The sequence below is a fragment of the Chiloscyllium plagiosum genome, unplaced genomic scaffold, assembly GCF_037043375.1.
Source record: "Chiloscyllium plagiosum isolate Xiang-an unplaced genomic scaffold, Cpla_swu_hap1 HiC_scaffold_26, whole genome shotgun sequence".
Lineage (NCBI taxonomy): Eukaryota > Metazoa > Chordata > Chondrichthyes > Orectolobiformes > Hemiscylliidae > Chiloscyllium > Chiloscyllium plagiosum.
The window spans coordinates 59255609-59313212 of record NW_028270164.1 but is presented as its reverse complement, the minus strand read 5'-3'; the positions used below and the strand labels follow the sequence as shown (position 1 = coordinate 59313212).

Genomic DNA, 57604 nt, shown 5'->3' with positions numbered 1-57604 from the left:
TGTAGGCCCCCCTCAGGACCTGCCAGAACACCCTGAAGAACGCCACTCCCAGCCCTCAAGACTTGCCCCTTGAGAGCCAGGTGAGGACACCAGTCAACTCCTCTAAAGTGATGGGAGCTTCGAGCATCCTGGCATTCCCCAGGCCAACCTGCGATAGGTCCTCCCCACAAAACTCTGCGAGCATCCTCACTGGATGGAGCTGGAGAGAATAGAGCTGTGTAATAGGCTGAGGCCTGGGCCTTGATACCCTCCAGATCCAAGGTGAGGGACCCATCATCAGTCAGCAGCACAAGGCAATCCTGATGGGCCCTGCCTTTTCTCCAGTGAGGAGAAGAAGACAGAGCCACGATCCAGGTCCTCCAGGATCCAGATCTGCGACCTCACATGCTGGGATCCGACAAGCTGCAGGTCCCTCAGCACATCCCTCTTCTTTTCATACATCCCCCACAGAGCCAGGTCCACATCAGGCTGACCGAAATGTGACTCCAGGTTCAGCACCTCCTTCTCCAACTCCTCAATCCTTACTTTTGCCTCTTTGTCGACCCCTTCATGTACTCCTGATAGAAAGCGCAGGTGTGAGTCTTGCCCATGTCCCACCATAGCCTCAAGGAGGCGAACATCCCTGATTCCTTCCCCAGCCAGCCCAGAACCAATGGAATGGATCCCGGAATCATTCATCCTCCAGCAGTTAAAGTGTTAAAGTGTCAGTGCCTGGACCTGAGACAGGTATAGAACAGGGTGAGTTCTGCCCACACTAGGTGTTGATCTGTGTATTGTATCTGCTGGAACACAGGAGACATAGCCCTTCGATGCTCCAACCTCAAGCCTCACAAGGTAATGGAGTCAGGATGAAGATTTTGCCAGACATCCACCAGGTCAAAGAACTTTACCAACTCCCTCAACCTCCTTCATAACACTAGAGCAAGATCTCACTCCTCAAGGATGCAGTTAAAATCCCTCCCCGTGGATAAGACCCTGGCCTTCGTTGATGGAGGCAACACTTCATGGAGCTGACACTTCTACAAAGAGTATACATTCATATTCCCTAGATCATTTGTCAGGTGAACAAATGGCCTGGCACAGGCTTACTGAAAATGTAGGACCAATTGGAAGTGGTATCACACACAATTGAATGGTTTTTCGACCATCAAATTACTATGACTGTTTTTTTTTTGGTTTTAACTACTGACCACCATTAATAAATTATCTGTGTGGCCAACTAAATGCAAAGCCCATTAAGGCAATGCAACCATCAAAGATGAGAGGAAGCTAGGGAGAGTGGAAAGGGACTAAATCAAAATGTAGTTGGTGGGGAAAGTAAAACACTGTATCCCTCTTGGTACCCACCTCTCCCGAAAGGCTTTGAGAGTAATGATGGACACCACTTGCTCCCTCTCCAAGAACATGCCTGACATGTACTTAGCAACAGCAGAGTGGCAGACAGTTGACAGATATGAGCCCCTCCATTGTCTGCTGCTGCCTTGACTTGTTAATAGTCAACTTGGCAAAGGCGAAGTGGTCCTCCGATTTGCCCACACCCATTTGCACCAGAATCCCAAAGGTCAGGAGCATAGGGCTGAAGTGCAACCCAAAAGACAACAAAAGATTCCGCAACCAATATTTACATGATCTGTGAACTCCACAGACTCCACAGGTGCATCTGTCCATTACAGTATTGGTAAGGGTAACCATGGCACAGTCCTTGGGAGGACAAAAGTCCTGCCTTCAATTTGAGAATCCATCGTGATGTGTTGCCATATAACCATGCTAAATGGGATAGACTTTGAACTGATCCAGCAACTCAAGACTGGGCATCCATAACATGCTATGAGCCATCAATAGCAATAGAACTGTACTCCAGCACAATCTACAACCTCATGGTCTGGTATATCCCCCACTCAGCCATTACCATCAAGCCAGGTTCTTTGGAGAGTGCAGGAGGGCAGGCCAGGTGTAGCAGCCGGCATATCTAAAAATGAGGTGTCAACTCAGTGACGATCCTAAACAGGAATACTTGTGTGCCAAACAGCATAAGAAATGAGTGATAGACACAGTCAAAGAGTCATAGAGTTGTTCAGCATGGAAACAAACCCTTCGGTCCAACTGGTCCATACCAATGAGATATCCTAAATTCCAGTTCCATTTGCCAGCATTTAGTCCAAATCCATTAAAACCCTTCCTATTCATGTAATCATTCAGATGTGTTTTAAAATGTAACTGTATCAGCCTCTACCACTTCCTCTGGCAGCTCATTCTGCGTGAAAAGGTTGCCCACTGAGTCCCTCTTATAAATTCCTCTCTCCCCTTAAACCTATCCCCTCTAGTTGTGGACTCCTCTACCCTGAGAAAAATACCTGCTATTCAGCCTATCTTTGTCCCTCATGGTTTTACAAACCTCTATAAGATCTATATTGAGGCTTTGACCAGGAAAAAAAGAGGTATAGCTCAGGTAGAGGCAGCTGGGATCAAGGGAATCCCTGGAGGTATACAGGGATACAGGAGTTTACTGAAGAAGGAAATCAGTAGGGGAAAAGTGAGCATGAGATAGCCTTGGCTGAGAAGATTAGGATGAATCTAAAGAGATTCTTTAAGTATATTAAAGGAAAAACAATAACTAGAGAGAGGATAGGGCCCGTCAAGGACCAAAATAGAATTGTATGTGTAGAACCACAGGAGATGGGCAAGGTCCTCAATGAATATTTCTCCTCTGTGTTTCCCATAAAGAAAGACATGAAGACTTGGGAACTCGGAGAAGTTAGTGGTCATCTTGAGGACAATCCAAAGCACAGCAGAGGAAGTGTTGGATGCATTAAAATGTTTGAAGATGGATAAATCTCCTGGTTCTCATCAGAACATTGCAAGGGGCTAGAGAAGAAATTGTGGGGGTACTGGCTGATATTTTTGCATCAGGTGTGGTCCCAGAAGACTGGAAGGTAGCGAATGTTGGGAAGGGCTGCAAAGAAAAATCTGGGAATTGTAGACCCGAAAGCCTAACATCTGTGGTAGTAGGTTACTTGAGAAGATTCTGAGAGATAAGATATACATGCATTTGGAAAGACAGGGTTTGATTGGGAATAGTCAGCATGGCTTTGTGTATGGGAGAGCATGCCTCACAAATTGTTAGAGTTCTTTGATAAAGTGATCAGGAAGGTTGATGAGGGCAAGGCAGTAGACGTCGTCCATATGGATTTTGGTAAGGGCTTTGAAAAGGTTCCACAAGGTAGGCTGCTCTGGAAAGTTAAATCACATGGAATCCAGGGAGAGCTGGCAAATTGGATACACAATTGGCTTCATGGTAGGAAGCAGTAGATAATAATGGAAGGATGCTCGTCAGACTGGAGGCCTGCAACTCGCGGATTGCCTCAGGGGTCAGTGCTGGGCCCACTGCTTTTTGTTTTCTACATCAATTAATTTAGATGCGAATGTACAAGGTATGATTAGCAATTTTGCAGATGACACTAAAATAGGTGGTATCATGGACAGTGAGGAAGGTTATCAGAAATTGCAGCAGGCCCTTGATCAGCTGAGGAGGTGGGCCGAGAATTGGCAAATGGAGTTTAATATAGATAAGTGTGAAGTCTTGCATTTTGGAAAGTTAAATCAAGGTAGGGGTTTTATGGTGAATGGTAGAACCTTAAAGAGTGTAGTGGAACAGAGGGACCTTGGAGTGTAAAGGTTGGGGAGTTACGTTGCAGTTGCACAGGATGTTGATGAGGCCGCACATAGAGTATAGTGTTCAGTTTTGGTCACCTTGTTAAAGGAAGGATGTTATTAAACTGGAAAGAGTACAGAAGGAAGTTACAAGGATTATGCCTGGACTCAATGGTCTGAGTTATCAGGAGAGGTTGGACAAGGTAGGACTTTTTTCTTTAGAGCAGAGGAGACTGAGAGAAGGATCTTACAGAGGTGTATAAGATCATGAGAGGTATGGATAGAGTGAATGCACTCCGTCTTTTTTCCCAGGATTGGGGAATCAAGGACCAGGGAACATCATTTTAAGGTTAGAGGGGAAAGAATGGAAGGGAAACTGAGAAACAGCATTTTTTTAAACAGAGGGTGGTATGCATATGGAATGAGCTGTCAGCAGAAACTGTTGATGCGGGTACATTAACAACATTGAAGAGGCATTTGGACAAATACGTGTATAGGAAAGGTTTAGAAGGATATGGGCTAAGTGCAGAAAAATGGGGTTAGCGTTGATGGACATTTTGTTCGGCAAGGGCCTGTCTCTGTCCTGTAGGGCTCTATGGCTCTATGACTCTCCTCAGCCCCAAGTGCTCCACGGAAAATAGCCCCAGCCTGTTCACCTCTCCCAATAACTCAAACCCTCTATACCCAGCAAAATCCTTGTAAACCTTTCTGCACCCTTTCAAGTTTAACAACGTCTGTCCTGTAGCAGGGAGATCAGAATTGAATGCAGCATTCCAAAGGTAGCCTAATCAATGTCCTGTACAGCAGCAACATGACATCCTAACCTCTATACTCAATGCACTGACCAATAAAGGCAGGTGTACCAAATGTCTTCTGCACTACCCCATCTACCTGTGACTCTATCTTCAAGGAACTATGAACCTGCACCTCAAGGTCTCTTTGTTTGGTCAAGCTCAGTAATCCCAGATTGGGTTGCACGGTGGCTCAGTGGTTAGCACTGCTGCCTCACAGGACCAGGGACCTGGGTTCAATTTCAGCCTTGGGCAACTGTCTGTGTGGAGTTTGCACATTCTCTCCATGTCTGCTTGGGTTTCCTTCAGGTGCTCCAGTTTCCTCCCGCAAACCAAAGCTGTGCAGGTTAGGATGGATTGGCCATGCTAAATTGGCCATAGTGTTCAGGGATGTGTAGGTTAGTTGCATTAGTCAGGGGTAAATGTAGAATAATGGGGAATGAGTTCAGATGGGGTACTCTTCAGAGGGTCAGTGTGGGCTTCTTGGGCTGAAGTGCCTGTTTCCACACTGTAGGGATTCTAAGATTCTAAAAACTAATGTCTCAGACCTAAGCTCTGCAGTCCTGCCAATGATGGTGGACAAATAAGCAACTCACATCCTCAATGACTGAAGAGCCCAACAGGTCAGTGCAAAAAATAAGGCTGATATGTTCACACCAATCTTCAGCCAGAAGTGCCAAGTGGGCAATATATCCCGGCCTTCTCCACTGGTCCCCAGCATTACAGATACCAGTTTTCAGCAATTTGGTTCACTTCTCCTGATATCAAGAAACAGTTAGAAGTACTGGATACTGCAAATGCGATGGCCCCTGATAACGTTCCAGCAATAGTACCAGCACGCCAGAACTTGCTGCCACCCCTCCAACCAAGCCGTTCCAGTTCAGTTACAGCACTGGCATCCATCCAAAAATGTGGAACATTGCCCAGGTATAACCTGCACACAAAAAACAGCTCAAATCTAACCTGGCCATTAGTCTATTCTTGATCATCAGTAAAGTGATAGAAGGTGTCATCACCAATGTTATTAATCAGCACTTGCTCAGCCATAATCTGCTTACTGACACTCAGTTTTGATTCCTCCAAAACCAGTCATATCCCGACCTTATTACAACCTTGGTTCAAACATGAACAAAAGAGCTGAATTCCAGAGTTGAGGTACATCTCTATGCCTCTATGAGTCTATGCTCTCTCATTTTGGACTCCCTTACCAAGGAGGAGAGCTGTTGACTATCTACCTTATCTATGCCACTCATGATTTTATACATGATTTGGAGGTATCGGTGTTGGACTGGGGTGTACAAAGTTAAAAATCACACAACACCAGATTATAGTCCAACAGGTTTAACTGGAAGCACACCAGCTTTCGGAGCGACGCTCCTTCATCAGGTGATAGTGGAGGGCTCAATCCTAACACACAGAATTTATAGCAAAAATTTACAGTGTGATGTAACTGAAATTATACATTGAAAAATTGATTGTCTGTTAAGCCTTTCATCTGTTAGAATACATTGATAGTTTCACTTCTTTCATGTGTAAATCACAAAACCTTTTTTTAAAAAAGTTGCATTCTCGGGTTAGCTGTTAACAATGGTGATAGCTAGACAATATGTTGAAGGTGTTGGCCCCCTGTGTTCTCTGTCTATGCCATGATGTCTAGATTGATTCTAATCTAAAGTGACAGACTTGTACATCAAGGCTATATTTGACCGAGTGTGACATTTAGGTACCCTGGCAAAACTGGAATGAACGGGAATCAGCAAACTCTTCACTGATTAGATTCATACTTAGAACATATGATGATGTTTGTGATTTTTGGAGGTCAATCATCTCAGCTCCAGGGCAAAAACCGTAAGAAATGTGAATGCTGTAAATCAGTTCTGAGGAAGGAACATTGGACCCAAAATGTTCATTCTGATTTCTCTTCACAAATGCTGTCAGACCTGCTGAGCTTTTCCATGAATTTCTGTTTTTATTTCAGTTTCATAGGACACCTCTGCAGGAGTTGCCCAGGGTAGTATCCTAGGCCCAAACATCTTCAGATGCTTCACTAATTACCTTACCTCCACCATTAGATCAGAAATGGGGATGTTCGCTGATGATTGCACAATGTTCAGCACCATTTGTGACTCCTCAGATACTGGAGCACTCCATGTTCAAAATCAAAAAAATCTGAATAATATCCAGGCTTGGGTTGAAAAGTGACAAATAACATGTGCACCACACAAATGCCAGGCTCTGACCATCAGGTTCAATTCCAGTCTTGGGCGACTGTCTGTGTGGAGTTTGCACATTCTGCCCATGTCTGTGTGATTTTTCTCTGGGGGCTCCAGTTTCCTCCCATGGTCCAAAGATGTGCAAGTTAGGTGAACTGGCCATGTTCACCTAACCTGCGCAGTCAGGGATAAATATAGGTGAATGGATCTGGGTGGGTTACTCTTAGGAGGGTCGGTGTGGACTTGTTGGGCCAAATGACCAGTTTCCACACTGAGGGGTTTCTATGATTTAGGTTGGCATGGTGGCTCAATGGTTAGCACTGCTGCCTCATAGCACCAGGGACCAGGGTTCAATTCCAGCCTCGGGTGACTGTCTGTGTGGAGTTTGCACTTCTTCCTGTGTCTGCATGGGTTTCCTCTGGGTGCTCTGGTTTCCTCCTGCAGTCCAAAAATGTGCACGTCAGGTGAATTGGCCATATTAATATTGCCCATTGCGTTCAGTGATGTGTAGGTTAAGTGCATTAGTTCGGGGTAAATGTAGAGTAGAAGGGGAATGGGTCTGGGTGGGTTACTCTTTGGAGGGTCAGTGTGGATATGTAGGGCCGAATGGCCTGTTTCTACATTGTAGGGAGTCTGTGATTCTATGATCACCAGTGAGAGACATTCTAACCATCATGCCTTGACATTCAGTGGTGTAGCAATCATTGAATCTCACACTATCGATATCCTGTGCATTACCATTGTCCAGAAATTCAACTGGACTCATCACATAATCACAGTGGCTACAAGAGCAGCTCAGAGGTTAGGATCACCTCACCGTGGTGAGTAACCCTCCTCCTGACTCCTCAAAGCCTGCTTACAACCTATAAGGCACAAGTCAGGAGTCAAGTGGATGGCTGCATCTCCAATAACACTCAAGAAGCTTGACACCATCAGGACAAAGCAGCCCATTTGATTGGCACCATATGCACAAATACCCGCTCCCTCCACCAATGCTCCATAGCAACAGTGTGTACTATCTACAAGATGCAGAAATTCCCCAAAGATCCTTAGCCAGCACCTTGCAACCCCATGACCACTTCCATTCTGAAGGACAAGGGCAACACGTACATAGGAACAGCACCACCTGCAAGTTCCCCTCCAAGCCTCTCACCATCTTTACTTGGAAATATATCACTGATCCTTCAATGACATTGGGTCAATACCCTGGAATTTCCTCCCTAAGTGCATTGTGGGTCGACCTGCAGCATGTAGTTTAAGAAGACAGCTTACCACAGCCATAGTCATGAAAGTCATGGATGTCTATAGCATGGAAACAAGCCCTTCAGCCCAACTTGCACATTCCACTCAATTTTCACAATTTAAAGTCGTCCTATTTACCTGCATTTGGTCCATTTATCTCTATACCAATCCCATCCATGTAACTGCCTAAATGTTTTTTAAATGACAAAATTGTACTGGCTTTCAGCACTACCTCTGGCAGCCCATTCCAGTGACTCATCACCCTTTGTGTGAAAATATTGTCCCTCTAGAAACTTTTGTGTCTCTCCCCTCTCACCTGAAACCTTAAACCTATGTTTAAGTGGTAGAGGCTGGTACAATTGCAACGTTTAAAAGGCATTTGGATGGGTATATGAATAGGAAGGGTTTGGAGGGATATGGGCCGGGTGCTGGCAGGTGGGGCTAGATTAGGTTGGGATATCAGGTCAGCATAGATGAGTCAGACCGAAGGGTCTGTTTCATGCTGTACATCTCTATGTCTCTATGAGTCTATGCTCTCTCATTTTGGACTCCCTTACCAAGGAGGAGAGCTGTTGACTATCTACCTTATCTATGCCACTCATGATTTTATACATGATTTGGAGGTATCGGTGTTGGACTGGGGTGTACAAAGTTAAAAATCACACAACACCAGATTATAGTCCAACAGGTTTAACTGGAAGCACACCAGCTTTCGGAGCGACGCTCCTTCATCAGGTGATAGTGGAGGGCTCAATCCTAACACACAGAATTTATAGCAAAAATTTACAGTGTGATGTAACTGAAATTATACATTGAAAAATTGATTGTCTGTTAAGCCTTTCATCTGTTAGAATACATTGATAGTTTCACTTCTTTCATGTGTAAATCACAAAACCTTTTTTTAAAAAAGTTGCATTCTCGGGTTAGCTGTTAACAATGGGTGATAGCTAGACAATATGTTGAAGGTGTTGGCCCCCTGTGTTCTCTGTCTATGCTATGATGTCTAGATTGATTCTAATCTAAAAAATGAGATAACGGAGTTTTACATGAATGCATGCAGTTTTTGAGCAAAGTACAATGTAACCCTGAAAGTACAAATTCACCCCACAAAATGTATGTGTGCATGTGGGTCTTTGTCTGTCTGTGTGTGCGTGTCTGTCTGGGTTGCTCAATCTCTCTTCACAACACAAACCCCTCATCTTTGGAATCAACCTAGTGAATATCCTCTGAACTGCCTCCAATCCCTCCTTAAGGGGACTGGAATTGTTTGAAGTACTCTCGGTGTGGCCTCACTAATGCTTTATAATGTCGTGGCAACATTTCCCTACTTTTATATACTATTTCTTGTGTCTGCAGACTAGTTTTCTGTGATTCATGCATGTGGAAAACCTAAGCCCATTGTACTGAAGCACTCTGAAGTTCCTCTCCATTTGGATAATAAGTTTCATTTCTCTTCTTTCAACCAAAATAGATAGCCTTACATTTATCCATGATAAACCACACCTGCCAGATTTTGGCCCATTTGTATTTCGCAAAACTGGAGTTAATGGGAATTGGGGGAAAGCTGCCTGCTGGTTCGAGTCATACCTGAAACAAAGGAAAATGGTTGTGGTTGTTGGAGGTCAGTCATCTCTGCAGAACTTCCTCAGGAAGGTCCTTAGCTCAACCACCTTCAGCTGCTTCATCAATGATTCTCTTTCCATCATAATGTCAGAAGTGGGGACATTCATAGATGATTGCACAATGTTCAGCACCACTCACGACTCATCAGATACTGAAACAGTCCATGTCCAAATGCAACAAGATCTGGACAATATCCTGGCTTTGACTGACAAATGGCAAGTTACCTTTGCACCACAGAAATACCAGGCCATGACCACCTCTACAAGTGAGAATCTAATCATTGCCTTTTGACATTCAATGGCATTACTCTCACTGAATCCCCCATTATCAACATTCTGGGGCTTACAACTGACCAGACATTGAACTGGACTCTTCATATAAGTACTGTGTTGATAAGAATGTGTCAACATAGAACATAGAACATAGAACATAGAAGAATACAGCGCAGTACAGGCCCTTGGGCCCTCGATGTTGCGCCGATCCAAGCCCACCTAAACTACACTAACCCACTATCCTCCATATACCTATCCAATGCCCTCTTAAATGCCCATAAAGAGGGAGAGTCCACCACTGTTACTGGCAGGGCATTCCATGAACTAACGACTCGCTGAGTGAAGAACCTACCCCTAACATCAGTCCTATATCTACCCCCCCTTAATTTAAAGCTATGCCCCCTTGTAATACCCGACTCAATACGCGGGAAAAGGTTCATACTGTCGACCCTATCTAACCCCCTAATCATCTTGTACACCTCAATCAAGTCACCCCTAAACCTTCTTTTCTCTAGTGAAAACAGCCCCAAGTGCCTCAGTCTTTCCTCATACGATTTTCCTTCCATACCAGGCAACATCCTGGTAAACCTCCTCTGCACCCGTTCCAATGCCTCCACATCCTTCCTATAGTATGGCGACCAAAACTGCACACAATATTCCAGATGCGGCCGTACCAGAGTCTTATACAACTGCATCATGACCTCAGGACTCCGGAACTCAATTCCTCTACCAATAAAAGCCAGTACGCCATATGCCTTCCTCACCGCACTATTTACCTGGGTGGCAACTTTCAGAGATCTGTGTACATGGACACCAAGATCCCTCTGCTCATCCACACTACCAAGTATCCGACCATTAGCCCAGTACCCCATCTTTTTGTTATTCTTCCCAAAGTGAATCACCTCGCACTTAGCTACATTGAATTCCATCTGCCACCTTTCTGCCCAGCTCTGCAGCTTCTCTATATCCTGCTGTAACCTGCCACATGCTTCCTCACTGTCAACAACTCCTCCGACTTTCGTATCATCCGCAAACTTGCTCACCCAACCTTCTAACCCCTCTTCCAGGTCATTTATAAAAATGACAAACAGCAATGGTCCCAAAACAGATCCTTGCGGAACACCGCTAGTGACGGCACTCCATGAAGAAACTTTGCCATCAACTACTACCCTCTGTCTTCTTCCATCCAGCCAATTCCTAATCCAAACCTCCAACTCACCCTCAATGCCATATCTCCGTATTTTCTGCAGTAGCCTACCATGGGGAACCTTATCAAACGCCTTACTAAAATCCATATATACCACATCTACCGCTTTCCCCTCATCAACCTCCTTCGTCACCTTTTCAAAGAATTCAATAAGGTTTGTGAGGCACGACTTGCCCTTCACAAAACCATGCTGACTATCCTTGATCACATTATTCCTATCCAGATGTGCATAAATCCTATCCCTTACAATTCTCTCTAAGACTTTGCCCACAACAGAAGTGAGACTCACCGGCCTATAGTTACTAGGGCTATCCCTACTCCCCTTTTTGAACAAGGGAACCACATTTGCTATCCTCCAGTCTTCTGGGACTACTCCTGTAGACAAAGAGGACATAAAAATCAAGGCCAATGGCTCTGCAATCTCCTCCCTTGCTTCCCAGAGAATCCTAGGATAAATGCCATCAGGCCCAGGGGACTTATCTATTTTCACCTTTTCCAGGATTTCCAACACCTCTTCTCTACATACCTCAAAGCCATCCATTCTACTTATTTGTTCCTCAGTATTCTCATCGACAACAATGCCCTGTTCCTGAGTGAATACTGAAGAAAAGTATTCATTCAGTGTCTCCCCAATCTCTTCCGCCTCCACACGCAACTTCCCACTACTATCCTTGACTGGACCTATTCCTACCCTAGTCATTCTTTTATTCCTAACATACCTATAGAAAGCCTTAGGGTTTTCCCTAATCCTATCTACTAAGGACCTTTCATGTCCCCTCCTTGCTGCTTTTAGCTCTCTCTTCAGGTCCTTCCTGGCTACCCTATAACTCTCAATCGCCCCAATTGAACCTTCACGTCTCATCTTGAGATAGGCCGCCCTCTTCCATTTAACAAGGGATTCCAATTCCTTATTAAACCACGGCTCCCTCGCACGACCCTTTCCTTCCTGCCTGACAGGTACATAATTATCAAGGACACTCAATAGTTGCCCCTTGAACAAGTTCCACATATCATTTACACTCTTGCCTTGGAGTCTACTTTTCCAAGCCACACATCCTAAGTCATGCCTCACCGCATCATAATTTCCCTTACCCCAGCTATAATTCTTGCCCTGTAGTACACACTTATCCCTCTCCATCACGAGTGTCAAAGGCTTGGAATCTTTGAATGAGTAACTCAACTAATTCCCCAAAATCTGTCCATTATCTATAAGGCACAAGTCAGAAATGTGTTGGAATACTCTCCATTTGCCTAGATTGGTCCAGCTCCAATAATGCTCAAGAAGCTTAAAACCATCCAGGACAAAGCGGCCCGCTTGATTGCACCATTTTCATAAGCATCCACTCTCTCTACCATTGATGCTCAGTAGCAGCAGCCTTCACCATCTACAAGATGCACTATATAAATTCACCCAGGCTCCGTAGCACCTTCCAAATACACAGCCATCACCAAAGGATAAGGCAGCAGATACCGACTTTTAAGCTACTGAGTAACTCTCTTTCCTAAAACTGATCATTATGCTTATGTAAGAATACTGTTAACTTACTCCCCTTATGCTAACTGTAATTCCCTTAGTCTACATTGCTTACTTATGTTCCTATGTTGTATTGGCCCTGACTTTTACTTATATCGGTTGTTTCGTAGTCAATCTCTTCCTCCTAAAAGTGTAAACATTTTTAACATTACAAACCAATCAACACACCACTGTCACTGTTTTGATTTGTTTTCCCAATCAGCAGACTCCTGAAGGTGTAGCTGTTAAACTAAGACTCCCTTCTCTCTGCTCAGTTGAAGCTGAAGAATATAGCCGTACGAACTAGAAACCCTGAAAGAGGATCTTACAAATGATAAGCACCACAAAAGAAGTGCCTCTTCCCCTATACAATGAATTCCCACAAGTTTCCAGTATCAGGCATTCACTCATCTGTACCTCACTCTGGATGTGTCTTCTCCCAAACTGCTTGTGTGAAGTGTACTGACCATGCACTTTTAACAGTCCCTTTTTATTTGATCTATTTTTCTAATTAACCTGTTTAGCAGTGTCATTACACACCTCTAGAGCAGGTGGGACTTGAACCTGGATATTCTGATCCAGGGGTATGGACTTTGGACAGTCTTGAAGCTAGGTTTCTTAATTCAGATGTAGGCACACTACCACTATTCCATTGGATCCCTGCTAACTATCACTTTCTTTTATTAACCTATTTTTTCTAAATAATGTGTTCAGAGATGTTATTGCATACCTCTGGAGTAGGTAGGACTTGAACATGTGCCTCCTAGTCTAGGACTAGGAACTCTCCCATTGTGCCACAAGAGGGCCTCAACAATCCTGTTCATAAATGGAGCTGGGGTGAGCTGAAGTGACTCTCACTTGTTAAACTTCAATAGTGATCACCACCTATTGAAGCTCTGTTCAGGCTTCAGATGATTGAATGTCAACTGTCCTTCATGCAGCTGAGTCAGCTACCTAGTCAAGCTTTTAACTTTCCTTCTGAACTTAAAAAAAATGATGGTGGCTCCAGTGCCCCAATCAGTCAGTGCACGGTACATACATGATACTAGAGACTGGGGTCTCTAGTGTCCCTACCTTTGTACTGAGAGATGCTGGATCAAAGCCCACCTGCTCCAGAGGTGTGTAATAACATCTGTGAGCAGATTGATTCAGGAAAAACAACTTAAATTTTTAAAAATGGAGCAGACCATTTTGCGGTTGCACAAATTGGTGTTCCTACCCATGGACTGGAAGGCCAGGGTACAAGTCTCAGAGGTGTGTAATAACATCTCTGAACAGATCAATTAGAAAATTAGATGAATGAAAAAAGGAAAAATGTTACCAATTCAATTCCCACAGTGCAACCTCTGGGTGAAAAATGATCCCCAACCTCTCTACCTTAATGAATAGGCCACTCCTACTTATCCTATCCAGGCGCCAGTATGACTCAGCCAAACCTTCACTCGACCTCCTTTGTTCAAAGGAGAACAAACTGAGCCTATCCAATCTTTCATCACAGCTGCATTTTTTCAGTCCTGGCAATATTCAGTCCTGCCCCATCTCTAAAACAATTCCATCCTTTCAATAATTAGGTGCCTAGAACTACACACAGTACTCAAGTTGTGGCCATAACTTATGCTTGTACAGTTGCAGCATAAACTCCCTGCTCTTATATTCTATATCTCAGCGAATAAAGAGAGGATTCCCCATCCCGTCTTAGCCCTATCGACCTACCCCACTACCTTTAGCGATCTGTAGCTGTTCACTCCAAAATCCCTAATTTTCTCTATTAATGAGTATTCTTTTGCTTTGTTTGACATCCTTAAATGCATCATCTCACACTTCTCCCAACACACATCCAAATTCTGTGTCTTTTGCACACCTCTTGATTATGCCCTCTATATTTGCATCAAAATTGGTAACACACACCCCAAAAACCAGGGTACCTAGTATTAAACCCTGCAAAACACCCAGCAACAATTTCCCTTTGCTTCCTGCCATTGACATTATCTTGTGCTACAGTCCCTTGGATCCCACATTTCCACTCAGTCTCCATGTGCAACGTCAGACTTGCAAAATCCATCTAGATCAACCTTTCTTGTCACATCCTCAAAAAGTTCATTCAAGTTCCTCAGGCACAATCTTTCCTTAACAAAGGACCTGAGGGACAAGTTTTTCACCCAGAGAGTGGTGTATGTATGAAACAAACTGCCAGAGGAAGTGGTGGAGACTGGTACAATTACAACATTTAAAAGACATCTGGATGGGTATGGAACTAGGAAGGGTTTGGAGGGTTACGGGTCTAATGCTGGTAAATGTGACGAGGTTAAGCTGAAATGTCTAGTCGGTGGGGGCAGGTTAGATTGAAGGTTCTGTTTCCATACTGTTTGACTCTATGACTCTACAAATCGAAACTGACTGTCCATGATTAATTTGTGTCTTTCTAAGTGGCACTTTATCTGTCTCTCAGAATTGATTCCAATCATTAACCTTCTACTGGGATTAGACTAACCAGCCTTTAATTATTTGGTGTATCTCTTGCTATGTTTTTCAATAAAAATACAACATTTTCAAACCTCCAATCCTGAAGCACTACACCTGTATTCAGTAAGGATTGGAAAATGGTGATCTGCTATTCTGATATCTCATCATTCTGCTACTTCCTCTGTTAATTCTTTTAACAGCCAGCAGTACATTTCCTTGGCCCTGAGAATATATTCACTTTCGAGGATGCTAATCTCATTAATACTTCTTCTTTTCCTTTGTTTATAAATTCCATTCACAGTCTTCCCCCTTAATTATAATGCCTGCATTACCCCTTTCTTGTGAAGTATTAATTACATTTTCAAATTGTGGGAACTCTTATTGAAAATGGAGATGAGGGAGAGTTTTCTGTTCTCTCAGAGGGTGGTTTGCCTTTGAAATTCTCACAAAAAGCTGTGGTGCTGTCAGTCTGAGCTACCCTGCACAGTTCCTGACATTTACCCCAGACATGCCAGACAAAGGGATTTTAGCACACCAGTTTGCCAGCAGGGACCTGGAGATTCTGTAGCATGGGATGGTGCCCAGGCAGGAGTTTCTTTTCCCCCAGGATAAGCAGAGGAGGTCACTACACCGAGACCATGCCAGCTCAATCCGAGTTGGCAGTGTGTCAGAAGGCACTCCTGAGAGTAGCAACCTGCTGACAAGCCTGAAAAATAACACAAAAAGGAAACTGGCTGCCCACCTTCATGAAGCAAGCTGTGAGCCATTTGGAGGAATGCCCAGAACTGTTGGAAATAGGTCAATGACCTTCTCCTTTCAACCAATACAGATGGCACTATTCTCTCTCCAATGCTGCAATACTCACTCTATATCTGCTTCTGCACCCACCTCCCACTAAGCTTCATGATCAAACACTCTCTGACATATCTTACTTGCCGTCACTCACCTCAACCTCTCACTTCACTAACCCAGAGTGTCCCCTGCACTGCCTACTCATTCGCCCAGGACAGCTCCCCACCTGCATCAGAAATAACAGCAGTTATTTCATATCCCTAATATCTGCCTCTCTCTTGTTCCAGGAGGAAAACAACTGAAAATCAGGCAGAAAGACTCAAGTCAGCTGGAGGGATGTTCAATATTCAGATTCTCATCCCTTATATGTTGAGCTTCCTGACTGACTGCCCCATGTTTGAGTGAAAGTGTAGACTGTGAATGCTGGAGGTTAGAGTCAAGAGTGTGGTGCTGGAAAAGCACAGCAGATCAGGCAGCATCCGAAGAGCAGGAAAATCGAAGTTTCAGACAAAAGCCCTTCTGCAAAAGACATTCCCGATGAAGGGCTTTTGCCCGAAACATTGATTTTCCAACTCCTTGGATGCTGCCTGACCTACTGTATTTTTGGAGCACCACACTCTCGTGCCCCATAATTGACCCTGTCCAAATCCATGAATGTGTGCATCGGTGTGTGTGTGTGTGTGAGAGAGAGAGAGAGAGAGAGAGAGAGAGAGAGAGAGAGAGGAGAAAGGTTGATTGACAAAAAGAGACACATTAACAGCAACAGAAAGCAATTGAGAGCTATTGAGATTGAATAGAGTGAGGCTGTCTTTGACTTACTTGGCTGGGACTCCCTGAAGGAAAGCTAACTTCTTTGACTTTATTGAGAATTGTTGACAACCATTATTAGCTTCCTAGCTTTGTGTCTGCATTAAAAGGCAAGGCAAAGCAGCAGTACTGTGTGCCTGGGATCTGTGGTTGAGGGGGCAAAGTGATGGTATTTTCCAAACCCACGAACTCTCCCATCTAGGAGGACAAGGACTGCAGGAACACCATCACTTCCAAATTCCCTCCCAAGCCACTCATCAACTTGACTTGGACAAAATCACTATTTCTTTAGTGTTGTTGGACAACAATCGTGTCACATTGAGGCCCTTAACTGAGATTCTGCACTGAGATGAAATGCTGCTCCTGCGGCATATTGTTTCAGTGGTCCAGAATGAGTGAGTGCTAGCCTGGGACCCACATTCAACCTCAGCATGGCCAGCCTGCTAAAATAGTGCCCATCAACTCTCCCCAGTTGTTACCAGAGGTGCTGAGAAGTTGTAGCAATGGTGTTTCTGTGACAGCAGAGTTAGAATTTGAGGATGTAATTTTGGTCATAGATCTGTTGCATGAACAGGAAGAGGGTGTGACGGGTGGGGGGGGGAGGGAAAGGGTTAATGCAGGTATGAACTGGAGTGTATGTGCATCTGGGTGTGTGAGAGGGAGAGAGAGGAGAGAGAGAGATAGGAGAAAGGCTAACTGACAAAAAGAGAGCCTAAAATAGCATCGGAAGGGAAGTGAGAGCTATTGAGATTGAATAGACTGAGGAGGGACAGATGGAGATTGCCAGAGAGAGAGCTGTCCCTGGAGTTAATCTTCTTCCTCTCTCTTGTTCCATTGCAGAGGCCACAGATTGAGCAGCTTGTGACGGGAGGCGGTGCCAGCTGAAAGCTGCAGCTGGTGCCCAGGTAAAGAGCTGTGCCCTCACCAGCCTACGATGCTAAGGGGCGATCCTGTGCCCTCCTGGAGCCCCGGGGAGCAGCTCATTGGCAGCAGCGTTTGAGGATTTAGCAGCAGGAAGCTTCCGAAAGTGTCCGGAATCGCCCAGCTCCTGGCCTCCAAGGGCGGATTGCGGAGCTGGGAATCAGCAGCATCTATCGCGGCATCATCCTGAGGCCAGATCCAGCATTCCGGGCAGTGCTGCTGCCAAGGTCACCCTGTCAGCGAGGTAAACAAGCGCTTTCCCCCTCCGCTTCCAGCCACACAGCGGCGGCCAGCAACAGCAGCATCTTCCTGAAGCAGGCAGGCAGCAGAGTACATCCCTCAACCCAGACTGAGAGGGGAGGGTGGAAGAGACATGGAGGGAGAGGGAGGGGGTCAGAGGGAGCAGGAGGGATGGGTGGGCGAGCGGCACAGAGAGGGAGTCACAGAGAGGGCAAGCAATCCCTCCCCACAACACACTCCCCATCACCGCCGGGCAGAGAGAGAAAAAACAAGCAGTCCAGTTCTATCCCCCTCTCCCTCCCTCCATTTCTCCTTGAATCTTTCTCTCCATCTTCCTTGTCTTCACTAACCCGTTGCTTTACTCTCCCTATTACTCTTTTTTTATCCCCCAGCCCTCTCTCCTTCACTTTCCCCATCCCTCTCTTCCCTTCCCATCCTTCTCACCTCTGCAGTCCCTCCGTTCATTTATCCTTCCACCTCCCTCCCTCTCTACCTGTCTCCTTCACCCTCCCCCATGCTTGACTTTTCACCATTTCCATCCCTCTCTATCCTTTACCCTCCCATCCCTTTCATACCTCCTTTTTGCTTTCCATCCCTTCCCCTCCCTCTCCTACCACCCTTCTCCAATCACCCTTCACTTTGCTTCACTGTCTCCATCATTCTAGTCCTTCATCCTCACTATGTTCCTTCACAGAAAGCCAGTTAAAGAAAAATCCACCTGGACGCAATCTTTATAAACTTTTATGTTTATTTACAGCGTTAACAAAGTCCCCTTAACCCAACAACCACTCTATTCACAAATGCTATGAGATGACACCAGGGCAAGTGAACCTGGACAGTCTCACCCAGAGTTAGGGACACTACTACAGCACTACAAGACCTGTTCAGTGTTTGTTTCTAGACAGTTATCATTGAACATGGGGCACAATTGATTTCCACATAATGTCTACCAGCTATGTACAATGGGTCACAACTTAACTGGGAAGAGTGCACTGATAATTATGTTCTAACATGTTCAAAATCCCAATGAGAGCACCAAAATTATCATGTCAGCTGACAGACTGCTGTAATAGACAGTAGTAGGTTTCACACTAGGTTTCATTATCAACAGAAGATAACTTTATTTATTGTAACACACTTAACCTTAACAAGTGGCAGAGAAAAGAAAGAATTACTAATCAACTATTATGGGACTTGAACTACACCCATTTAGAAACCATAAATACACACACTTATTCATAATTAAGACAAAGGGCAGATGATTTTACACATATGATGGGTGGAGAATAAATATAGACAGGGAAAACAACAGTCCCCAAAGATCAAATGTCCAGATCACAAAGATAAATTAAATCCCCTTTCTTAAACAAGGGAGCAACATTGGTTGATCTCCAAATCTCTGGAACCTCACCTGTATCAAATTGTTATATCAAATTGAAAGAAAAAAACATAAAATTAGCAGTAAATGAAAGGATTGGGAAAGATCCAAAAACTAACAAAATATGATCAATAAAGTAATAAAGATGGAGAAAATTAACAATGAGGGTAAACTAGCAAATAATGTAGAAACAGGCAGTAAGATCTTCTTTTCTGCAAAAAAAGGAAGTGATACCAAAGTGAATACGGACTCCTTGGAGAACGAAACTGGAAAAATAATAAAGGGTAACAAAGAAATGGCAAAGGAACAGAATAAATACTTTTTATCGGTCTTCACAGTAAGGACACTGATAGATTCAGAAAGTCTAATTCTAATAATCAAGGGGCTAAAGGGGGAGGGGAAGAAATAAACATAATAACTATAACAAGAGAAAAAGTCCTCGAGAAATGAATGTGGCTAAAAGCTGATAAGTCCCATAGACCTGATGGATAGTATCCTAAGATATTAAAGGAAATAGCTACAGGGATCATGGTAAGAATGTTCCAAGAATCCTTAGACTCTGGAAAAGTGCCATAAGGTTAGAAAATTGCCAATGTAACAGTCTTATTAAAAAAGGAAGGGAAAAAAATCGATAATTATAGTCCAGTAAACTTAACATCTGTCATTGGAAAAATGTTAGATTCTTTTACAAAGAGTGTAATCGCAAAACATTCAGACAAATGTCATTAAATCAAAGATTCAGCATGAAAATGAAATCACGCCTGGAAAATTATTTAGAATTCTTTGGGGAAGTAATGAGTAGGACAGGGAAAGAGGAAGCTACAGGTGTAATATATTTGATTTCCAAAAGGTGTTCAATAAGGCACCATACATAACCTACTTCATAAGACAGGAGCCCATGATGTTGTAGATAGTATATCAACTTGGGTAATTATAAAACAGATAAGAGGACATTGCCAGGATGACAAACTTGTAGCTACTGGAGTGCCACAGGGATCAATTCTAGGCCCTCAATTATTTACGATATGTATTCATAATTTGAATGTAGAAAGTGAATATCCTATCACCAAGTTTGCAGATAGAACATAGAATATAGAACATTATAGCGCAGTACAGGCCCTTCGGACCTAGACGTTGCACCGACCTGTGAAATTAATCTGATGCCCATCTAATCTACACCATTTCATTATTATTCATATGTATGTCCAATGCCCTTTAAATGCCCTTAATGTTGGTGAGTCTACTCCTGTTGCAGGCAGACCATTCCACACCCCTACTATTCCCTGAGTAAAGAAACTACCCCTGATATCTGTCCCAAATCTATCATCCTTCCATTTAAAGCTAAGCCCCCTCATGTAAGCCTTCACTCACTGTCCACCCTGTCATAACCCTCTGAGTATCTTATACATCACGATTAAGTCACCTCTCAATCTTCTTCTCTCCAATGAAAACAGCCTCAGTTCTCTCAGCCTTTCCTCATAAGACCTTCCCTCCATACCAGGCAACATCCTAGTAAATCTCCTCTAAACCTCTTCTGAAGCTTGCACATCCTTCCTATAATGCGGTGACCAGAACTATATGCAATACTCCAGTTGTGGCCTTACCACTGTCTTGTACAGCTGAAGCATGGCCTCATGGCTCTGAAACTTAACCCCCCTACCAATAAATGCCAACACACTATATGCTTTCTTAACAACCCTATCAACTTGGGTGGCAACTTTCAGGGATTTATGCACCTGAACATTGAGATCTCTCTGTTCATCTACACTGCCAAGAATTTTACCATTAGCCCAGTACTCTGCATTCCTGCTATTTCTTCCGAAGTGAACTACCTCACACTTTTCTGCATTAAACTCCATTTGCCACTTCTCAGCCCAGCTCTGCATCTTATCTATGACCCTCTGTAACCCACAATATCCTTCGATACCACCCACAACTCTGCCTGCCTTAGTCTGTCCACAAATTTACTAACCCATCCTTCTGGGCCCACCTCCATATCATTTATAAAAATGACAAACAGGAGTGGCCTCAAAACAGATCCTTACGGCACACCACTGGTAACTGAGCTCTAGGATGAACATTTCCCATCAACCACCACCCTGTCTTCTTTCAGCTAACCAATTTCTGATCCAAACCGCTAAATCATCTTCAATCCCAAAATTCTGTATTTATGCAATAGCTTACCATGTGGAACCTTATCAAACTCCTTACTGAAATCCATATATAGCACATCAATTGCTTCATCTTCATCCACCTGTTTTGTCACCTTCTCGAAGAACTTAATAAGGTTAGTGAGGCACGACCTACCTTCACAAAACCGTGTTGACTATCCTTAATCAGATTATTCCTTTCCAGATGATTATAAATCCTATTTCTTCTCACCTTTTCCAACACGTTACCCACAACCGAAGTAAGATGACATAATGCTAGATGGGAAGGCAAGTGCTGAGGATGACATAAAGAGTTTACAATGAGAAATAGACAGGCTAAGTGAATCGGCACATGTCAGATGGCACATAATGTGGGAAAATGTGAGGTTATGCACTTTGGCAGGAAGAATAAACAAGCTGAATATTGATTAAATGAGTAAATACTGCAGAAAGCTTCAGACCAGAGGGATTTGGCCGTCGTTACACATGAATCACAAATAGCTGGCATTTAGGTTCAGCAAATAATAGTGAGGGAAAATGGAATTTTGGCCTTTATTTCAAAGGCATTAGTTCAGGGAGTCATTAGTTAGATCACTGTGAATGGTTTTGGGCCCCTTTACCTAAGGAAAGATAGACTGACATTAGAGGCAGTCCAGAGAAGGTTCACTAGGTTTATCCTTGTGGGCGGCACGGTGGCACAGTGGTTAGTACTGCTGCCTCACAGTGCCAGAGACCCGGGTTCAATTCACGCCTCAGGCGACTGACTGTGTGGAGTTTGCACGTTCTCCCCGTGTCTGTGTGGGTTTCCTCCGGGTGCTCCGGTTTCCTTCCACAGTCCAAAGATGTGCAAGTCAGGTGAATTAGCCATACTAAATTGCCCGTAGTGTTAGGTAAGGGGTAAATGTAGGGGTATGGGTGGGTTGCGCTTCGGCGGGGCGGTGTGGACTTGTTGGGCCGAAGGGCCTGTTTCCACACTGTAAGTAATCTAATCTAATTATAAAGGAACTATCTTACAGGAGAGGCTGAGTAGGTTGGACCTGTACTCATTAGAATTTATAAGAATGAGAGATGGCCTGATTGAAACATCCACAATTCTTAAGAGGACTTGACAGAGTAGATACGGAGAGGTTGTTTCTCCTCACGTGAGAGTCTGGGAGAAGAGGACATCATCTAGAAGAAGGGTTGCACATTTAAGCCAGAAATATCAGCCATCCCACAGTCTCATCTACATCATGTATGAATATCACAAACAATAAGAGACCCCAGCACTGATCCCTGTGGCACACCGGACTTCAGTCACACAAACAGCATTCCACCACTACTCTCTGTCTCCTATCACTAAGCCAGTTTGGGGTCCAATTTGCCAAGTTAACCTGGAACCCAAGTGCTTCCACCTTCTTTATCAGCCTCCTGTGTGGGACTTTGTCAAAGGCTTTGCTGAAATTCATATAAACTACGTCAACTCCATTACCCTTGTCTACGCACCTGGTCACCTCCTTGTAAAATTCTAACAAATTTGTTCAGCATGACCTCCCTCTGACAAAGTCATGCTGACTATGAGTGGCATGGTGGCTCAGTGGTTAGCTACTTCACAGCACCAGGGACCCAGGTTCAATTCCAGCCTTGGGCTATTATCTGTGTGAAGTTTGCACCTTCTCACTGTATCTGCATTGATTTCCTCTGGAGGGTCCAGTTTCCTCCCACAGTCCAAAGATGTGCAGGTTAGCGTGAATTGACCATGCTAAATTGCCCATAGTGTTCAGGGATGTGTGGGTTAAGGTGCATTAGTCAGGGATAAATGTAGAGTAGTAGGGGAATAGGTCTGGGTGGGTTACTCATTGGCAGGTCAGTGTGGACTTGGTCAAATGGCTGGTTTCCTCACTATAGGGATTCTATGATAGACTACCCCGATTAAACCGAGTCTCTCTAAATGGAGATTAATTATCTCCTTCAGAAGTTTCTCCAACAGTTTCCCTATCACTGACATGATACCCATTGACCTGTAATCCCCAGATGTACCACCCTTCTTGTAAAGTGAAATCACATTAGGCGTCCTCCAATCCTCTGATATCTCTCCTGTGGCCAGAGACAATTTAAAAAATATGGGAGAGGGGCCCCATGACTTCCTTCCTTATCCCTCATAGCATCCTGGGATACAACTCATCCGGACCTGGGTATTTGTCCATTCTTAAACCAGCCAAAACCTTCACTATTTTATCACTCCATATGTTAATCAGAGAATCACTACATTGTGGAAGCAGGTGATTCAGCTCCTCAAATCCCCACTGACCCTTTGAAGAGCATTCCACTCAGACCAAATCCCTATAACACTGCATTTTCCATGCCTAATCCGCCTAGCGTGCACATCCCTGGACAATTTAGAATGGCCAATCCACCGTAACCTGCACATCTTTGGACTGTGGGAGGAAAGCAGAGCACCATTCGGAAACACACGCAGACTTGGGGAGAATGTGCAAACTCCCGACAAATAGTCACCCGAGGCTGGAATTGAACCTGAGTCCCTGGTGCTCTGAGGCAGCAGTGCTAACCATTGAGCCACCATGCCGCCCTAACTCAAGCACTTCATGGACTCTCTTCTCAAATTCTGTATCTACATGTTCTTTCTCCCGCATGAAGATGTTGTGAAGTACTAGTTTAACAACATACCAATGTTCTCTAGTCTCATGCACAGATTGCCACTTGGTCCCTCACGTGCCCTACTCTTTTCCTGGTTATCCTCTTCCCTTAATATAGAACATAGAACTGTACAGCACAAGAATGGGCCTTTCGGCCCATGATGTTGTGCTGAACGTGATCCATTTCTCTCCATTCATTGCATGTTTGTGTCCTTCTCTGGAAACCCCTTAAATGTCCCAATGTATCTGCCTGCACCACCAACCCTGGCAGTGCGTCCCAGACCTCTACCGCTCTCTGTGTAAAACACCTGCCCCCCACATCTCCTTTGAACTTTCCCTTCTCACCTTTAATACATGCCCCCTAGTTTTAGACATGCACTTAAAGACTGTGTTCTCCCCAATCTTTTCTCATGCCCCTCTTTCTTCTCGTAATTGTTTTCTTAAGATCCCCCTTGCACTTTCCATACTTCTCAGCAGCCTTAGTTGGCTTGCTTCCTTTGTATCTATTATATGTTCTCACTTTGCCTGTTTATCGATTCCTGAGTATTCCTAGATATCCAGGTTTATCTGGGCTTGTTGCTCCTTCATTTCACACGAAAGGGAACAATGTTGGGCCTGTTGTCCTCCCAGATACCTTTTGAAATCCTCCCACTGTTCTGCTGTACATATAACCTCAACTAACTGTTCCCAGTCTATTTTGGCCATTTCCTGCCTTACTTATATGAAATCTACTTTCACCAAATCCAAAAGCTGTTTTGGTAGACTATATTTCTCCTTTTCCAGAACAAACTTAAAATGTAAGGTGTTGAGGTCACTGTTACTGAAATATTCTCCCATTGTCACCTCGAACACCTGTCCAGCTTTGTTCCCCAAAATTCAGTCCAGCACTGAACTTCATAGCGCTGTCCACATATTGACATCCAAACATCTCCTGAATATGTTTGAATAAATCTGCCCCCTTTAAACCATTTAGTCTATGACCATCCCAATTAATGTTGGAGAAGTTGAAACCCCCTAATATAATTACCCAATTATTATTTTTACGTACTTCAGTGAAGTGTCTCCATATCAGCTTCTGAATTTCCTGCTGATTGTTGGGGCCTATAAGCTTATTCCTTAGCTCTCCCCACAAAGCCTCTTTCAAGATCCTTCCAAGATACTGTCCCTCCTTACAGCATTAAGGAGGAACTACTTAATTCATAATGCAACATCACCTCCTCTTTTACACCCTCCCCTGTCTCTCCTGAAGATCCTATACCCCAGACTATCGACTTGTCTGCCCTCCCTTAACCAGTTATTGAGATGGTGTCAATATCGCAATTCCATATGTCAATCTATTCCCTTAACTCATCATCTACCTTGCCTATAATACTCGTGGTAGTAAAGTTTTGACCAGAGCCAAAAGAGGGAAACCAGTCTTGTATTTGAACTTCGAGAAATAATTTAACAAAGTACCTCACAAAAGGTTAAATTATAAGATAAGAGCCCATGGTTTTGGAGGTAGTATATTGGTGTGATAGAGAGTTGGTTCATGGGCAGGAAGCAGCGAGTGGGGACAACAGGTTGATGATCCCACGACCTATGGAGTTTCACAGGGATCAGTGCTGGGACTGCAACTGTTTACAATATATTTCAACGACTTGGAGGAAGGACGTGAATGTGCTATAGCCAAATGTGCTGACGATGCAAAATTTGTGGCAAGGCAAGTTGGGGGAGCGATGGAAACAGTTTACAGAGGGATATTAGACCATAAGACATAGAAGTGGAAGTAAGGCCATTCAGTCCATCAAGTCCACTCCGCCATTCAATCATGGCTAATGGGCACTTCAACGCTACTTACCCGCACTCTCCCCATATCCCTTAATTCCTTGTGAGATTAAGAATTTATCAATCACTGCCTTGAAGACATTTAACATCCCGGCCTCCACTGCACTCCGAGGCAATGAATTCCAAGGCCCACTACTCTCTAGCTGAAGAAATGTCTCCTCATTTCCATTCTAAATTTACCCCCTCTAATTCACAGGTCCCAGTCTCCCCTGCCTGACAGAAACAAATTCCCAGCATCCACCCTTTCTAAGCCATGTATTATCTTGTAAGTTTCTATTAGATCTCCCCTCAACCTTCTAAACTCCAATGAATACAATCCCAGGATCCTCAGCAGTTCATCATATGTTGGGACTACCATTCCAGGGATCATCCGTGTGAATCTCCACTGGACACTCTCCAGTGCTAATATGTCCTTCCTGAGGTGTGAGGCCCAAAACTAGACACAGTATTCTAAATGGGGCCTAACCAGAGCTTTATAAAGTCTCAGTAGCACATCGCTGCTTTTACATTCCAATCCTCTTGAAATAAATGACAACATTACATTTGCTTTCTTAACCACGGACTCAACCCTGCAAGTCAACCTTTAGAGAATCCTGGACTAGCACTCCCAGATCCCTTTGTACTTTGGCTTTATGAATTTTCTCACCATTTAGAAAATTGTCCATGCCTGGATTCTTTTTTCCAAAGTGATAGGGTAAGTAAGCAGATGGAGTATAATGTAGGAAGTAGTGCATTTTTGAAGGGAGAACAAAAGAACAGAGTATTATTTAAAATGGAGAATAGCTGCAGAAAGCTGCAACACAAAGGGACTGGGAGGTACTTGTGCATGAAACACAGAAAGCTACCACACGGGTGTGGCAGGTAATCAGGAAGGGTAATGGAAGGTTGGCCCTTATTTCAAGGGGAATGGCATGTTAAATTAGGGAAATCTTACAAGGTGCTGGTGAGATTGCATCAGGAATATTGTTAGCAGTCTTGGTCCCCTTACCTAAGAAAATGTGACATACTGACATTGGAGACATTCCAAAGAAGATTCACTAGGTTGGTCTCAGGTATGGAGGGATTGACTTATTAAGAGCAATTGAGTAGATTGGGTCTGTACTCACTGTAGTCTAGAAGAATGAGAGGAGACTTTATTGAAACATACAAATAAGGTAAATGTGAAAAATGTATTCTCTCTTGTAGGAGATTCTTGGACCAAGCACAGTGTAACAGGCTGGCCATTTAAGACAGAGATGAGGAGGAATTTCTTCTCTCAAAGGGTTGTGAATCTATGATTTTTTTTAACCACAAAGGGTTATCAAGGCTAGGTAGTTAATTATATGCAAGGCTAAAGTAAGTGAACCAAAGGCTAGGAGAAAGAGCAGGAAAATGGAATTGAAGATGATCAGATCAGCCACGATCTCATTAAATAATGGAACAGACTGGATGGGCTAAATGGTGTACTTCTGCTCCTATATCTTATGGTCTTCTAGAATCATGAAAAGTAAAGGATAAAGTTTTAAGAAAAGAAAATTTGGAAAGTAAAGAGATGATATGAAAGTATATTAGTTTATAAAATCAAGGAAAACTCACCAGATTTTTTATCAGTCCATTAAGAGCAAAAGGTTAACTAACATAAGAATTAGATATATCAGAGATGGACTTGGTCGCTTATGTGTGGATGCAAAGATGTGGGCAGAGCTCTTCATGAGTACTTTGTTTCTTGCAAGGTTTGTGAAGGTTTGTAGCTCAGGTTGAGATTTAGGGTGTAGGTTTGCTCGCTGAGCTGTAGGTTTGATATCCAGACGTTTCATTACCTGGCTAGGTAACATCATCAGTGGCGACCTCCAAGTGAAGCGAAACTGTTGTCTCCTGCTTTCTATTTCTATCTTTCTCCTGGATGGGGTTCCTGGGGTTTGTGGTGATGTCATTTCCTGTTCGTTTGCTGAGGGGTTGATAGATGGCATCTAGATCTATGTGCTTGTTTATGGCGTTGTGGTTGGAGTGCCAGGTCTCTAGGAATTCTCTGGCAAGTCTATGCTTAGCCTGTCCCAGGATAGATGTGTTGTCCCAGTCAAATTGGTGGGTTTTTTCATCCGTGTGTAGGGCTACGAGGGAGAGAGGGTCGTGTCTTTTTGTGGCTAGCTGGTGTTCGTGTATCCTGGTGGCTAACTTTCTTCCTGTTTGTCCTACGTAGTGTTTGTCGCAGTCCTTGCATGGAATTTTGTCGAAGACGTTGGTTTTGTCCATGTGTTGTACTGGGTCTTTTAAGTTTGTTAGTTTTTGTTTGAGAGTGTTGGTGGGTCTGTGTGCTACTAGGATTCCGAGGGGTCTTAGTAGTAAAGCAACTTTTGCTATAAATTCTGTGCCTTACAATTGTGTCCTCCACAACCACCTGATGAAGGAGCGGCGCTTCGAAAGCTAGTGCTTCCAAATAAACCTGTTGGACTATAATCTGGTGTTGTGTGATTTTTAACTTTATTTTATCTTAGACAGTAAAGGAAAGCCAGGAAGGAAATAACAGTTACTCCAAGGATCATTTTTTGAATCCTCACTAGATACAGGAGAGGTACTAAAGGATCAGCTATACGGAGAGGCTGGATAAACTTGGATTGTTATCGCTAGAGCATCAGAGGCTGAGAAGCAACCTGACAGAACCACATAAAATTATCAGAAGCATGGGTAGGATGGGCATTCAGAGCCTTTTTCCTAGGGTGAAAATCTCAAATACTAGAGAACACGGAGTTAGGCTTAAGTGGGAGGGGCAAAATTTAAAGGAGATGGGCAAGGCAAGTTTTTTACACAGAGGTTGGTAGGTGACTGGGACATGCTGTCAGAAGAGGTGGTAGAAACAGATACAATAGCAACATTTAAGAGGCATTGAGATAGACATATGAACAGCAGGGCGTAGAGGATTATGGATCACATGTAGGCAGATAGGATTAGCATTGCATCATGGTTGGCAGAGGCATGCTGGGTCAAAGAGCCTGCTCTCGTGTTGTATTGTTCTATGTTCTATAATCAGAAGTTGATGAACATTGTGCCACGGTTTAAAAGAAGTATGAAGAATAATTATAGGTTGGTCAGTTTGACCTGGGTGGTGGCAAATTATCAGAGTCAACTCCAGAATACAGAATACACTGTCACTTAGAAAGGCACAGATTATTCAGGGATAGTCAGCATGATTTGTTAAGAGCAGGTTGTGTCTTAACAGTTTCCTTGAATATTTTTGAGTATAACAAGCAGGATTGATTAGATTAGAGCAGTGGATGTTGTCTACTAAGGCATTTGTCAAGATCCCAAATGGCAGACTGAGATGCAGAGGAATGTGGCGAATTGGATCCAAAATTGGCTCAGCTACAGAAAACAAAAGTAATGTGTGATTTATTGATTTTGCAAATGGAAAGCGATTTTCGGTAGCATTCCACTGGGCTCAGTGCTGGGTCTCATGTTGTTTGTTGAAATATATTAATGACTTGGACTTAAATGTGTGAGGCTTGATTGGTAAGTTTACAGATGATGTAAAAATTGACTGAATTATTGGCAGTAAACAGGAAGCCTGTTGACTGCAGGGTGATATCAATGGTTTGGATGAGTGGGGGGAAAATTCACAAATGGAGCACAATCCGGAGAAGTCTGAGGAGTAGGCAAAGAAAGCAATCAATGAGACAACATTACAAGGGGTAGAGAGTGTGAGAGACTTCAACCAGCTGTGCTAACATTGCATGGTTAATCCAGCAAGAATGGCCTCTTCCTGGTTCTATTTTTTTATGCTCAGTGTCTTTATTTATAAGAGCATTCCCACAGGTCCATGAAGATGGCAGGACAGTTAGATAAGGTGATAAAGAAAGCAAATTGAATATTTTCCTTTATTGGATGAGATGTCACATAGCAAAACAGGAACTGTATTAAATGTGTTTCGGCCACAGCTGAAGATTTATACACAGTTTTGGTCACCACTTTACATGAAAAATTTGATTGCTATAGAGAGAGGAGAGAGAGTTACAAGAATGTTGCCAGGGCGTGAAAATAGCAGTAATGAAGAAGCATTGGATAGGTTAGGATTGTTTTCCTTAGAAAGGAGGAGGCTAACTTAATCATAATAAATTATTAAAGTCATATATAACGAGTTATTTAATTGAGAGGCTTGGATTATGAGGGGCTTGGATACACTGGACAGGAAAGACATAGTTGCCCTACTGAAGAGGTCAATGAGCAAGGGGTAAGGATTTCAAGTGATTGGTAGAGGGTTTAGAAGGAACATGAGAAAAATCTTTTCACTTCAAGGATGGTGAGTGTCTGAAGTTGACTCTCAGTTTGATGTTTGAGACAGAAACCCTCAACTCATTTAAAATGTTCCTGGATCTGCACTCAATGTGCTGTAACGTATAGGTCAATGAATCCCTTGCTGGAAGATAGGATTAAAACGGGTAGCTAGCACAAGTATGATGGGCCGAACAACCTCTTTATGTGCCATAACTTTTCTATGGAGTTCTTCAAGGCATATGATTTTAATCAATCTGCTCAAAGATGTTATTATACACACCTAGAGTAGGTGAAACTATAACCCAGGCCTCATAGTCCAGAGATAGGAACACTACCACTGACCACAACAGCTCCTGATGTCATTAACCACACCTAAGCCTTAGTCACTAGGCCATGCGACCATCAGTTCCTCAGGCTAGTGTTATGGGCCCAACCATCTTCAGCTATTCTATCACTGACCTGATCTCCATCATAAGGTCAGAAATGGAGATGTTCAACTGATAATTTCAATATTCATGGCAGCCATATTTTTGCCATATTGAAGAAGCCTGGGTCTAAATGCAGCAAGACCAAGACAACATTCGAACTTGGATTGATAAATAAGGAGTAACACATTTTAGAACATAGAACATAGAACAATACAGCACAGAACAGGCCCTTCGGCCCACGATGTTGTGCCGAAGATTTGTCCTAGCTTAAGCACTCATCCATGTACCTATCCAATTGCCGCTTTAAGGTCACCAAAGATTCTGACTCTACCACTCTCACAGGCAGCGCATTCCATGCCCCCACCACTCTCTGGGTAAAGAACCCACCCCTGACATCTCCCCTATACCTTCCAACCCTCACCTTAAATTTATGTCCCCTTGTAACACTCTGTTGCACCCGGGAAAAAGTTTCTGACTGTCTACTCTATCTATTCCTCTGATCATCTTATAAACCTCTATCAAGTCACCCCTCATCCTTTGCCGTTCCAACAAGAAAAGGCCTAGCACTCTCAACCTATCCTCATACGATCTATTCTCCATTCCAGGCAACATCCTGGTAAATCTTCTCTGCACCCTCTCCAAAGCTTCCACATCTTTCCTAAAGTGAGGCGACCAGAACTGCACACAGTACTCCAAATGTGGCCTAACCAAAGTCCTGTACAGTTGCAACATCACTTCACGACTCTTGAATTCAATCCCTCTGCTAATGAATGCTAATACACATAGGCATTCTTACAAGCTCTATCCACCTGAGTGGCAACTTTCAAAGATCTATGAACATAGACCCCAAGATCCCTCTGTTCCTCCACCTCACTAAGAACCCTACCGTTAACCCTGTATTCCGCATTCTTATTTGTCTTTCCAAAATGGACAACCTCACACTTAGCAGAGTTGAACTCCATCTACCACTCCTCAGCCCAGCTCTGCATCATATCTAAGTCTCTTTGCAGCCAACAACAGCCCTCCTCACTATCCACAACTCCACCAATCTTCGTATCATCTGCAAATTTACTGACCCACCCTTCGACTCCCTCATCCAAGTCATTAATAAAAATTACAAACAGCAGAGGACCCAGAACTGATCCCTGCGGAACTCCACTTGTAACTGGGCTCCAGGCTGAATATTTACCATCTACCACCACTCTCTGACTTCGACCGGTTAGCCAGTTTTCTATCCAATTGGCCAAATTTCCCTCTATCCCATGCCTCCTGACTTTCCGCATAAGCCTACCATGGGGAACCTTATCAAATGCCTTAATAAAATCCATGTATACTACATCCACTGCTCTACCCTCATCCACATGCTTGGTCACCTCCTCAAAGAATTCAATCAGACTTGTAAGGCAAGACCTACCCTTCACAAATCCGTGCTGGCTGTCCCTAATCAAGCAGTGTCTTTCCAGATACTCATAAATCCTATCCCTCAGTACCCTTTCCATTACTTTGCCTACCACCAAAGTAAGACTAACTGGCCTGTAATTCCCGGGGTTATCCCTATTCCCTTTTTTGAACGGGGCACAACATTCGCCACTCTCCAGTCCCCTGGTACCACCCCCGTTGACAGTGAAGACGAAAAGATCATTGCCAACGGTACTGCAATTTCCTCTCTTGCTTCCCACATAATCCTAGGATATATCCCGTCAGGCCCGGGGGACTTGTCTATCCTCAAGTTGTTCAAAATGTCCAACACATCTTCCTTCCTAACAAGTATCTCCTCTAGCTTACCAGTCCATTTCACACTCTCCTCTTCAACAATACGGTCCCTCTCGTTCGTAAATACTGAAGAAAAGTACTCATTCAAGACCTCTCCTATCTCTTCCGACTCAATACACAGTCTCCCACTACTGTCCTTGATCGGACCTACCCTCGTTCTCGTCATTCTCATGTTTCTCACATACGCATAAAATGCCTTTGGGTTATCCTTGATCCTATCCGCCAAAGATTTTTCATGCCCTCTCTTAGCTCTCCTATTCCCTTTCTTCAGGTCCCTTCTGGCTATCCTGTATCCCTCCACTGCTCTGTCTGAACCCTATTTCCTCAACCTTACGTAAGCCTCCTTTTTCCTCTTTACAAGACATTCAACCTCCCTCGTCAACCAAGGTTCCCTCACACGACCATTTCTTTCCTGTCTGACAGGTACATACATATCAAGGACACGTCGTATCTGTTCCTTGAAAAAGTTCCACATTTCCACGACATCCTTCCCTGACAGCCTATGCTCCCAACTTATGCTCCTCAGATCCTGTCTTACAGCATCGTAATTATCGTTCCCCCAATTGTAAAACCTACCCTGTTGCACGCACCTATCTCTCTCCATAACCAAGGTTAAAGTCACAGAATTGTGGTCACCATCACCAAAATGTTCACCCAATAACAATCCCATCACTTGTCCCGATTCATTACTGAGTACCAAATCCAATATGGCCTCCCCTCTGGTCGGACAATCTACATACTGAGTTAGAAAAGCTTCCTGGACACACTGCGCAAACACCGCCCCATCCAACCTACTTGATCTAAAGAGCTTCCAATCAATATTTGGGAAGTTGAAATCGCCCATGACTACTACCCTGTGGCTTCTGCACCTTTCCAAAATCTGTTTCCCAATCTGTTTCTCCACATCTCTTCTGCTATTGGGGGGCCTATAGTAAACACCCAACAAGGTGACTGCACCTTTCCTATTTCTGACTTCAGCCCATACTACCTCCAAAGGCAGATCCCCCTCGAACTGCCTTTCTGCAGCCGTTATCCCATTTTTAATTAGCAATGCCACCCTCCCTCCTTTTTTACCACCCTCCCTAATCTTACTGAAACATCTGTATCCAGGAACCTCCAACAACCATTCCTGTCCCTCTTCTATCCACGTTTCCGTGATGGCCACAACATCGTAGTCCCAGGTACCGATCCACGCCTTAGGTTCACCCACAAGTGCCAGACAATGACCATCTCCAACAAGAATCTAATCACCTTCCCATGATATTCAAAAGCATTATCATTGCTGAATCCCATACTATCAACATCCTGAGGTTTACTGTTGTCTAGAAACTTATTGGGCTGTCCATATAAATATCATAATGAAAACCACAGATCAGTGATTAGGAATTCTATGACAAGTTACTCACCTCCTGTCTCCCAAAGCCTATCTGACACAAGGCGCAAGTTGGGAATCTGTTGGAAAGTGGAATCCTTTTAAAAGTAGTCTAGTGAGAATTCAGGCCAGTGAGTTCCTCCGAGTGAAGGCAAGGGAAGCAAAGGAACCCTGAACGTAAAAGGATATTGACAGATTGATGAAGAAAAAGAGGAAGCATATGTCAGGAAAAGTGCATTAAAAACAGGGGAGGCGATTCAGAAGTATAGAGAGTGTAGAAAGTTGCTTAAAAAAGAAATTCGGAGGGCAAAGTGGAGCCACAAAATATCTTTGGAGGTCAGGATTAAGGAAAAACACAAGGCTGTTTATAAGTATATCAAGAGTAAGAGATTACCAGGGAAAAAGTGGGACCAATTAGAGATTGAAGGGGTATTCTCTGCATAGAGCCAGATGACTTGGGTGAGGTCTTAAATGCATATTTCTCTTCTGTATTCACAAAGGAGAAGGACATTGTAGCTAGGATTTCAGCTGGATGGTGAAGTTCTAAAATGCGTTAAGATCAATCAGGAGGAGGGATGAGATGTTTTAGCAGTCATAAACGTGCATAAATCTCAAGAGTTCTCAAGAAGGGTCGCTGAACCTGAAAAGTTAACTCCAATTTCTTTCCGCAGACACTGCCAGACCTGCTGAGCCTTTCCAGCAATTTCTGTTTTTGTTTCTGATTTCCAGCATCCGCAGTTCTTCCTGTTTTCATTTCATAAATCCCAAGGGCTTGATGAGATGTATCCCATGCTGCTATGGAAGGAAGAGGAGGAGATTGCTGTGGCTCTGGCAGAAGAAATATTTAATATTTTACTGGCCATGATCAAGTGCCAGGTGACTGGAGAATAGCTACTATAGTTCAGCAGAAATAGGCCAGGTAATTGCAGATGAGTTAGTCTGACATCAATGGTAGGGAAATATTTGGAAAATTCAGATGGACAAGATTAATCATACTTGGAAAGGCAGCACTGATCAAGGATAGTCAACATGGATTTGTAGGAGGGAGATGCCATCTAAATAATTTGAGTTTTTTGAAAAAGTGACTAAATATATTGAGGAGGGTAGTGCAGTTGATGTGGTTTACATGGACTTCAGTAAGGCCTTTGACAAGATCCTGCATGGAAGACTGGTCTGAATGGTAAGAGCCAATGGGATACAAGACAAGGTGGCAAACTGGATCCAAAAATGGCTAACAATTAGGAGACAAAAGGTGATGATGGAGAGATGTTTTGTGATTGAAAGCCTTTGACCAGTGATGTACCACAAGATTGATGCTGGACCCTTGCTGTTTTTAATGTATACTAACAACTTAGATGTGAATGTAGAATTAGTAAGTTTAGAAATGACACAAAAATTGGCAGTATTGTTGAGAGTGAGAAGGATCAGGCTACAGTCTGATATTGATCAGCTGGTAAATTGGACAGAGCAATGGCAGATGGAATTTAATCTAGATAAATGGGAGATGATGTGTTTTTGGAGGTCTAATAAGGGAATACACAATGAATGGTAGGTTCCTCAGGACTTCTGATGAACAAAGGAACCTCGGTGTATGAGTCTGTAGATCCCTGAAGGTGTCAGCACAGATAGACAGGATGGTAAAGAAGGCATACAGGATGCTTGCCTTTATTATGCAGGGCATAGAATATAGGAGCAAGGAAGTCTTTTACAATTTTATTAAACATTGGTTAGACCACAAATGGAACTGTGTGTGTTGTTCTGGTTGCCAAAAGGACTTGATTACACTGGAGAGGGTGCAGAGCAGATTCACCATGATGTTGCCTGGGATGGAAAGTCTCAGTTATGAGGAGACACTGGCTCAGCTGGGTTTGTTTTCCTTGAAGCAGAAGAGGCTGAGAGGGATCTGATTGTGGTAGACAAAATTCGGAAAGGAATAGGCAGGTTAGATCATGAGAAACCTTTCCCCATGGCAGATATTTCCAAGACCAGACGACATAAATTTAAGATGAGAAACAACTAGTTTGGAGGAGATCTGAGAAAAACAATTTTCATCCAGACAGTGGCAGAAAGATGGAACATGTTGTCTGACAGATTGATGGAGGTCACTGGATGGGCACTTAAAATGCCAGGGCATAGTTGGCTATGGACTAATGGGATTAGACTGGTTTGGTGTTTGTTGATTAGCGTAGATGTAGTGGACCGAAGGACCTGTTTCTGTCTGAATTTATGACTGTCCACTTGCCTGGATAATAGAGTTCCAACAAAACTCAAGAAGTCATCAGCATCCTAGACAAAAAAGTCACATGTTTGGCACAAGGATCTACCACCTTGGATATTTACCAACACACAGTGGCAACAGTGCATACCATCTACAAGATGAACTGCAGCAATTCACCAAAGTTCCTTCAACAGCCCTGTTCAAACTCACAACGCCTACCATCCAGAGATGCAAGGCAATAGATACATGGCAAACCACCACCTGCAAGTTCCCCATCGAGCCACTCGCCATCCCGACTTCATAGTATGGTATCAGGCCATTTGGCCCATCAAGTCCATTCCAACCTTCCGAAGAGCATCCCACTCAGTCCAGACCCCTCTCCTATCCCTGTAACCTTGCATTTCCCATTACCATTCTGCCTAACCTGCACGTCTTTGGACTGTGGAAGGAAACCAGAGCACCCATAGGAAACCCACACAAACGCAGGGAGAATGTACAAACTCCAAACAGACAGTCACCCAAGGGTAGAATCAAATCCAGGTCACTGGCGCCATGAGGCAACAGTGCTAACCATTGAGCCACCGTTTTGCCTGACTTGAAACTATATATCACTATTACTTTGGTGGAACTCCCTCCCCTAACGGCATTGTGGGTTTACATGTGGTTCAAGGGGTATCTCACCACTGCCCTTTCATGGCAACTAGGTTCGTGCAATAAATACTGGCCCAGCCGATGATACCAACATCCCTGAAATGATTTTTTAAGAAACTATCTAAAGTTTTCTCCACTTTAGAGTGTTCCATTGTATTATTTAACTCAAGATATCTAAACCTGGATTAGTTTGGGTGCACAGACAGTTCAGCTAATCAATCAAAGCTCAAAATGAAATAATGCTGGAGAAACTCAACATCATGTTGGTGAGAAAACAGAGTTCATGCTTTGAGTCCAATATGACCTCATCAGATAAAGTATGGGACTTGGGTTTGAATTCCACCATGGTAGATGATGAAATTTTAATCCAGTGTCTGAGTGGCATAATGGCTCAGTAGTTAGCACTGCTACCTTGCAGTGCCAGAGACCCAGATTTGGTGACTGCCTGTTCTCCCTGTTTCTGCCAGATGGTCTCATTTCCTCCACAGTCCAAAATTTTGCAGGTTAGGTAGATTGGCCATGCTAAATTGCCCCATGTTGTGCAGGCTAGGTAGCTTAGTTATGAAAAATGTGGGGTTATGGGAATACTGTGAAGGGCTGGATCTGGGTGGGATGATCTTTGGAGGGTAAATGCAGACTCAGTGGGCCAAATGGCCTCTTTCTGGTGTGTAGAGCTTCTATGAACATCAACACTGAACTGCTGTCTTTTTCCAAAGAAAAGTTCACAACTGCTCTGACTCTTCTTGAGATCTTAATGTTCTTAATGGCCTGGTCTGGTTAACCATGGTGGCAGGAACACTCCTGAAACAGTGTTGCTTTCATATTATTCTGGACTTTCACTGTTTAATATGAAAGCAATATACTTAAAGGCCCTAAATATCTGACTCTTAATTTTAAATGCTACTCCGATCTTACCAAATGTCTCAAAGTTTGCAGGATCATCCCTTCAAAAACATGCATAATTCAGATGCTTGAATGTTGCCCTTTAAACCAATAAAACATTATTATGTAAATAAAACATTATAGAACATTATCAACATAATAGGTCTCAAAGATGCAACCTGGACTGTCAACATCATTTATATTTATAAATGCTTTTGTTTCAAGTCTATAGTCTTCCTTCTGCATTTGTTTCATAAACATTTCATTCTAAAAAGTGTCATAGGAGAATGCAGCCATTATGTTGACTGAGCCACATTTCCATGAATATGTGCTGAAAAAAAAGTGAAACATTTTTCTAAAATTATATTTTCAATTGTGAAAGAGTCCATTCTAACATTTGTACCACTCTTTAAAACCACTCACAATTAACCTGCTTAAGGAGTAGCATAGTGGTCCAGTGGTTAGCACTGCTGCCTCACAACAACAGGAACCTGGATTCAATTCCAGCCTCAGGCTACTGTCTATGTAGAGTTTACATGTTCTCCCTGTGCCTGCGTGAGTTTCCTCCCACAGTCCAAAGATGTGGAGGGTGGGTGTATTAGCCATTAAAAGTTGCCCATGGTGTCCAGGGATGTGTAGGTTAGCTGGTTAACTACAGGAAATGCAGGGTTACAAAGTAGGAGGAAGGCCTGGGTAGGATGATCTTCAGAGGTCGATGTAGACTTGATAGACCAAATGGTCATTCCTGAAGAAGGGCTCGTGCCCGAAATGTCGATTCTCCTGCTCCTTGGATGCTGCCTGACCAGCTGCGCTTTTCCAGCAAAACATTTTCAGCTCTGATCTCCAGCATCTGCAGTTCTCACTTTCTGCTCGATGGACCAAATGGCCTACTTCCGCACAGTGGGGATTCTTTGAAAGCTCCTAAGACACATCTTCGATCACTTGTTCAGATCCATTATGTTATCCTCAGAATCAACTGCAAATGCTCCCCAACTATTGAAATCCATTTGTTTTGCATGTCACAACATGCAACTTTTCCTCAAGTTTCCTAATAGCCACCAAAAGCTGAGGACTTCAACTCTGAGTCCTGACCCCAAACTGTTCTACAGCCATTGCCTTTTTTTATTCAGGCTATGAGCTATCCTTTCACTATTGTGTGTGTAAAAACAGTTACTGCCATCTTTCCCTCTTGTGTGACCAGTCTGTCTCTGTTATATGATCACTGTCTATATAAGAATCACCTACCATGACACTGGACTTTCTTATTCCTTAAACACATGCTGCTATCTGCATATTTGTTCTGCCAATCATCCCGAACATTCTAAACATTTTAAACTTGCTTGTGGCTTTTCTTGCATGCCCTGTAATTATTCTGGCTCTCCGTTCACTAGACCCCTCTGATAAAACCAAAATATCCAATGAAAATTGGCTTGTGCCTGTGATAGCTCAGTCACGTGTCATAATGTATGAAGGCCTTGGTCAACTGCATTCTGTTCCTGAAAACCTTTGTCACAGAGCATATGAGCATTTGAAGTACAATTTACTTAGAATCCAAAATATTGTCATTAGTTCCAACTAATCATGATGGATGAACAGTAATAGTTTGATTGTTTGTAAGCACTGTCTTCCTGGAGGGATTAAATGAATGTACTGGCTGTATTGGAATTCCATTTTGAGGTATACAAGATGAGTCAGATATATAAAAGATTTACAAGTTTTACTTGTCTTTCTTTCTGCGTTACCATCATTACTACTTCCCCAGAGTTTTTCATTCCATATGATCCTTTCCTTTCTAATGCATCTTGTGAATTAAATTTGCTCTCAGATGTATTGGTTTAATGCCTCAGATGTTTCTGGATCTGTTTGAAGCATCAACATTATTGTAAAGAACAAAAGGCAGTTCACCTTCGTTTTCTATGTTTATCATTCAGTTCGGTCCATCACATCATCACATTCCCTATTATTTACCCCATCTCCTTCAGTTCTGACTTTGTTGGGTGCAACTTTACATGGAAGCCAGAAAGTTGCACATTCAGTTTCAAATCAGGCTCACAACCCAATGCACTCTCCTTGTTAGTAAGCACCATTCCTGAAGTATTCCAACATTTCTCTAAATTCCACACATATTCACCCTCTTTGCTTCTAATAGGTACTGCTAGTATTTGAATTTCTATGTCATCTTTAATCTGTTCCTATCTAATATGGTACCGCTTTCTCCTCTATTATCCAAACCTCTCACTCCTTTGTGTACTTTATTTGTCTTTTCCACTATGTGCTGGTGTGAATCCCCCTGTTAATTTACTTTCAACCTTAGCTGACAAGTGGCAAATAATATTCATGCAACACAACTGCCAGGCAATAACCATTCCCATAAGAACTATATAATCATTGTTCTTTGGCATTCAATGGTATCACATCACTGAATTCCCCCACTGTCAACGTCCTGGGTATTACCATTGCTCAAAAATTGAACTAGACTAGTCATAGCAGAACTGTAGTTACAAGAGCAGGTCAGAGGCCAGGAATCTTGCAACGAGTAACTCACGTCCTGACTCCCCAAAGCCTGTCCACCATTATGGGTTAACCTACAGCACGTGGACTGCAGCGATTCAAGAAGGCAACTCACCACAACCATCTCAAGGGTGACTAGGGATAGGCAAAAAATCCTGGCCAGCAGTGACGTCCACATCTCACAAGTGACTAAAAGAAAATGATATGGCTCTTGTTCACATAGCTATAAAATGTTATTATTGTTATTCTTAAACTTGTCCTTTTGTCATTTTTTTTACTGTCAGGTCAGGGTTACCTCTCTTTCTTGTAGATGATGGACAAGTTTTGGGGAGTCAGGGTCTGAGTTAGTCACTGCTGGATTTCCATCTGCTGACCTACTCTTGTAGCCACAAAACTGGTAGGGCTAGTCCAGTTTAGTTTCTGGTAAATGGTAACCCCCAGGATATTGATTGTGGGAGAATTAGTGATGGGAATGCCACAAAGCAATGATTACATTCTCTCTTGTTCAAAATTGTTACTGCCTGGTGTGGTAGGATGTGTGGTATGAATGTTAGTTGGCACTTTCTCAATTTATTCATTTGTGGCATGCGGGCGTTGCTGGCTGGCCAGCATTTATTGCCTGTCCTTTGTTGGCCTTGAGAAGGTGGTGGTGAGCTACCTTCTTGAACTGCTGTAGTCCTCCTGCCATTAGGGAGGCAATTCCCGGATTTTGACCCAGTGACAGTGAAGGAACGGCGATATATTTCCAAGTCAGGATGGTGAGTGGTTTGGAGGGGAACTTGAAGGTGGTGGTTGTCCCATATATGTACTGCCCTTATCCTTCTAGACGGAAGTGGTCATGGGTTTGGAAGGTGCTTTCTAAGGATCTTTGGTGAATTTGTGCATTGCATCTTGTAGATTGTAGTCACTACTGCAATTCAGTGTCGATGGTGGAGGAAGTCTGCTTGTGGATATGGTGCCAATCAAGCGAGCTGCTTTGACCTGGATGGTGTCAAGCTTCTTGAGTGTTGTTGGATCTGCAACTCATTCAGGCAAGTAGGACGGGTTTAGTTTTGGAACATGGTCGGTGTGGACTAGTTGGACCGAAGGGTCTGTTTCCAGGCTGTATGACTCAATGACTATGACTATGAGTGTAACTTGTGCCTTGGAGATGGTGGACAGACTTTGGGAGTCAGGGGGTGAGTAACTTGTCACAGTACTTCTAGCCTCTGACCTGCTGTTGTATGTGGTGTGTTTATGTGGTGAGTCCTGTTGAGTTTCTGGTCAGTGATAATCCCCAGGATGTTGATATAGGGTATTCAATGATGGTAACACCATTGAATGTCATGGAACAGTGGTTAGAGTGTCTCTTATTGGTAATGGCCATAGCCTGGCCTTTGTATGGTGCAAATGTTACTTGCCACTTTTTAGTCCAAGCCTGGATATTGTCCAGATCTTGTTGGATTTTAACATGGGCTGCTTCAGTATCTGAGGAATTGCAAATGGTGATGAACACTGTGCAATCATTGGCAAACATCCCGACTTCTGACCTTATGATGGAGGGAACATCAATGATGAAGCAGCTAAAAATGGTTGGGCCTAGGAAACAAATTGAGAAACTGCTGCAGAGATGTCCTGGAGCTGCGATGACTGCCCTCTAACAACCACGAGCATCTTCCTATGTGTCAGGACTGACTCCAATGACCAAAGAGTTTGCCCCCAATATCCATTGATTCCAGTTTTCCTAAGACTTGTGAGTCCAAACCTGGATATTGTCCAGGTCTTGTTGCATTTGGACATGGACTGTTTCATTATTTGAGGAGTCATGAACGGTGCTGAATATTGTGCAATCATTAGTAAACATTCCCCTTTTCCCTCATGATTGAGGGAAGCAGCTGAAGATGGTTGGGCGGAAGATTCTAATCTGACAAGCACCTACAGAGATGTCCTGAAGCTGAGATGACTGACTGACTATGGTGCCAGGTGTGAATCCAAGCAGATAATTTTCTCCCTGATACCCATTGATTCCAGTTTTGCAAAGATGCTTTTTAATGCCATACTTGGTCAAATGTAGCCTTTATGTGAAGGGCTATCACTCTCACCTCACCTTTGGAATTCAGCTCTTTTGTCCATGTTTGAACCAAGGCTGTAATGTGGTCAGGAGCTGAGTGACCCTGGGAGAATCTATACTGGGTGTTACTGAGCAGGTTATTGCTAAACTGGGTGTTACTGAGCAGGATATTGCTTGATAACATTATTGATAATACCTCATCACTTTACTGATGATCAAGAGCAGACTGATGGGGCAATAATTGGCTGGGTTAGATTTGTTCTGCTTTTTATGGAACGGACATACCTGGGCAATTTTTCCTCTGGTCAGGTGGATTCCAGTCTAGTAGCAGCAGCAAGTTCTGGAGCACAAGTCTTCAATGCTACTGACAAATGTTGTCAGGGCCGATAGCCCTTGCAGTATCCAGTGCCTCCAACTGTTTCCTAACATCATGTGGAGGGGATTGAAGTGGCTGAAGACTGGTATTTGTAATGCTGAGGATCTCTGGAGGAGGCCGAGATGGATCATCCACTTGTCACTTTTGGTTGCAGATTGCTGCGAAGGTTTAAGCCTTATCTTTTGCACTGATGTGTTCGGCTCTTCCATCAATGAGAATGGGGACATTTGTGGAGCCTCCTCCTCAAGTGGTTTGCTTAATTGTTGACTTATTTTTATTCATTCACAGGATTTGGGTGTCACTGACTAGACTAGCATTTATTGCCCATCCCTAACTGCCCAGAGGGCAATTAAGAGTCAAGCACTTTTTTGTGGGTCTGGAGTCACATGTAGGCCAGGCCAGGTAAGGATGGCAGTTTCCTTCTCTAAAGAACATTTGGGAACCAGGTGGAATTTTCCAAAGTGGATTCATGGTCATCTTTAGACACTTAATTCCAGATTTTTATTGAATTCAAATTCCTCCATCTAAGGTAGTGGGATTCAAACCCGGATCCCCAGAACAGTACCTGGATCTCTGTCCAGTGATAATGCCAGCAAGCCATTGTCTTCCCTCCAGCATTCACAACTGGATGTGGCAGGACTGCAAGGGTCAATCTGATCCATCATTTGTGGAATCACTTAACTCTGTTTATTATTTGCTGCAAATGCTCTTTATTGAGTAGTCTCATTTTGTAGCTTCATCAGGTTGACCCCTTAATTTTTAAGTATGCTTGGTGCTGCTCCTGGCATTCCCTCCTGCACTCTCCGTTGAACCTGGGTTTATCTCCTGGGTTGATGGTAATGCTTGAGGGGGAATATTCCAATCCATGTGGTTGCAGGTTGTGCTAGAGTGCAATGTTGCTGCTGCTTATGGCCCACAGGACCTCATGGAAGCCCAATTTTAAGTTGCTAGACCTTCTTAAAGTCTGTTCCATTTAGCACAATGAAAGTGCCACACAACATGATGGAAGCCATCCTTAACTTGAAGGTGGGATTTCACCTCCACAAGGATGTGTAGTGGTCACTTTTATGGACACTGTCATGGGCAGATGTATCTGTGGCAGGGAAATTGGTGAGGATGAAATCAAGAATTTGCTAGAAGCCTCCACATAATTTCATTAGAAATGGTACCTTGAGGTACCATCACTATCCATGTAGTCTTGAGGAATAAGTGGTCAGATTGTGGTCAAGTGTTGAGACTTGATAACCAGGACCAGCTTGCCATGACATCTGCCTTCCTCCGTTGCAGCCAGTAAGATGCACAGTCTTTGTCTGTTATGGCACTGAGGACTTTTAAGCACTTTGCCTGACACTTGCCCATGATCTTGCCAACATAGGTGGACTTGCTTGGAGCAAGGAGTTCCCCTCAGTATTGCTCAAGGGATCACTGGAGCACGCAAGCCTCTCTACCACATCAAGATGATAATCCGCAGAGGGATCAATTAGTGTGTAGGATTAATTAGTCAGGTCGTATTGAAAGATCCTCTGGGAAAAATGCAGTCATAGTGCAATTGAATTCCACATAAAATTTGAAAACAACTCACTCCAATTACAAACAAGAATTTTAAATGGAAACAAAATCGACTACCTTAGCATGAGGAGAGAGCTGTCTTAGACTGACTGGATCAATTAGCTGAAAGGTATGACAATATGGAGTAGTGGCAAATGTTTAAAGAAAACTTCCAAATGTGTTCAGTAAATATCCATTCCTTTGAAAAGCAAAAGATTTCTGGAACAGATGCTTCCGTAGAGATATTGCTCTTCCAAAAGAGGTTAAGGATAGTTTTTTATTAAAAGAAGTTTATAACATTGCAAAAGTATAGTCAGATGTCTGAGCATGCTTGAAAATGTAGCACATGAACAGATCTGATCCCAGTGTCCCAAGGGTTTGAAACCTTCCCTTCTGCACTATCCTTCAAGGTACATATTAATCATCCTTGTCTTTCTATTTCTACTCTCGCGAGCAATGGAAGTAATTTAAAGGTTACTATTCTTGAGATTCTACTTTGAATTTCCTCCCTACCTCCTCAAAATCTGACGTAATGATCTGTAAAGAATTTCAAAAATAACAAATTTGATTTCAACCAAATATTCAAGCAAATAGGGTTATTTAATTATTTTCATCTGTAAGGCCAGCACTTGTGCACTATCATGAATTGCAATGAACTAAGAAAGGAAAGGATTATTTTTATAAAGCAATCTCTTCAATGTCTTTCACTGTTGCACAAAAGCCAAACCAAATCCAAATGTGTCTTTTTTTATCCTTGTTCTTGATGCACACTCTCAAGTTCAAATGAACAGACTCACCAACTGCACCTTCATGCAATGTTGAAATATTAATTTCCATCATGGGTTATGAATTCAAAAGTGCTTAATTTTCTTCTGCAACTGATTCAGATAAAACAAATTAAAATTTCCCAAAAAAAAACAAGATGACGTATACTGAAGGTAAATAGAGGACAGCCTATCCTCAAATCACATGAAAAATGAGACCGCCAAAGGGTTAAACGGCTTCGAGCTCTATGTACAAAGGATGGCGCTGCAGTCACAACAATCAAACACACAGTCAGGAGAACCTTCAAGGGAATTAAACAGGGAAACTTTCACTTCCACTCAGTACTTTTCATTTCATTTTTCTTGACACATCTAATTGCAACATTCCAATTCACAATTTATTGTCATCTCAGCAGCTTATTATGTGCCGTGTCCTCAGCTCACAATGCCACTCTGGCCACTGCAGTTACATTTCGGAGACCGTGTCACATTGCATCAATTATGTCAACCACTCAAATTCCTAAGTTACACAGATTTCATTTCACCGCTCTTTCTTTTCCCAGAGATTTCCAAACTCAAGTCTCTGTCCTATGTGCACAATTAGTCTCATACTCCGGGCAACACCTCCATTCATCCAGCATAAACTGACCATGGAATGACTTAATTCTTTTCTCAAATGAGTACTGTCAAAAAACGAACCTAAGTTAGTGTTAGGCAATTTCTTAAACTCTTTATCGCTGGTCAGCCTTGCATACTTCCTGATCACTTCAGTAATACTTGAGCAAGTTACACATGGTTCAAGTAACAATTACAAATGAACAACGGAGTCTGTCATTTCCCACAGGCCAATCAAGCCCAGCCCAGCACACTGACTACCAGCTCTGCTCTCTGCCTAATACCCAGAGGAATGATGTGCTTGCACGAGAGAGAGGGGGGGATGTTGCATGCCATGGAGAATTTTAGTTATGAGGAAGGATTTGATAGTTTAAGGTTCTTTTCTTGCAACAGAGGGGATGGAGGGGAGACCAAAATGAAATGGATCAAATTTTGAGTAGACGAGAAGGTTCTCCAATTTTGTTTTTCTTTTCTGAGGAAGAATCAAAGGTTTACTCACTTGATTCCTGGGATGGCAGGACTGACACATGAGAAAAGATTGAATCAGTTAGGATTGAATTCAGTGGAGTTTAGAAGAATGAGGGGGTCTCTCATTGAAACTAAAATTAGACAGATTAGACACAACGGTGGGGGAGTCCAGAATCAGGGATCATATTTTCAGGATAAGGGGTAAATCTTTTAGGACTGAGTTGAGGAGAAATTTCTTCAACCCAAAGAGTGGTGACCCTGCGGAATTCACCATCATAGAAAATGATTGAAGCCGAAACATGATGTATTTTCTAGAAGGAGGTAGCTATATTTCTTGTGGCCATAGGGATCAAGGGATTTCGGGGGAGCACAGCATTAGGGTATTGATGTTGTGGTTCTGTTCGCCGAGCTGGGAATTTGTGTTGCTCGGTGAACACAACCACAACAGCGCCTGAGCTACAAATCTTCTCACAAAGTTTGATTAGGGTATTGAACTTGATGATCACCTATCATTGTATTAAATGGTGGAGCAGGCTCAAGAGGTCTAATGGCCTACTCCTGCTCCTATCTTCTACATTTCCATATTCCCCTTGGCTGAGGATTCTATAACCAGGGGCATAGATTTAGGTTAAGGGGTAGAAGTTTCAATGGGAGTTTGGGAGGTGCTGTTTTTTACCCTAAAGGCAATGGGGATCAGGAACTCACAGCCTGAAAGGCTAGCTGGGAGAGGCAGAGACCTCAAAATGTTTGTTTTACAGTTGAAAATATAGTTGAAGTACTGGAACTTGCAGGTAACAAACCAAGAGCTGGAAAGGGGGGGGATTAGTCTGAACATCTCCTTGTGCCAAATGGCCTTCTCTTGTACAATGCAATTTCAATGGGTTGACCCTGCTCAAGTTCCGTTTCTCTCTCTCTCGCCTTCCTGGGCTCCATCCCAACTGAGAATCACAGTCCCACTCAATATCATCTTGAGTCATGATATCTCATGGTGGTATCTAATAATGTGTAGAAAATATATGGCCCAAAGAACATAACATAATTCCACTGCTTCATGTGAAATTTGATGCTTTACACAGAAAAATTTAAAAAAAGACAGTTACTTTCACACAGAGTGACATTCCTCACAACAGATATGGGTCCTCATTATCTCAGGACACACAGACATTTGTTTGAGAAAAGGCAGATTGATCTCTAATTGACCTGTGATATGGTTCCAAGAACAATTAGCCTCAGCCATTTATTAACAAATATAGTTTTGCATTCATTCACAGGAAATGAATGCTGCGCCCACAGTTACTGCCTGTCCCTAAGAGCCCTTGAGATGGTGGGGTGAGCTGCCTTCTTAAACTACTGCAGTCCATGTGCTGTGGGTAGACCCAAAATGCTGTCAGGGAGGGAATTCCAGGATTTTGACTCAGCGACAGTGAAGGAAAGGCAATATATTTGCAAGTCAGGGTGGTGAGTGACTTGGAGGGAAAGTTGCAGGTGTGTTGTTCCAAAGTATTTGCTGCCTTTATCCTCAATGTCATGAGTTTGGGAGGTGCTGTTGAAAAACCTTCATGAATTCTTTCACTGAGTCTTGTAGATTGTATACATTGCTGTTACTAAGTTTCAATGGTGGACGAAGTGGATATTTGTGGATGTGGTGCCAATCAAGTGGACTGCTTTGTCCTGGATTTTGTCAAGCTTCATGAGTTTTGGGGGCTATGCCCATTCAGCCAAGTGAGGAGTATTCCATCACTCTCTAAACTTTTCTCTTGTAGATGGGGAACTTGCTCTGGGGAGTCAGGAAGTGAGTTACTTGCTGAAGTATTTATTCCCTCTGACAGAGTCTTGTAGCCACAATATGAATATGGCTAGACCAGTTCAGTTTCTGGTCAATGGTATATCCAGGATGTTGATAGAGACTTTGATATCCATAGAATTTCATTCCATTTTAACTACTTACAGGATCAAGTATGCATTGGGATGCTCCCAATGTTGATAATGGGGGAATTCAGTGATAGTATCACGGTTGGATGTCAAGAGGTAATGGTTAGATTCTCTTTTGTTGGAGATAGTCATTGCCTGACATTTGTGTGGCACAAATCTTACTTGCCACTTGTCAGCCCAAATTGTCCAGGTGTTGTTGCATTTGGACCTGGACTGCTTCAGTAACTGAGAAGTCACAGATGATGCTGAACATTATGCAAGCACTAGCAAAAATCCCCACTTCTGACATAATGATGGAGGGGAGGAAATGTACCTTGTGGGAGGAGGGTGTTTAATTTTGGGTGTTGACCAATCAGGTGCTCAAATGGAAGGCCTGCCTCATTAGTATACACATAGTGAGATGCTCAACTTGATTAGTCATCACATGGCTGGGTGAAATGTCGATCCAGTTGTGGAGAGAGGGATTACCTGAGGTATGTATTGTGGGGTCGGAAGCTACACAGCCAAACTTACTGACCCCAGAGAATGAACTCAATCGTGCTAATTCATTGGAGGCATCCCAATGTACACTTGCTCCAGTAAGTAATCAAAATGGAAGAGAGTTCTACGGATACCAAGTCTCTGATATAATCAGATAGGTCCACCATCCTCTAGAAGGCCAGAGGGAAATGAGAAATTGAATGAGAGTGAGACAATGACTCTGCCACATTTCTGATGTCTCTGCTACCACTCTGATTCCACTGAGCAGAGTATGCAACACCCACCCCCCACCACCACCCCCAACCCCCTAAACAGCACGCCCCAGTGCCATGTAGTTAGTGCCTGAAGGGGGCTGACTGATATCTGCTTGCCACTTGCCATTTGATATCTGCAGCTATCTGCTGCAGTGTTATAGTGTAATAATCATGTGTATGCCCTTGGTACGAATTCATGGCCCAAGTATATCCTGATTTAATGTGGGCAAGGAAACTGGTGACTCATTAACTCAGATGAAAGAGAGGAACAAGTTAGAAAAGAGAGGAGAACTGTGAAAATGTGACTGGCATCATAAAATCTGACTTTGAAGATTTTTTTAAATGAGAATGCAGTGAGAAACACAAACTCAGAAAACAAAATCAATAAAAAGCCCAGTTCCAATTGTAATAGTGAATGTATTTCAACATCTTCTGACAGGTTTGGCACTGTCAATGTGTGACAAGTCCCACCTTACTTCTATTTTTCTGGCACATTATTGACAGGGAGAAGAGTCTCAGACTGATTCAATGAGCAATATTCATTGGGTAACTTTGTGAAATCCTGTAAATCCTGTCCATCAGCGAAAGACTAGGTTTTCCTAGTTAAATCAGTCAAGTGTAAGTGGTTACATCTGAGCTGTGAGTGGCTTTTTCTTTGTTTAAATACAATAATGTCTCAGGCCTGTAGACTGCTGTTAAGATTGGAACTGAAAATGTGTTGCTGGAAAAGCGGAGCAGGTCAGGCAGCATCCAAGGAGCAGGAGAATCGACGTTTCGGGCATGAGCCCTTCTTCAGGAATCCTGTTAAGATTGGAAGGCCCTCATACCCCAGGAAACCAGTGAACCAGTGGTCCAGGAAGGATTGTTAATTCAAAACTCATTCTCTTCGGAATTTCTGAAAGATTGGACACCACAGTTTGATGTTGTAAATATGGCAGTCATCTGATATCCCACATTTCACCAATAGCTAGCTCTCCGCTGAATGATCTGCACTAGATGAGGGAGGAATGTTGGCCAGGACATTGAGAAAATTCCCTATTTTTTGGGTTGGGTGTTGGGATAATTAAAGCTCACCTGATCAAATTAACCTTGGGCCATGGTGCGCTCAAAGAATAGCATTTCCAACAATGAGCCTCAAACATGACTATTGGACAGAGGTGAATGAATGCTGCCAAAAAAAACAAGAAGCCACTGAACTTCCTTGTGGAAAGCAGACGAATGGACAGAGGGAAAAGTAAAATAAAACAACAAGGGAGGATGCATTTAACATAGGAGCATGAAGAGGTTATGTGGCCACTTCAGCTGATCTTATACCATGATTCCATTCCCCACCTCATCATTGTATCTCTTGATTCCTACATATACTGGTCCAGTTTGTTCAGAAAGAGATTTATTTGCTGTATGTTCAAGTACCTTTCACTGTAATGCATTAACTTTCACAACATCAAGTGTTCTTGGTTAAGGGAGTCAGCCCAATGCAAAATTGAAACATAGGAAATCTGGAATGATGTCCTATCCGGCTGACTATTGAGTGGTTAATGTTTCTTGAAGTCCAGCAACCTTTCAGCTAGAGGGGAACTTATTGCAGCAGAAGGTTTTGGAGGACAAGTATTTGAGTGTATTTAAGACAGAGATAGATAAGTATTTGATTAGTAGGGGGATCAAGAGTTGTGGGGGGTGGGAAGGCAGGTGAATGGGGTAGAGCAATATATCAGTCATGATCGAATGGCGGAGCAGACTCGAATGACTGAATGGCCTAATTCTTCTCCTATTTCTTATGGTATCTCTTTCACCCTTCTTGACCTCCCTCCCTCTCTGTCACTCCCTCTCTCTTCCTCACCCTTTCCAAGCTCTGTCCCTCTCTCTCGCTCACTTTGAACATCATCTCTCGCTCTCCCTCACCCTCGTCATGCTCTGTCCCTCTCTCTTCCTCACCCTCCTCATGCGCTGTCCCTCTCTCTCTCTCTCCTTCTCCTTGAGCTCCATCCTTCTATCTCCCTTACTCTCCTCTAGCTCCATCCCTCTCTTGCTTGCTTTCTATGCTCACTGCCTGGTCTGCCTGTTTGGGTTAATCTGATTAATTCTTTTGTCTTTCTATGTTGTTCCAGGTTATGTCACAGGACACAGGGAATCCAGCTGTTTCGCTATGATCTGGAACCTTTGTGGATTTGAAGACTGAGTCAGCTGAGTGTGAATACACATTTTATCAGAATATCATATGGTTGGAGGCAATTTCGTCAGCTCTCAAAATCTCGTGGAGCGATCTTTTCAGAGAATGGTCTTTGAAATTGCCACAGAAAAGCTCAAATTTGGAAATTAAGCCAAATCACGTTATTCCTATCTGTGTAACAGCAGTACTGATACAACAGTGCATTCTCCAATATCTTGAATCTGATTCCTCCAGGATTCATAAACCTAAGGATCTACCAGCTCCATAATCCTGTGATATCTCTTGTCACAATCCAGGTAGTTGTAGCATCAGGGACCTCGTATCTAGGGACCACAAGTTCCTAGCTCCAGTTGGTACTTCGCTCGCAGCTTGTAATTGAGAAAGGTTTTGGTGCCTCCAGCAAGATGACAGTGGCCCATGGAGACAATGTGGATGAATTGGCTGCACTCCCTGTTCCGCCTCAGGATCTGTATGAGCCAGAGCAGGACCATGAGTGTTGTGAGAGGGTGGTGATCAACATCTCAGGTCTTCGCTTTGAGACTCAGCTCAGGACCTTGGCTCAGTTCCCTGATACCCTGCTCGGAGATCCTAAGAAGAGGATGGGTTACTTCGACCCTCTGAGGAATGAATATTTCTTCGATAGGAACCGTCCGAGTTTTGATGCTATCCTGTATTACTACCAGTCTGGGGGAAGGCTGCGTCGACCTGTCAATGTGCCCCTGGATATCTTCTCTGAGGAGATACGCTTTTATGAGCTGGGGGAGGAGGCGATGGAGATGTTCAGAGAGGATGAGGGTTTTATTAAGGAGGAGGAGCGGCCTTTACCCACGAATGAGTTCCAGCGCCAGATCTGGCTGTTATTTGAGTACCCTGAGAGTTCAGGCCCAGCACGCGTTATCGCCATTGTGTCTGTCATGGTCATTCTCATCTCAATCGTCAGCTTCTGTCTTGAAACTCTGCCTGCCTTTCGAGACGACAAAGAGAAAGCAATTGGAGGGAGACCAACATATAACAATGACACAACCCCCTTTCACACTCCGACATTTGCTGAGCCCTTCTTCATCGTTGAGACTCTCTGCATCATCTGGTTTTCCTTTGAATTTCTAGTAAGGTTGTTTGCTTCCCCCAGCAAACCCAGCTTCTTTCGAAACATAATGAACATTATTGATATCGTGGCCATCACCCCATACTTCATCACCCTGGGTACTGAGCTGGCAGAGCAGCAGCAACAGGCAGGCAATGGACAGCAGCAAGGGCAGCAGGCCATGTCTCTGGCCATCCTGAGGGTCATTCGCTTGGTCAGGGTCTTTCGGATCTTCAAGCTGTCCAGACACTCCAAAGGGCTACAGATCCTTGGGCAGACCCTGAAAGCCAGTATGAGGGAGCTGGGTCTCCTCATCTTCTTCCTCTTCATTGGAGTCATCCTCTTCTCCAGCGCTGTCTACTTTGCTGAGGCAGATGAAACAGCTTCCTACTTTGATAGCATCCCCGATGCCTTCTGGTGGGCAGTAGTGTCCATGACAACAGTGGGGTATGGAGACATGTACCCCATTACCATAGGGGGCAAGATGGTTGGCTCCCTGTGTGCCATTGCTGGAGTGTTGACCATTGCCCTCCCTGTGCCCGTCATTGTCTCCAACTTTAACTACTTCTATCACCGAGAAACAGAGAATGAGGAACAGGCCCAATACCTACATGTGAAGAGCTGCCCAAACATCCCATCCACGGCTGATCTGAAGAAGAGTAACAGCACTTCCAGTATCTGCAAGTCAGAGTACACAGAGACACAGGAGGGTGTGGGTGGTGTTCGGGAGCCCCCGGAACATAACCTTCACACTGACAATTGTACTTTACCAAACCCCAACTACGTGAACATCACCAAATTGCGGAGTGATGTGTGAGTGTCTCCTGGTTCCACACTAAGGACACAGATCTCACTGCTCTCTTGTCTGCTTGATGTCTCTGTAGCTTTTAGTGTTCTATATCAGAGCGTAAAATATTCACACAGTAACTGTGTCCTATTGAACCATCCCGATACATTCCAATCACACCTCAGTGCTGCGTTTAATCACTCACATAAGGTGCTGCCAACTTTAGAGTAAACCAAATGAAACAGGAGAGTCCTGTTCCTGCATCTGACAACCACATGTGTAGCAGGTGTTAGATAGAAGCCATGGAATTCCTCACAAGTGTAATCCAGTTAAGCGTATTTAACTAATACCATCGATTGTGGATCCCTCTGCCTGCATTTATTATCCTCTATTACTAAAATTATATAAGAATTACTCATGATTGTTGTTGGCCCAATCACTTATTTCCTTGCTCCAGCATTCCATTGTCTTCCTCTTTATGTTCAAAAAATCTTGACTCCTCATCCAGTTGCAGCTGTACAGATCAGTATAATTATTAAGCCTCAACGCTTTCTCCATCCCATTATCTACTCTCCCAGCTCACTAGCTACTGCCACGGTTACTGTTTGCAGCATTATCTGCAAAGATCACACTGGGTTGGGGGAGGTCCATTTTTCATTAATATCATTCAGAGCCACATTAACACATTCCCTTTCTGAGTCATCAAGGAGTTGGTGGATGTGGAAAATAAAGTGTAGGGACAGGGCAATATCATTTCAATTTGACATTTTGGGGCCCCAGTTGGAAAAGGACAACTTTTTGGGATTAGGAATTGGGAACAATTTTAGCAGAGGAGCTCAGGCACTGAAGAAACATCACGTTGAGCAAGCTGTGATCTGCACATATACCATCCTGATAAGTTGCCATCTTAGTAAAACTGTCTATCCTGGTGAAAGCAATGTTGCAGGATGCATCAGCAAACTGACCATGTTGCCATGGCACAGGAAGTCATTGAAGTGGGGCGAGTTAATAAGATTGCAATAATAGAAGACATCATAGCTGGGATACCTACACAGTTCACTGCAGTGCTGGTGATGCTTGCCCTGTACCAGGGTTCAGGACATTTGCTCAGGACTAGAGAAGGGTGTTGCAATGAGAGGTTAAGGACCCAATGGTCCTGGTTCATGTAGGTATGAAAGACATATATAGAACTAGGAAAGAAACTTCTCTTGAGGAAGTATAAGTTACAATGGTCAAATTTAATATACAAAACCTCAACCGTTATAATTTCTGCATTATTACCTGAGCCATCAACAAATTGGCATTGGGTAAATTAGATGAGAGGATTAAATATTTGATTCAAACGCAGTTGGGATTTCAAATCTAAGAGTGCACCATCAGATAAGGCGAGAGGTTACAAAATGGTAAACTACAGAACTAAAAAGGCTCTGTATCAGAATGTATGCAGCACTCATAACAAACTGGAACACAGCACAAATAGAAATAAATATGTATGATCTGATAGTCCTTACAGAGATATGACTGTAAGATGACAAAGATGAGGACTTGAATATTGAAGGGTACAAGACATTTAGGAAGGTCAGAATGCTAGGAAAAGGTGAAAGGATTCCTCTGTCAATTAAGGAAGACATTGGTGCAATAGAGAAAGATGATCTCCATTCTGAGGATCAGGATGTTGAACCAGTTTGGAGAGAAATCAGCAACAGTAAGAAGTTGCCTATGGGAATGGTATATAAACTCCCATGCAGAAATCATACTGTAGGATGTGGTATATAGGTTGAAATAATGAGAGCTTGTGGAAAAGTTAAAGCAATAATAATGAGTGATTTTAATTTACATATATTTTGAATAAATTGGATTGGCAAAGATAGTTTATGAATTTGTAGAACTCTTTGGGGAAGTTTCTTAGAGCAGTATGTTCTCAAACCAACCAAACAGCAGGTTATATGAGATTTGGTAATTTGCAATGAGACAGGATTAGTTAATGAATCCATAGTGAAGGTATTCATATGTAGCAGTGATTATTATGATTGAATATCACATTCATCTTGACGGAGCGAAGATTGAATCTCAAACTAGTGTTTTAAACTTAATAAAGCTTTACTTAAATAACAGCAATATGGGACATTAGGCTACAGGACAGATCAGTGGCAATGTAGATATTTTTCAGCTGTCTTCACTGTAGAGGATATGAATAATATTCCAAGAAATAATTGTATAGCAAGAGGTGAAGAGAGGGAGAAACTTAAAACAATTGAAGTCACTAGGGAAAGGGTACTGAGACAATTATTACAATTAAACGCTGACAAGTCCTCAGGTTTCTAATGAACTTCATCCTAACAGAAGGGTGGCTGCTGAGGTAGTAGGTGCATTTTAATTTTCCAAAATTCTGTAAAGGTTCCATCAAATTGCAAAATAGTAAATGTGACACTTCATTCAGGGCAAGTGAGTTACAGAAAGCAGGAAACAACAGTCCAAGATCTGTGGTTTGCTAAAGGTTTAACAAATTTTTTCGACTTCTTTGATGATGTAACAAGCAAATAAAAGCAAAGTTCTTTTTAAGTTCCAGAGTCATAGATACTTACAGCATAGAAACATGTTGTCTGGCCCCTAGAGTCTACGTCAATCAAAAATAACTATTCTCATTCAATTTTCCAGCACTTGTCCCATAGCCTTGTAAACCTTGGCATCACAAGTGCACATCTAAATACTTCTTAAATGTTATGAGGGTTTCTGCCACTACTACCCTGACAGGCAGGAAGTTCTGAATTCACACCACCTTCTGAGTGAAAAAACCTTTCCTGACACCTTCACTAAACTTTCTGCCCCTTACCGTAAATCCATACCACCAAGGGGAAACCGTTCTCCTGTTTACATCCACCATAATTTTATACATCGCCATCACGTCCCCTCTCAATCTCCTTCACCCCAGTGCAGGTTCTGATGAAGGGTCACTTGACCCAAAACATTGGCTCTGCTGTCTCTCCTTAGATGCTGAGTTTTTCCAGTAATTTCTGTTTTTTCATAATCCCAGTCTCCTCATAATTAAAAGTGTCCAGCCTTGGGAACATCCTGCTAAATCTCCTCTGCACTATCTCCAGCATTTTCACATCCCTCCTGTAATATGGATTCCAAAAGTACACATTATACTCTAGTTCTGGCCTTACCAAATTTTATACAGTTCCAACATAACCTCTGTGCTCTTCAACACGATGCTTTGGCTAATAAAGGCAAATGCCCCACCTGTCTTCTTAACCATTTTATCTACTTGTTCTGCTGCCTTGAGAAACTGATCGACATGTACCCCAAGGTCCCTCCAAGTGTACTTAGAATTCCAGAATGATGAGGTGCCATATTAAAGATTATTAAGAAAAGTGAGAGTTGATGATCTTGGGATAACATAACAGATTTATGGATAGTTGGTTAACTAATAAAAATCACCGGGCATAAATGGGTGTTGGCAAAATGTGAAAACTGAAGTGCCAGAGAGGTCATTGCTAATTAGAATTCACATTAATGACAAAGATGCAGCAAACTTTGCTGATGATACAAAGGTAAGTAGGAAAGTAAAATGTGAAAAGGGCAAAAGAATCTGAAAAGGGATTTAGACATGTTTGTCAGTTGGCAAACAATTAACAGATGGATTATAATGTGGAAAAATGTGAAGTTTGTCCACTTCGACAGGAAGAATTGAAAAGCAGTGCACCATTTAAATAGAATTCTGAGGTATACAGGGACCTGGATATCCAGGTACATGAATGTTAGTAAGTCCAGCAAGTTATTAGAATGCAAGTGGTTGCATACTGCAAGAGGAATGGAATGGTGGGGATGCTTTGCTACAATTGGTGAGACCAAATGAGGAGCATTGTGTACAGTTATAAGAAAGGATATAAATTATTGGAGCCATTCAAAGAAGGTCCATTTAACTGATACCTGTGTTAAGAGGGTTATCCCATAAGGAGGATTTCAATTTGGACACGTAGGGCTTCTATCCATAGGAGTTTAGAGGAATGAGGTTTGATCTTACTGAAACAGATACAATCCTGAGGAGACTTACAGAGTCAATACTGAGAGATTGGGACAGATTCAAACTAGGGGTCATTGTTTAGTAATAAGAGATCTTTGGGGAGAATGAGTTTTTGGAACTCTCTTCCCCAGAGAGTATTGGAGGTGGGGTCATTAAGTATTTTGAAGGCGGAGGTAGATAGATTCTTCTGAAAAAGAATCAAACTGGATTCAAAATACCAACTCTGTTTCTCTCTCCACAGATACTGCCAGACCTTGCTGAGTGTCTCTAGCACGCTCTGTGTTTGTTTCAGATTTCCACCACCTACAGTATTTTCCTTTAATACAGATCAATTCTTGACTGACAAAGGAGTTGAAAGTTATTAGCGTTGTAAAGTGTGGTGCTGGGAAAACACAGTAGGCCAAGCAGCATCCGTGGAGCAGGAGAATGGCTGAAGAAGGGCTTATGCCCGAAATGTTGATTCTCCTGCTCCTCGGATGCTGCCTGGCCTACTGTGTCTTTCCAGCACCACACTTTTCAACTCTGGTCTCCAGCATCTGCAGTCCTCACTTTCTCCTCCTTGAAAGTTATTAGGGTGGTCAGGAACGTGAAGTTCAGTTCCTAAATTGTATGTTGATATGTATGGAGTTGAAGCAGAAGATGCAAGCAGTAGTCACTCACAAGATTGTTAAGAAACTTGTTGACAATTAAATTTATTTGTGCTCATTAAAGAGATTGCATATCATTTTGGTGGTAAAACACTTTATTTAACATCCACACTGAACAACATTGAAGGCTGCTGAGGGTTGAGATGCTACGATCACATCTCGACCCATTGATTGAAGTCAATGGGTGTTTTCTTTTTACCAGATGACCTGCTCAGGGATAGAACATAGAACATAGAACATAGAAGAATACAGCGCAGTACAGGCCCTTCGGCCCTCGATGTTGCGCTGATCCAAGCCCACCTAACCTACACTAGCCCACTATCCTCCATATGCCTATCCAATGCACGCTTAAATGCCCATAATGAGGGAGAGTCCACCACTGCTACTGGCAGGGCATTCCATGAACTCACGACTCGCTGAGTAAAGAACCCACCCCTAACATCTGTCCTATACCTACCCCACCTTAATTTAAAGCTATGCCCCCTTGTAATAGCTGACTCCATACGTGGAAAAAGATTCTCACTGTCGACCCTATCTAAACCCCTAATCATCTTATACACCTCTATCAAGTCACCCCTAAACCTTCTTTTCTC

General features: G+C 43.1%; 1 protein-coding gene across 1 annotated transcript; it reads left to right on the top strand.

Moving 5' to 3' along the window:
* Positions 1-17414: 17414 nt before the first annotated feature.
* Positions 17415-56747, top strand: LOC122563345 (potassium voltage-gated channel subfamily A member 2-like). The gene is made up of 2 exons (XM_043717098.2): positions 17415-17739; positions 50405-56747. The coding sequence occupies exon 2, from the start codon at positions 50871-50873 to the stop codon at positions 52365-52367; it is 1497 nt and encodes a 498-aa protein (XP_043573033.2). The 5' UTR covers positions 17415-17739; positions 50405-50870; the 3' UTR covers positions 52368-56747.
* Positions 56748-57604: the final 857 nt, after the last annotated feature.

Coding starts and splice junctions, on each gene's coding strand:
- LOC122563345 (XM_043717098.2), top strand. CDS start 50,871: ATGACAGTGGCCCATGGAGACAATGTGGATGAATTGGCTGCACTCCCT.